The 65,814-nt window shown below is 36.8% G+C and overlaps 2 protein-coding genes across 2 annotated transcripts; one reads left to right on the plus strand and one right to left on the minus strand.

Annotated features, from left to right (window-relative positions):
* Positions 1-2,682: 2,682 nt before the first annotated feature.
* LOC118830168 (trafficking protein particle complex subunit 2-like) lies at positions 2,683-3,281 on the minus strand. Its single transcript, XM_036737068.1, has 2 exons — positions 3,218-3,281; positions 2,683-3,056 (listed from the first exon to the last, which is right to left on the minus strand). Exons 1-2 carry the CDS (start codon positions 3,279-3,281, stop codon positions 2,683-2,685), a joined length of 438 nt encoding a protein of 145 aa, XP_036592963.1.
* A 7,450-nt stretch (positions 3,282-10,731) lies between these two features.
* Positions 10,732-59,360, plus strand: HIF1A (hypoxia inducible factor 1 subunit alpha). The gene is made up of 15 exons (XM_036734935.1): positions 10,732-11,231; positions 35,111-35,301; positions 36,120-36,265; positions 36,355-36,439; positions 38,357-38,469; positions 40,599-40,801; positions 43,368-43,474; positions 44,427-44,574; positions 47,726-47,946; positions 48,788-49,059; positions 51,809-51,931; positions 52,232-52,632; positions 55,853-55,961; positions 56,417-56,543; positions 57,688-59,360. Exons 1-15 carry the CDS (start codon positions 11,197-11,199, stop codon positions 57,837-57,839), a joined length of 2,433 nt encoding a protein of 810 aa, XP_036590830.1. The 5' UTR covers positions 10,732-11,196; the 3' UTR covers positions 57,840-59,360.
* The last annotated feature ends 6,454 nt before the right edge of the window (positions 59,361-65,814 follow it).

The raw sequence follows: 65,814 nt of genomic DNA on the forward strand, positions 1-65,814 counted from the left end.
AGACCAGAAGAGTGATGATAGAGATGATGATAGTGGTAAGTCACTCTGGTTCCCCCTATTCCAATACTGACACAAAATATATCTCTAAAATGATAGTCCTTGATGATAAAAATAATTCTATGAACTTCAGCCTAGTTAAGAATATTTTGTAATTTACAACTTCATATTCAAAGTAACAGTCTTTCTTTTGACAATTTTTTTTCTCATTTAAAGTGAAGCAAAGCAATTGTTTCTAACCTGTCTTTGCAAGTTTAGATATAATGTTAATCAACCCCTTCTAAATGCCTATGATTCCCAAAGGCAAGTTCTGACAAACTTAGCTTTAGAAACCTACATAGTGTTTCCAATATAAGAGCCAAAAAAGCTAATGTTTCTGCATCACCTAGAGAAAATCAAAGGGAAAAAATTTTCCACCAAAAAATATTTAGACAACATGAATTATTCACTGTTTTAGTAGCAAAAGTTAAGCCCAACGGAAAGAAAAAAGAATAGGCTAATTATTCAATAATGCCATCATCTCTCATTTATTTGTGCATTAATAACCTTAATTTAGGTTTTACAACGAATAAAAAAAAGAATGGTTTTCAAATTTCTTTATAACATTGAAAAGCCAATTTGTAAGGTTAATGATCTTTTAAAGGAAACTTATTTTCAATTTCTTTCCTTGTCATTTTTCATGCTTGGGTAGTGGTTTTCCCTAACTGAAAAGTTTTTTGGATAGAAAGGTTATTTCTTTCCCTAACTGAAAACAAGATAATAGCAATCTAAGCACCTTAGTTCTAAGGTTTTGTCTTGTACTTCCTCTAACCTGCCTGCCAGGAACTGATTACTAGTTTTATTACATTTAAAAATATATATCCTTGAAGCAATTATCCTGTTACAGGGAAAGCTGGATAGAGATGCAACCAAATTCTTCTGGGACCTGCCTTGTAATTTGGACACAATGTGACAGAAGCTTATGCTTTGGATAGAACTTCAGTAGATGAGAATGGAGAATGTGGGTTTTAGTTGGTCTTTCACCTTCAGGGGTAAATAAATAATCCTACCTGGGCTATAGACCCAGTGGAGTTTTGATTGGGGTATTTGGGGTTGTGTCATATTTATTTCCTGCTCTTACTGTCAATCTCAGCTCAAAAGGATTGTCAGAAAAGTCAAAGAAGAATTGTCTGAATCTCTCAGGCACAGCATCCCTCTCAAATATAGAAAAGTCATAAGTAGTGTGACATAGGAGAAAGAGAGCTGGTCTTTGAGCCAAGAAGACCCCAGTTCAATACTTCTCTCTGACACACAGTGGCCAAGTGATCCTAGGCATGTGAATTAATCTACCTGTGCTCTATCTAGCTGGGAGGAGGGGTGTGTGTGTTGGAACCAGCTCCAACCAGCTTGCCAGTTATTAAATTTTCAGTGTGAGCATTTATACTTTCAAAATTGATTTCTTGGTTTGTTGATTGCCTAGACTTAATAAAGCTATGGAGAAAACATTAATAGTACAGATTAAACTTAAAAGTGTGTTGTGTGTACAGTACACACCCCAGTACTCCCCCAAGATCTGATTGTTAAACATCTACTAGCACACTGCTGGTTCTAACCAACAGACTATAAGTTATAGAGAAGGTGCCATCCTACATTGGAGTTTCCTTTACAAATAAAACCACATATCTGTTAATGTTTTTTAATCTTTCTTTTTTTACTTAAAAGTTCCCTTTTATCATATTGAATTCTAGACATTTGTAGTTTTTCAAGGAACTATTTAATTGTGATCATCTATTTGCAAACATAACACATAATTTATAGAATAAGATTCCATACTTTCTACAATGCAAAAAACCCCAGGCAACTTTCCTAGTTGTAGTCACTATGGCTCACTATCAAACTGCCAAACTTTAATTTAATGCAGGTTATTCATGAAAGCTAAAATATGCAAATAACTCAAATGCTTTTACAAAAGTACTAAGCTAATTTATCAAGAGGAAATTCAGTTATCATTCCTGTTCTTCTTCTTGAGGAAAGAAAACATCCTCAAGATTTCAAATACATAACAATGATTAAAGATTATGTAAAAGTTTACTATTTGTGTACTTAACTTTTGGTCTCCACAAGCACTTCATTTCATTTATAGGTAGAGTCTTATATATGTGCTCTAAGTTTTCTTTCTTTTTGGTATTTTTGCCAGACTTGATACTTGATGCTCTCTTTTGTACTTAGCACAAAATTTGACAAACAAAAAAATCTCTTCTTCAGCACTATGAGTATTGCCTATGTTTATGAATTTAAAAATCCACATGTGTGCTATAAATTTTATTCCCTACTGTGAGCCAACTTTTATATTTTAGTTTAAGATCTGTTAACCAAATCAAAGTGTGACATTTGCCTAACTTGCAGTTTAATTAAGATCATATTAGATTAGCCAAAGTAGAATCTTCTAAACAATTTTTAAAGCAAAAATAATTGTCAGGGTACTTCATCTAGCATCCTTCATAAATACGGTATTTTTCAAAAGTATATGTTATTTTGGTTGGATCATCTGCAATAATGACAACAAAAGGTGCTTTATTATCTTTCTAACTAGAAAGGAGGTTAATTTACAGAGGCTTCCAAAGCCAAGACTAGACACAGTAAACTTGATTGGCTCTCAGTTACAATGCATACTATGACATCACATATTTGAAAAGTTTTTTGTATTTAGCTTAAGAGGTGTTTCTTCCCAAGAAATTGAACTTTTCTATCAAATGCACTTGATTGAATGGGTGGATTTGGTTCAGAAAATGGATTCATCGCAAACTTTATATATAAATCATAGATATCACTAAAGAAATTCTTTATTCTATCTTCTTGTCTTACATACTGAAGCATAAGAAATATCTTATGGTCTGCAGTAACAAAAGCAGAGACAAACCACTCATTGAATTTGTCCACAGTTTTCAGGTACATATTGTTAGATAACCATATATTTTCATCTACTAGGCTAAGGGCTGCATGAGCTATGAACTTGTTAAGATAATGATGATGATCCTTAGATTCCACTTTTCCAGCTGGTAAAAATTTTATTTCAAAAACTGTATTATTGGGGCAGCTAGGTGGCACAGTGAGTAGAGCACCGGCCTTGGAGTCAGGAGAACCCGAGTTCAAATCCAGCCTCAGACACTTTGATACATGTACTAGCCGTGTGACCTTGGGCAAGTCACTTAACCCCAATTGCCCTGCCAAAAACCAAAACCAAAAAAAAACCAAACTGTATTATTGTGATGGCCTATAATGACAAAGTAGAAGCTTCCAGACATTGTCCCCAATGTACAGGTCTGATGTGCAAGACGGGGCGCCTGCACTGACCACAAAAGCAACCCTCCTTACTCAGACAGTCAGGCTCCAACTAGAACGTCTATAACAGTGGTTCTTCTTATCTTTCATTTTTATAAAACTAAAATGAATACAAGCTGGTTGAACTGGATTTCAAATTTGTTAGCTCACTATAATGTCGACATTTAAATTCTCCATGGCTAATGGCCTTCACAAAAAGATAAGGAGACTGACATGCCTGGATTTGCTCAAATCCAGGAGAGAAATCAGTAATTCCCAATTAGCCCTTTCTATCTTTTAACCTGCTTAGAGAACTAATTTTGTATGTCTAGCAATGGTGTGTAGGGAAGGAGCAGGAGGTGGTACAGGGTAGTATATTATGAGACTAGTTATTCCCTCTTGGCTGGCCCCTACCCTGGTGTAGGCAGCAATATTCTTTCTCAGACCCTCCCTTCAGGGGTGACTTTTTCTCTAGTCACTGGTCTTATTTCTGTCTCTCAGATATGATTTAGTCTTTTGTTTAAGCCCCACTCCCCAAAAGGGGAAAGAGACAATGGAAAGAAAGCAATGCCCAATGAGACCACTTCAAAAATGCCAGCTCTCAGCTCAGTCTCAAACCTCCTCAAACCAGAAGCTTCTAGGATCATTTTGTATATATAATAGTAATACAGGTTCACATTTGTCCCCTGATGTGGGAAGTTATAAAAATATGAATCAGTACAGTTTTCTAATTAGCTCTTAGCCCCTATTATGCAAGGAAAAGTCCAGAAATTATTTTTTCTAAATCTCTCTCTTGGCACAAAGATATACTCAAAGTTCAGCAATTCAGTGGCTCATCAATTGCTTTATCTTAGAGAATCAATAGAACAGAAAGCAAAACAAACTCTAAAGAAACAGGGATCAGAAAATAAGTTAATTTCTCTCCTGACTGGGAGTGAAGTGAACGACAGAACAGTATGAATTCATTAGTTCTGTTCTCTGCAGAATCAACAGTGGCAGTCACTCTATTTGTTCAATGTGCCTTTTGAACACTGCCACTGGCTTTGTCTTAATACCTCAGCTTTTGCTGCCCTTTTCTCCATGGCAATGGAAACAGGGATAGCTGTGGCATGAAGGCCGATTTGTGACTCAAGGTTCCCTGTTCTGCTTGCCCAACTCACATAGTCACCCCATCTGATGTTATCACCTTTGGCTCTCATCCTTGCTTCTCTCTGGAGCTCCTCTTGTACAACTTCTCCTCCTTCCTTTAGTATGAGATTAAGACTAACTTTTCAATCATTACCTTATGATTCTGAAAGCTCTCCAGGGGCTCAAGTAGGTAAAGTGGGAGAAGTTCTGTCCTCCAGAACAGAGGTGTCACTTATATAGATCCACAATATTCTTGAGTGCCACCCCCCAACCAGATTAAAATGTAGTTCCTATCTGGCTTTAATGTGTTGATATGTTAATTTTAAAAGGAAATATATAAACATATGTGGTTTCCTAAGTTAATATGTGGCCTTCAGGGATCCTTATGTATAGTTTTGTGGCCACCATTTCAATTTAAGTTTGGCACCCCTGCTTCAGAGTTCATGTCTCTGACAATATTCTATAACATATTCACTTTTTGTCTATTCTTGTTTATAAATATTGATATATTGAATTGGGCTAAGGAATGTTTGGTTAACAAAAATTCTTAAATAAGGAAAGTAATTCATTTTTGACAGTGTGGTAAAAACTATGAATTTGAACTCATTGAGGAAGGGAAAAAGCAATTGCTTTTCAGGAAAGGCCCAAATGGAGTGGGGGTGGGGAATAGTTGTCTATCTTGGTTAATGAAATTTGTCAGATATACAAAGACTCTTAAAAGTGAATAAAAGAATGAAATATAAATAAAATCTATTTTCAATTATTCAAAGATGAATTTTTCTAGTTTTATACATTGAAGACTTTTTATTTCTTTAACATTTTCAGTTGATGTGAGGGACAATTTACTATTAGTCTCCCCATGATACAGTGGGCAAAAATGAGGGATTATTTTTCTTATTACCAGTGCTTGGCACTGAGTAGGAACTTGATAAATGGTTGCCCAAAAGTAAAGAGGAGTTGGAATTTAGTTTACATTGCTCCTTGTTATCATGTATAGGAAAAGGTCTAGATTAGGTTAGATTGTAATAAAACTGCAATGTTTAATATTTACAATTTTTACCATACAATATTTAAACTAAAATTTTACTGGCACGGCAACTATAATTCTCATATCACCCCTTTTGTAATTCTCACACCACCTCACCCTGATTGCTGGGTCGAGAAGGCTGATATCAGTATCTCGTTCAGTTGTTTTCCAGTCATATCTGACTCTTCATTTGGGGTTTTCTTGGGAAAGAAAACAGAGTAGTTTGCCATTTTCTTCTCCAGGTAATTTTACAGATGAGGAAATTGAGGCAAACTGACTTACCCAGAGTCACACTGCCAGTGTCTGAGGTCAGATTTGAATTCAGGCAGATGAGTTTTCCTGACCTCAGGTCCAACAATCCATTGCACCACCTAGCTGCACTTGATATCAATACCTACATTTGGTCATTTGCTGCATAATTTGTTGGATGGGAATTGGTCTGGGCCATAAATTTGATTTAATGAAATCTAAATTAGAAATACTTTACTGGAGTTTGGATCTCTTCTCCCATTAAACTAAGTTTTAGTTTCTTTATAAAATAAAGAGATTGCTCTACAATCTAGATTCTAGATGATCCCTTTAGGACCTTACCAGCTCTCTATGCTGTGATCCTAAGCCTTTTTGTACAACTACTGACAAGAGGACAGGACACCTTGTCTTCTAGTGGAGACAGAGTTAATAATATGTCTCAAATATCTAGTTGTATCTTATATGCAGCTATCTTAACTGTTTAACAAGTCCAACACTCAAAAACCCAAAACTGATATACAGATCATGGGCAGATTTTAGGGGCAGCTGGCATAAGGGAGAGACAGGTGGACATTGAAACCCTACTGCTGCTCCTCAGAGGAACAAGAAGCTGCTGGGGTGTGGTGGAAGAGCCCTGAACTGGGAGGTGGCTTCTAGTCCTAGACTATAGTCCCTGCTTTGCCACTAGCAAGTCAGATGATCTTCCTCAAGTCACAAAGCTTCTCTGGCAGTTATGGTAAGGAAACATGAAAACTGTATCAGTAAAAATGACCTAAATTTTTGATGTGTTGTTTCTGATGATTAGATAAAAGAGCCCTAAGGACTAAGATCTACTTTCTAAGTACTTAATCTTTCCCACTTCCATGCTTTTCTTCCCAGGAATTTGCTGATAAGACCATCACAATTAGCACTAGTTGCCCAGCACTTAGAACATGGATACCCTATTAATGTTTAATAATATAATAATAATAGCAACCTTGTCCTATAAATCATGAAGAGAAAACCACTTTCTTTTCTAAATATCCTGCTCTTAAAGTTTAGAGCTGAGAGTCAGCAAGAGGAATATTTAAATTTTTTTTTTTTTGGTTTTGATATTCTGTCAAATATGTAATCTATTCCACATTATTGGCATTTCACTTAACTGGGTTATATTGCCGCAAACCCCACTGCCTACCCACAGCCCCCAATCAGTACCTCTTAGAATACTTAACTTCTTTCAAGGCTGAGCTCAGATACCACTTTGCTCTATTTGAAGCCTTTCCCAACCATGCTAGCTAACATGCTCTTTCATTTTAAATTATCTTCATTTTATTTATCTATGTGCATGTTGTATACCTCAGTAGAATGTTAACCCCCTTGAGGGCAGGAGATATTTATGGTTCTGTCTTTGTATTCCCAGAGTTATAGCACAGTGTAGCCATTTAGCATATACTTTTTGAATCAAAGTTCAATTATCTATAACATTAGAGTGTAAGCTCTCAGTGGGCAGAAATTTATAGTTGAATGGCACTTATAACAACATGCTACATTGATATGTCAGACTGCTTTCATTTTCAGTTCTAATCCTAGAGATTTGCTAATTTAAAAAATAATTTTATAAAAGAAAATACGATCATTTTAATAATATATAATAATTAATACTTAGTAATGATAAATACATCATTTATCATACTTAGATCATGAGGGGGAATAAGCATCAATGTTAAATATTGTGGAGGGTTTTTTTCTCTTATTTCCCATACTTTCCTGCCTCCTTCCTAGAAATGGAAAAATTCATGGAGTTTGGGGCTTTGAAAATCTTCCAAACAATTTAGGTTTTGACAAAGCTTCAAAATATCTTCTACCCTTTCAGTTTTTCCAACTGGAAGGTATTCGAGGGGAAATTTCATTAAAGACCATTACTTTACTACATTGTACATAGTAAGTACTCATCAAATGTTTTGTTGAATTTGGATTGAATTAATTAATTAATTACATGGAAATCTGAGCTATGCTAAGGAAGAAAAGCAAGGTACAAAATTAAAGCTTTTGTTTGGTATGAAATGGTGACAATTTGCTATTGAAGGAGTATGAGGTATTATTCTAATGAATATCATTTAGAATGCAGAAAAGTGCTGCTATATCAAGTCTGTTCACATTCCACAGCCTGACGGATGTATTTATTTCCAGTACAGATTCTTTTTTATTTTTATATTTTCCTCCATATTTCACACTTAAGTTCTATGCTTCTTTATCATATAAGTCATTTTTTTTTGTTGAGAAAAACAAAACCTGGAAGCAGTATTATGCCAGTTATCGTTTATCAGCCATGGTAGCTTCCTAAATATTGTAACCCTTTGTAATAAGATAAATTTCATGAGGTTCATTTTTTTAAAGGAGTTAGATGCTTCTTATTTTCTGGTAACAATAGAGACTTCAGGTTTTACCTTGTGTACATCTGAGTCACTGCCCAACCTTTATTACTATAAAAGCCACGGGCTAAATAGTCATTTATAAGTAATCCTAAAGTTTACTTAGGAAGTATTGCTAATGTGAGTTAGAGTGAACCTTGGATACTTACAAAAGTTAGGAAAAGTCGTTAGATGAGACCTACGCTTCTAAATTAGTGATCCAATTTAATAGAGTTATTATATGTGATTGAAGACAAATAATTCTACTTTTCATCCCAGGGAGTACATCTTCTTGGTTGCTTTTGAAATACTTTCTGGATGTCTCTTCCAATGAAAAATTGAATTTTGGGGCACTTTTAGGATTTTCAAAGTTTTACCTCCTGTTAATTGAATTGCTAGAAGGTTTGTTATTCAGTTTTAGGTAAAAATTGAAAAGCCACTGTTGATAGTCCTTAAGAATGACATGTGGATTTACTATTATAAAAATGGTTTCATTTTGAAATGGTTAAATGACAGGCTGTATATAAAGTCAGTCACTGGCTACAGAGGATGAATGGTATGTGTAGTAGTACATGTGGTAAACGTGGAAGAGAGCAGGGATCTTTCCACCCAATAACACCATCAGCTTAAGAACAATAAGTATCGAAAAGCAACCACATGATAATCACTTTAGGTTACTGAATTGGTTAGTTTTATTAGAGCCCCTAGTTACTGTTAGCTAAGGAACAAATGACTGCTTTAAATAAAGAGGAATGTGTATAGTGTGAAAAATTACCAATGTTGTCCTTTTACCATTCTGCAAGATGTACACTATCTAGTTTTTAGACACCTCCTTATGTCTATATGAGTGTTCAAAAATAAGAGGTAGTAGCTTTGTAATTGAAGCTTGTTGATCTGGGAGAAAAAAAATCCAGCCTTAGAGGTTAATCTTCAACCTCCCTTTACTCTAATTAAACTATCAAAGCACATCTATCCCATACATACATTAGTTACCTGATCTCAATTGTATCTTTTCTCATTTAGATCCTTATTTTTATGTACCCCTGAGAGTGAGACATTGTAACTTCCATATTTGTATATTCCACTCCCATTGTTGTAATAACATGCTGAAGGGTGACAAAGAAAAACATTACATAAAGGATGCACATTCAGAACATGTTTATTGATTTAATGGGGGGAAAAGTGTACCTGCGATGGATGAAAATGAATAGGACTGAAACATGATTTCAAAGCAAAAAGAGATCACGAAATGTCAGAACTGGAAGGGGTCTTGCAGGATTCTGTATTTCAACATGTTACTGATAAGGAAACTGAGGCTGAAACATAGGCAAGTGGCTGCTAATCTAGGAGCCAAACACAGTTTTTCCAGTACCATTTTCTTTCCACTACACCACTGATGAGGTATATTTTCTACCTTTTTTTTTTTTGGTGACCATTAAAGCACTATGATTAACATACTAAGTAGCATCCAAGATACATTAGCAAATGAGAATTAGTGACTAAGGCAATGTTGTGTTGATTTTTGGTTTAGTGAAACTCTGCCGGTTCTATGGGAGAAGCACATAAAAAACTGCTTAAGAAATGCCTTTTGGTTGACTGATTAGAGTAGACTTTATAGCTTTCCGACTTCTATGTGAATTGAATTGTAAGCAATTAAGTCTGAAACCAGAGGGAAGGAGAGTGGGGGAATCTTGCCCAATCTCATACTTCAACTAAGATTCTCCCTTAATAGGAGGCAAGAAATAAAAAAAATCTTTTTTAGGGTACCAACCAACCGTAGTCAATTCTTTCTTCCCGCAACATTCAAGTTCCTTATCATTTCCCCCATATTAAAACAGAAAGAAAACTTAAATAAGTTTTTACATGCATAAAAAGTAAGATTATCTTGTCCATTCTTAATGCAACTTTCTACTGTTTTCCTTTGCGATTTTGCTTAAGGTTTTTTCCCCCCTTACATTGTAACAAATTGTTGAATCCTAACATTTGGGCTTAAGGAGTCAGTTCCATTGTATCCTATGCCAAGTATACGGCTATTTCGTGGATTAGCAGAAGGGACTAAACCCACAGCTGAAAGAAACCCTAATAATGCATTAAAAAAAAACCAACTGGGTAAATAGCAGTACATTGCAACGCTATTTTAAGGAAGAGTGCTTGGAGAAAGGGACAAGAGCCATATAATACAGGATGGAAGAATGTTGCAACAGGAAATGCAATGACGGCCTAGCACCGGACGCCTGAGATCGGCAGCCCGGGCTCACGAAGTCCCGCCCCTAGCAGCTAGGAAAAAGAAAAGAAAAAGAAAAAAACAACAACCGGCGAGGCCGGGTACCGCAGCCACCCCAGCTTTTTTTCTCCCTCCTCTTCCCACCAGACCCCCAGCTGCACCCTAGAGCCAAGCACGAGAACGATCGCAGAACATCTCAGCTGTGCCTCCAGCTGACCACCAGCCGATTGGCCTACGACGGGGAGGGTTGGGGTGGGGATAGGCCGACTCGGGAGCTTCCCATTGGTGCTTGGGGCACCGGCCTCCCCCTCAGGTGAGGCGGGTATGCGCCTGCGCGTTCCTCGGGCTTCCCCCCCCCCCCCCCCCCCGCTCCTTTTTCCTTCCTTCTTTTTACTCTTCCTCCCACCCACTTCTCCTTACTGGCGCGCGCGCGCGCTCGCGGCCTTGCTGCCTGCCCACTTTCCCCCCGCCCGACATCCCCCACCCCCTCAGCCTCCGGTCCTCCCTCAGCCTCCGCCTCCCGAACCCTCAGAGCTGCCTCTGTGGAAAGAGGAGGGAAGCACAGAATCGGCGCTGGTGCGCGCCGGGCCAGGCCGCGCTGACAGAAACCGAAGACACTGAGAGCTAGACTCGAACCCCTAGGGTTTTCTGGACTCTCCCTTCCTCCGGAACGTTTTGGGTTCCTTTTTTTTGGAGGGGGGAGGTGGTGAAGGAGTCGGGGACCGCGTGTGCCCTTCCCCTTTTTAACCGCCGCGTCGGGATCGCCTCTCTCCCTCTCTGTCCCCCATCGTTCTCTCCGTTTTGCCTCGTGTGTGAGAAACCCGAGCTTAAACCGGAGCGGACCCGGCCGAGGAAGCGCCTGGTGGCGGGGGCGCTTAGCTATGGAGGGCGCCGAGGGTGCGAACGACAAGAAAAAGTAAGTAAAGGGGAATCTCGCAGCCTGGCGCCCCTAAAGCCCACCACGCGCAGCCGGGAGGAGGAGGAGAAGGAGGGATGTAGATGTGTGAGTGTAGGGGGGAAGGGGGCTCCTTCTATTCATTTCTCCCTACCCCCCCTTCCTCAGTCGGGCTCCCCCCCCTTACTGTCCACGTCGCCATCTTGGTGTGGGGGGTTGGAGAGCCATTGAAAGTGGGAGTCCGGGACGACTTAGCCCCGGGTCCCCTCCCCCGGCAGCCACCGCGCGGGCGCGCGCGCACTTCCCTCCTCCTGACCCCCTCCCCTTGCGACCCCAGCCTGGAAATCCAGCCTTGGAAAATAAAGCTGCTTTCGCTCCCTCAGGGTCACCATGCTGTGCCCCCGGACGGGGCTCCCTCCCTCCTTCCTCTGCTTACTCTCTCTCTGTTCTATTGAAAATTCCCTTCGGGGGTGTGAGGGTGGGTTGCAGTTTGACCTGGCCGAGCCCTGTAATTTTCTCCCGGGCCTTAGATTTTGCACCCCGTGGTAGTTTAGTGTCAGTGTTCTAAAGTGATTGTGGTTTGTGTCCTTTCAGGCCATGAGTGAACGAGCGAATTGCAATGGTTTTTTTTTTTTAGTCCCCCTCCCACCCCAACTTACTCTGTTTCTCAGCTTTATTTTTTCTGTCAGATTGGTGGTGCTCAGCTGGCATTTATTAAGCGCCTTGTGCCTAGTTAAGAGTGAGACTTTAGCAACGTTACAGAGAACACCTAAAATTGCTCTTTTGTATTGGTGTCAAGTGCCAAAGGAGAACCTAGATGTAGTCAATAGATTATGTTAAGGGAAATGTGATGGATAGTTGAAATGTCCGAAGTGACCAAAGAGCGAAGCAAATAAAACAAAAGCTATAAGCTCTGAGAATTCTTGGCTTTGCTCATTTTCCGGCCGGGCTGTAGTTGTATTAAAATCTTAATAAAATGTCAAAAGGAAATAGCTGTTTTCATGGAACTTCTTGAAAGGTGTAGGAAACATTATTAACTTTAATAAGAGCCAAAGAGTTTTTAAATACAAATATTTAAAGAATTGGAATGATTTTGAACTCAGGCACATTAGCTCCAAAATGTAATTTTCTAGGTGAAGAAATTTTGTCTGTGTTGTGTGTGGCTTCTAGAAGGAAACTTTGCAAACCATTGAAATTATGTTTGATTTCTGTTTTGGTAAACTGGTCTTTAATGGTGAGCCCCTTCCAATCTCTATCTGAAAACGCTATGTTTGCTTCATATTATCATGTTTTGGGAAATGTTATCTTGGCCCTTTTGAAGTAGAAACTTTTGAGGAAGGCAAATAAGGTGTAGATAAACTTATTTAACGTTTTTAAAATGTAAAAAACAGTTCATTCAAAAAGCTTGTTTCCTTCTCTGTAAAATGGGGAATTGGACTAGGTAGCTTCTAACGTTTCTTCCAGCTTTATTTTGGTCTATGAGCCTATGAGAAATTAACACAGAGGCTGTTACAGAAGTTGGCAGGAATGAATTACTATTAATTTCGTAGAAATAATTATAAAGCTTTTGCCTGAATTGGATTGTACATCGCAAGTTAGAGAATAACTTGATATTCTAATTTTAATTTGCGTTAATTTTATAAGTGAAGATGCATTAAGCAAAGTTGTACACTTCCCCTTTGCAAATAATAGCACACTCCATATCACTTTTGTACCAACAACCACTGTTAATATTATGGCATTATCATGAACGAATTGTGTATGGGTCCACTCAATTCAACCGGGATTGTTATGACTGTTAACGACCTTTTTTGCCTTTGTGTCCTCAGGGCCTAGAAAAGTGACTTTCACATCTTAGGGACTAAAAAAAATTGTTGAATATGGAAGTTCCTTTTTGAAAGCTAGTAAATTTTGCATGTATTTGTCTTGGGAGTAAAAGGAAAAATCCAGTTATATAAAATATAACCATACATGGGACATTATTACTACTCCCTCATTTCTAGGTTTTGTGCTACTCTTATAACATTCTTAAACATAGCTGGGTCTAGTAGACTTGGAGAAGATCTTAATAAGTCACCTTATTTAGTCCTCCCACTTAGGCAGATTACCACATCAGACTTTCTAAAGTATATGTTCAGAGTCATGACTATCTTTGTGGATAGAAAGTCCATAATGTTTTTCTAGAACAAGTTTTCTTAATCTGGACCCCTTGTTTCTGTGGATACATTTCAGTGGGTCTGTAAACTTTCAAAGGGGGAAAAAATCATACTCATTTTCACTAACCATCGTTTTGCTTTGTAAAGTATGTATTTTATTTTATGAATTTAAAAACATTTTGAGAAAGGGTTCATAAATTTCAACAACTGCTGAAGGGATCCATGACACACCTTTGTTGCTTCTCACAACTCAAGATACTTAATGTATCTTGAAATAAAATACTTTACTGCTGCAGTTTTAAACCTGTTTCTTCTTGTCCTTCATTAGAAATGGAAAGTTTTAATATATTTCTTTATACTTCAGTGTGCTGTTATTCCTAAGAGTTTGCTATAGCTTCAACTTCTTTAACTTCCTTAAAGGTCTCTATGAATGCTTTTATTCTCTGAATTTGATTCAACATCATCACCTGAAAAATATGAAATTCAAAATTAGACCCAGAACCCTAAAAAGAACTTACAAATATGTAATGTAACACAATCAATCCTTTTTATATTTTTCTACTTTAATGCATTCTTGAATTGCTAGTTTTTTAATAGTAGTATGGTATACACCAGTATTAGTTTGTCCTCTCACACTGGGTCTTTTTCTTAAAATAGTTGGCTTTTTGGTTTCAGCAATGCATTTATTAAGCCTCACTATGTTCTGGCTATTATGCTAAGCTCTGATGATACAAAGATAAAAGTGACAAAGTCCTGCCCTTGAAGAGCTTACATTTTAATAAAGAAGACAACATACACATTTTAAAAAGTATTTGTATAATATATGCAAAATGCATACAAAGTAGTTTGGGGAGAAAATTCACTAGTTAATAGCAAAATACCTGACATTTGCTCCAGAATAATTAAAAATATAGAACCTGGATTCAAATCCCAGCCTTGGGCAAGTCACTTAACCTTTTAAAATATTTTGATTTCACCATATTTATGGGATAGGTGAAATATAAAACAGTCTTTGCTAAATGTGGTCATTTCTTTCCACACACTGAGTGGTGTGCTTAGTAATTGAGTCAAATTAAATTGCTTGACTCATTCAGTAACAATAAACCTCACAACTTTTTACATCTTTAAAAAAATAAATTCAACATATCCTTTTTTTTCCAGACATTTACTTGTTTTACAAGACTTGGACTTGAGTTCACAAGATTTTAACACATATTCTTTAATACTTTATCATGAAAGCACACTTAACACACTAGTTATTAAGCATAACTTTGATAAACACAGATTATAGCCTATAGGATTTCATTGAAATTTAAATTAGACAAGTTTCAAGGCCATTGAAGCATATTTATTTCCATCTCTTGGGCAAATTTCTTAATTTTTTGTGACATGGTGCATGATGGTATCGTAGTGTTTGTTCATCTCCATGTAAGAATTTCTATAATCCTAGAATAACTCAATATGACAACATATTTATCAAGAGATTCATTATTATTTCCCTTTTGTAAGTAAAAAACCTCAAACATTTTTTGAGTGAATGTTTTACAATCTGATGAAGATGCCCAGATCTTACAGGTTTATCTGGATTTTTTCTGAAAGCAGTCTTGGTATAGACTTGAATGAAAACTTGAGTTTCATCAGGAAAAATGACCTTTTTCCAGTCGTTAGTACTCCTGTCCTTATATTGTCTTGTATGGGACAGCTCCTTTATAGCAATGGCTAACAGCCAATTTTTACTAGTTTTTTACTTCTTCTAACTTTGGGAAGCCTAGACAGCACTTAGGAGAAGTCAACAAACTCTGGTTTTGTAAGGATTAATGAGACTTTCACAGAAATAATATCTGACAGTCATTAAGTGTGCTCTTTAATACACATAGCTTTTGCACATTTCCCTGGAGAAATAACTATTTTTCAAGATTACAGAATTTAAAACAACAAAAGAGAGCAATGAAACATGTCTATTTGTCCTGAAATTCAGCACTGAACTTACAGAGAACTAACTAAAGATGGAAAACCAGCTCAGTCTGGTTTTATCTAGTTAAAGTCACACTTTATGAGTCAGATTACTCTCAGTAGAAAGACATAGGCACATAAATAACTATTGCTATTAAAAAATACCATCATTGATATTAAAGCAGCTTTTTCTCTTATTTAAGAGCCTTCTACAATCTGGACCCGGTTATTACTCTGTGCTCAACACTTTCTATATTCCAGCCATGTAAAATGGAATTCTCAGACTCTGGGTTATCACACACCTTGCTTTTTCACAGTCCCCATACCTTGTGCCTGGAGTGTGTTCCCTTCTCATGTTCACTTTTCAGAATCACTTCTCTTTAGTGCTCAGTTGGGACACCACCACCTCTTGTGTTGCATTTCCGTGATTATCACCTTAAAACTTGAAAGTTGAGTTCTGCCAGGGTTGGAGAAGGAGATGGTAACTAGAGAATTTTAGAATGATTGATACTCAGTGGTACCATCCGAAAGGTATGACTTTTAAATTTTCATTATTCATCTCATTTTATGGGTTAATCTGCAGAAAAATCCAGAGAAAAATCTGCCACAGTTTTTTCTCTTCTGTTTACAATATTATATTGCTTCCAAAAGATTAAGACTGACCTTCAAATGCTTATTCCCCAAGCATGTTGATTCTCATTCATTTTATTTTAAAGATATTGTCAGTCTGAATGAAGGTCATTTAGTTCCCTCAACTGTTAGGCCTAAGACTTGACTTTAAAGGCCTTGTAAGGTAACAATGCTCAAAGGACTGTACCATGGAAGTTCTTATTATTTTATGCTAAGTATGATACAATGACAAACTAACCTGGTGTTTGAATGTGACTTAGGAAAAAGTGAGTTCGGAAAAACTTAGGAAACACTTTGTTGATCACTGAATGTAAGCTTCTGGAGAGTAGGAATTTTTAAAAAAAAAATTTTTTGCTCTTAATTTCCTCAGCACATTCCCCAGGCACATTGATTGGTATGTAGTAGTCAGTCGACAAGTATTTTTTAGTGCTTACTATATGCTAGGTAGTGTGCTAAGCACTAGGGATACAAAGAAAGACAAAACTCAAGTCTCTGCTTTTGAGAAACTTAACAGTCTAGTGGGAGAGACAACATGCAAACAACTGTGCACAAATAAAATATAGACAGAATAAATTGCAGAAAATCAATGGAGGGAAAGGCATTAGTATGTGGGAAGTCAGGAAATGCTTCTGGGACTTGAGACTAAATACGAAGCCAGAGAACATGGGAGAGAGTTCCAAGCTTGGGGGACAGCAAATAAAAATGCCCAGAGTCACTAGGTGATATGTCTGTCTGGTGTGGGGAACAAGGAGGCCAGTGAATTGCAGAGTACACTGAGGGGGATGATGGGGTGAGAAGATTGGAAACATAGGAAGGGACCAGGTTTTGGAGGGTTTTAAAAGAAGTGTTAGAAAAATAGAAAAGGGACAACTTGGCAACTAATTGGATGGGGGGGAGGGGCGGAATGAGAAAGAATCAAGAGTCAGGGATAACTTCTAGGTTGCAAGCTTGAGTGACTAGGAACATATTGGTACTCTCCAGAGGATTAGCGAAGTTGGAAAAAGGGAAGGTTTAGGTAGAAGATGATTAATAAATACTTGTTGATTGATAGTGAACTAAAACCTTACTTCACTTGGTAGAGATTATTTCAGTGGTTCTTTGATCTCCCTGATAATGGTATGCCTTTTATCGGTACAGATTGTAACCTTATACATACATATTTTCTCATCCTGTGTGTAGGGCTTTTGTTTGTTATATAGATTCTGCTCAGAGGATCCACCTAGGATGCTAGAGGCTCTAGGTCTTTACCATTACATAGGAAATATAAACAATAGATTGGACGTCTTTTACTTCTCATTCTTACCACAAGTGACCCACTTCTTATGAAGTGAGTATCCTCTTTCTAGATTTCAAAATACAGGAATGTAAGGCAGGGATTCTGTAGAGGGGGTATAGATTGGATTAGATGACCTAAGACATGGCCTTTTTCTAACTCTTGAGATTCTGTCATTAACCTTAATCAGGTGATCTTGATATCATTGGAAATAAACCACAGCCTTCTTGTGCCCATTGTGTACCTTTCCATTGTCCCTGGGATTATCCTCAAGTTTGATTCTTCAAAGATTGTAGTAGTCTAAGAATTACAGTGAACGTAGGGAGAACATTTCTATTAAACATTTTTTTTCTGCTGGGGAACACTTTGGGATTGTGAAAAGCACTTTGCAATTTCTTATATGCAGTCTCTCTTTTGGGAATCTTTGCTTTTGGACCCTGTGTAATTCAAATCCTTATTTGAAATGCTTTGCCACTTAATAGCTTTGTAACCTTAGGCAAGTCCCTTAACCTTGCTGGTTCACCATTTTCTCACCTGTAAAGTAAGGTGGTTTTATTAAATGACCTCTTAGTTCTCTTTCAGCCTAAGATACCCCTCCTATCAGGATGTATCCTTCAGCAGGTATCTTGTTCTTATGACTCCCTTTTTCATTAATCAGAGAGTGGTGAACTAACAGCTTACCTGGACCTCCACCAAATTATTTGAATAGACTCAAGTCTTCTGTTTCTCCTTCTTTCATCCAACCTTCCACATCGCAGATAGAATAATGTTTCTTATGCATAGATCTGGTCACATCTTTCCAAAAATAATTCAGTTCTTCTACCTTGCCTACTGAGAAAGCTTTCCACAGTCTGGTATGGTCCTGTCTTCTAGACTTATCTCATGTTACTGATATACATAAATGCTTTGCTTCTGCCAAACCGCACTAATCCCTGACTCCAGAGCACACCCTATCCTCTTCTCTCTGTGTTGCTGTCCCTTAATTGTTTTTTTACCTTCTCTCTCACCTGGTTGAATTGCTCCCCAAATTTTAAAGCCAAATTCAGATGTTATCTCTCCCATGAAATCTTCACGGATATGCCCAGTCAATAACAACCTGTTTTATGCCTTTTAAAATTTATTTATCACATAATTTTGTTTATTACATGATAAAGCCATGTACTTGTTTTTATGTTTTTATCCTTTTACTGGAGTGTAAGATCTAGGGATGTAAGGCTTAAATCCTTATTTGAAGAGAGTCTTTTTAGGTTCCTTTTGGCTCAAATGGGTCAGTTTTTTGATAGTTTTTTTTATAACCCACAAAAAATGAAAAAGTGTCAGTTGTCTAGTTGTGAAGATGTGATCTTCCCTAGAGAATCCTATGTGAACAATTGCTTTGTTCCATTCTCACTCTTGTGAAATATACCTTAAACATATGTTAATCATTCTCATTAAGAGATTAAGTATAAAAATCAGAAAATAGGTATATGGTTTGGCAGTTCACTTCTCTTGATATTTATATTGTCCATGGGTTTTTTTTTTCCTATCCATTTGTTATCTGACCTGCCCTCAGATCTTTAAAAATAGTCCTTCGGAGATTTCAAGATCATGTCATCTCCATCACAAATTCCTCAGTGTGTACTTGGGCCCATCCAGTCAGTCAGCCAACTAACATTTAAGTGCTTACTATAGAGATCATTTCCTATACTATGCTTACATGCTATTTCTTTTGAAGATCATATCCTTCCTTTAAAGTATAGTTTAGCATTTCAGTTGATCTGTAATCTCATTGGTCTGTATACTTCATCTGTGTCAATAGCAACCTTTCTGTGTTGTTCTCATTCTTTATGATTTTGTCCATCTTCCTATAAATTTTATTCATGGAGTCTACCCAAAGTGCTTCCGCTAGATCCCTTGACGTGCAAATCACTTAAGATTGGTCATTCTTCATTGCTATATGACTGACCCATCTTCTTTACTTGGCCTTGTATTTCTTTGATGATATCTTTTATGGAACTTCTCTGCTGCATTTCCTCTTTTCATTAGTAATATGCAGTATTCTAAAAAAAAAAAATCTTGGTAGCAAGTTCTTTGATAAAGTTCTCATTTCTAAGATATATAGGAAACAGAGTCAGAGTTATAATTTGTTCAGTCATTCCCTAATTGATGCATAGCCTTTCCTTTTCTAATTCTTTGTCACCATGAAAAGACTGCTTTGCATATTTTCCTCCACGAGCCCTTTTCCTCACTCTCTTTAGGGTATAAGTAGTGGTGTTGTTGGATTATTCCCCAGTTGACAAATGGTTAAAGAATATGAATGGGCAGTTTTCAGAGGACATTCAAGCTATTATCAGCCATATGAAACATGTAAATCTTTAATAATTAGAGAAATACAAATTAAAACACCTTTCAGATAGACCCTCACACCCATCAGATTGGCAAAGTTGATAAAAAAAAAAAAAGGAAAATGACAAATGCTAGAGGAGCTGTGGGAAAACAAGGACATTAAGGCACTGTTGGTGGAGCTATGAACTTATCCAACCATTCTGGAAAGCATTTTGCAACTGCCAAAAACAATACCACTACCTGTACCCCAGAGAGAGAGGAAAAGGACTTATGGTCAGAAATATGCATAGCTACCTTTTCATATGAAAGGTGGCAAAGAATTACAAAATAGGAGGCTGTGCATCAGTTAGAGAATGACTGAACAAACTATGGGGGGAGGTGTGTGTGTGTGTGTGTGTGTGTGTGAGAGAGAGAGAGAGAGAGAGAGAGAGAGAGATGGAGGGAGAGAGAGAGAGATGGAATGCTGTTGTGCTATAAGAAATTATGAAAGGCATGGTTTCAGAGAAATACGGTTACACTTGTGTGAACTGATACAAAGTGAAATGAGCAAAACCAAGAGAAAAATTTATATAATAACAACAATATTATAAAGACAAACATTTTTGAAAGACTTAGGAACTAAATTAGCACAGTGGAAACCAACTGTAGTTCCAGAAAACTTATAATGAAACATGCTGAAGTGAGGGACTCAGTACAGATTGAAGCATTTGTCTCTTGGACATGACTAATGGAAGAATTTGTTTTGCTTGACCATACATTTTTACTAGGTTTTGTTTGTCTTTCTCAATGTGTGGGATACAGAGAGAATTTGGAACTGAAAATAAAATTGAATTTAAACATACATAGCATCCCACTGTGATGCCCACTGTAGCTTTTTAAATCTTTGCCGAATTTGATTTTCCATACTTTGTGACCATCACCAGAAGAATAAGTGTTAAAAGATATGGACATTTTCTTAAGGAGAAGCTTAAGATTGTTAAAAGCATTGCATAATTTCCCAAGTGTGTTCTTCTCTCCTATTCAATTCTGGGCACATCTCATCTGTCCATCAGTAGTGTCTTAACTCAGTATGCTGACCTTCCAACTTTGCGTGTCATCTCTTGGACAATAGGCATTCTTCATCCATTTTTTTTTTCATATGTAGGTAGTTAGGCCAAATTCCTGAATTACTTATCTTATTTTGGAGGCCTCACAGTCTTCTGGAGCTTGACGTAGTGAGCAATGTCATCTGCAGATAGCATCTGTAAGACCTCATCATGTATCAAGGTGTATTTGAGTGATCCCCATCCTATCTGCAGATAGTTTGTTTTGAGTTGTCCGTTAAAGTTATGAGATTACAAATTTTCATTGTCAATAAAATTCATTTCTGTCTCTGCTTCATAAATGGCGTAGACTAGCATATGGTTACTCTGCCTCTCGGAACACTTAGTATACAAAATTGTAGCTTTGCAAAATTGATAAAGGAGGTGTTGGGTTTTGAAATGCAAAATTATTCATCTGTTTAAAAAAGACTACATTTTTTTTGTTCAGACTCCTGAAGGGATAGTGCAATTAAGAGCTTCTCTAAACTTAAGCTGTTTGCTTTTAGAGTACCATCCGTTATTTGAAGTTTTAAGAAATTTTTATTTTGGGGGGTTACAAGAGTACTGAACTGGGGACCCTGAAGTGTTCTAGTCTTAGCTCTATTATTAAATATTTGTGCAACCTTGAATAAGCTATTTCCCCTCATTGGGTCATATAAAAGTAGCGGTTTAGACTGAGTTTTTAAGTTGTTTTCCAGCAGTAAAATTTTCTGAATCTAGTGAATGCCTTTGGGGAATGTTAGAATTTTTTAAAATTCTGAAAGAAAATAGCCTTCAGCTTAACCTTGAGTTTTTTTTTTAAATTTTAAGCAATTGTGATAATTTTGCTCTCTGAACCTAAGTTGAAATAGACTTCTGAGTCATCTATGCCAAGCCATGTTCTTGAACCAAAATTCTCTTCCACACACCTGGCAAATGGTTATCCATCTTATTTTGCTTGAGGAACACTAGTAAGGAGGAACCTTTGTATAAGAAAGTAAGCCCATTCTCCTTTTGGAGTCCTGATTTTTATGAATTTTGTCTTTAAACTGAACCCTCTGAGGCTGAGCAGAAGTCTAATATTGCTATTTTATATGACACTCCTTTAAATACTTAAAAACTATCATGTCCACACTATGGTTTCCACTCTACTGCCTAAATACTCTCAGTTCCTTTGACTAATCCGAGTGGCATAATCTCAAAGCCCTTTTACTGTCCTGGTCACTTTCTACTACATTCTCTCTAGTATGTCAGTATTCTTGTTAAAATGTGGTTGCTTAGAACAAACATACTATTCTGGATACAGGTTGACCAGGTGTAGGAGAGAGAGGTTATGGCTGCTAATGGCTGGCCTCATGATTGTTAGAACTGAACAGGCTGATTTAGCTGTACTGTGAGTTTGTTTTGGGAATGGCAAAGCTCCAGGTTGTTATATTGTGTATTGAATGTTTTGGGTTCCTTGCTGTTATGATGAAGTGGACTGACTGGAAAATGGCTTGTGGGCTATGGTTCTCTGGTGTCTGAATAAATGGATTACTTCTTCTACCTTCTATGTGGAGAGTCTTGTATACTTTGTGATACAGGACTACATAGGAATTTTGACATTTATCATTTACATTGTTATTATTGCCTTACTGGCATACCAGGGCACAGAGTAAGTTGGTAGAGTCGTTTCATTATAGTCCAGTACACTTTGCATCTAATAGCCTACAATCATATTTGCTTTCTAGGTTGCCAATCACACTGCTGATTCTAGTCCACTAAACTGCAGATCTTTTTTTTTAGTTTCTTTTTTAATCATTATTTATTTATTTAATATTTTTAGTTTTCAGCATTAATTTTCACAAGAGTTTGAATTACAAATTTTCTCCCCATTTCTACCCTCCCTCCCACTCCAAGATGGCATATATTCTGATTGCCCTGTTCTGCAGTCAGCGCCCCACCCCCCACCCCCACCCCCGCTTCTGTCACCCCACTCCACCCCCATCCTCTTTTCCCTTACTTTCTTGTAGGGCAAGATAGATTTTTCTGCCCCATCTCCTGTATATCTTATTTCTTAGTTGCATGCAAAAACCTTTTTTTTTTGAACATCTGCTTTAGAAACTTTGAGTTCCAAATTCTCTCCCCTTTTCCCTCCCCACCTACCCTCCCTAAGAAGGCAAGCAATTCAACATGGGCCACATGTGTGCAAGATCCTTCCACAATACTCATGTTGTAAAAGACTAACTATATTTTGCTCCTTCCTATCCTATCCCCATTTATCCAGTTTTCTCCCTTGACCCTGTCCCTTTTCAAAAGTGTTTGCTTTTGATTACCTCCTCCCCCTATCTGCCCTCCCTTCTATTGTCCCCCCTTTTTTATCTCCTTCCTCCTTCTTTCCTGTGGGGTACAATACCCAATTGGGTGTTGTTCCCTCCTCAGGTCAAATCCGATGAGAGCAAGATTCACTCATTCCCCCTCACCTGCCCCCTCTTCCCTCCCAACAAAACTGCTTTTTATTGCCACTTTTATGTGAGATAATTTACCCCATTCTATCTCTCCTTTTCTCCCTCTCTCAATATATTCCTCTCTCATTCCTTAATTTGTTTTTTTTTTAGATATCATCCCTTCATATTCAACTCACCCTATGCCCTCTGTCTCTCTGTATATGTATATTCCCTTCAGCTACCCTAATACTGAGGTATCATGAATTATACACATCATCTTTCCATGTAGGAATGTATAAACAAAACAGTTCCACTTTAGTAAGTCTCTTGTGATTTCTCTTTGTTGTTTACCTTTTCATGCTTCTCTTGATTCTTGTGTTTGAAAGTCAGATTTTCTATTCAGCTCTGGTCTTTTCATTGAGAAAGCTTGAAAGTCCTCTATTTTATTGAAAGTTCATATTTTGCCTTGGATTATGATACTGAATTTTGCTGGGTAGGTGATTCTTGGTTTTAATCCTAGCTCCATTGACCTCTGGAATATCATATTCCAAGCCCTTCGATCCCTTAAGGTAGAAGCTGCTAGATCTTGTGTTATTCTGATTGTGTTTCCACAGTACTCAAATTGTTTCTTTCTGGCTGCTTGCAGTATTTTCTCCTTGACCTGGGAGCTCTGGAATTTGGCGACAATATTCCTAGGAGATTTCTTTTTGGGATCTATAATTTCTTGGAAGATGATATCTAGGCTCTTTTTTGATCATGGCTTTCAGGTAGTCCAATAATTTTTAAATTATCTCTCCTGGATCTATTTTCCAGGTCAGTGGTTTTTCCAATGAGATATTTCACATTGTCTTCCATTTTTTCATTCCTTTGGTTCTGTTTTAGAATATCTTGATTTCTCATAAAGTCACCAGCTTCCACTTGCTCCAATCTAATTTTTAAGGTAGTATTTTCTTCAGTGGTCTTTTGGACCTCCTTTTCCATTTGGTTAATTCTGCCTTTCAAGGCATTCTTCTCCTCATTGGCTTTTTGGAGCTCTTTTGCCATTTGAGTTAAGTCTATTTTTTAAGGCGTTATTTTTTTCAGTATTTTTTTGGGGTTTCCTTTAGCAAGTCATTGACTTGTTTTTCACGATTTTCTTGCATCACTCTCATTTCTCTTCCCAGTTTTTCCTCTACTTCTCTAACTTGCTTTTCCAAATCCTTTTTGAGCTCTTCCATGGCCTGAGACCAGTTCATGTTTTTCTTGGAGGCTTTTGTTGTAGGCTCTTTGACTTTGTTGACTTCTTCTGGCTGTATGTTTTTATCTTCTTTGTCACCAAAGAAAGATTCTGAATCTGAGACGGTTTTCACTGCCTGGCCATGTTCATCCCAGCCAACTACTGGACCTTGAGCTTTTTGTCAGGGTACGGCTGCTTGTAGAGTAGAGAGTACTTTGTTTCAAGCTTGAGGGGTTGTGCTGTTGTTTCCAGAGCTATTTCTACACAGCAGGCTCTGCCATGCCAGTGCTCCTCCTCCCCCAAGAACCACCAACCCAGACAACGACTCAGATCTTAAGCAGGCTCTGCACTCCAGCTCATATCCGCCACTTAATTCCTCCTATCTGGTGGGCCTGGGGCCAGAAGCAACTGCAGCTGTAGTTCTGTCCTCAGAACTGCACCACAACCTCCACTGCCCCCACAGTGGTGGCTGGACCAGGAACTCCTTTCACTCTGTTCCGGCAGCTTTTTCCCCTAACCTTCTCTGTTGTCTTTGGTGTTTGTGGGTTGAGAAGTCTGGTAACTGCCACAGCTCACAGATTCAGGGCACTAGGGCCTGTTCTGCCCCGCTCTCAGTCTGGTTGGTCTGGGCGTGGCTCATGCTGGGCTCTGCTCCTTTCTGTTCCGAGCTCCGTGTGGTAGACTTTACCATCCAGGCTGTCCTGGGCTGGAGCCCTGCTTCCCTCTGCCATTCCGTGGGTTCTGCAGCTCTAGAATTTGTTCAGGGCCATTTTTTATAGGTTTTTGGAGGGTCCTGGGGGAGAGCCCTAGGCAAGGCCCTGCTTTCCAGCCGCCATCTTGGCTCCACCCCCAGATCTTTTTCAAATTGCTATTCTAATCATGTATTTTCCATCTTATACTTGTGAACATGAGTTTTTTGAACTCAGTTATAAAACCTGACATTCATCCCTCTTAATCGTATTAGAGTTAAGAGTTCTAGCCTATCATGAGCATTTGTAAGGGTTCAATGTATAGTCTTAGGTATAATGACCTCAGTATACACCATCCCTATTATCGATAGAAGTGGAAGAGTTTCAGACTTCTTCAGAGCTCTGGCATTGTTTACAGCCACATGTAGGCACTTTAGAAGTAAAGCTTAGTTTCAGAACACAAACACAGGGCTTTGGTTCAGCTTTTTAAATATAAAAAATTCATTGATGTACCCCCCAAAATGCCAAAATGTAATTTTTAAAAATAACCCATGAAAACATGTGGCTGAATTCCCTATGAGTGTGCACAAGACATACATGTACCTACCCACAGTCATCCACATACTACAGTGGAGACTTAAAACTAATCCAAACCTTTGTGGCCAAGAAGCATTGAAATGTATTATCTTCCATCTTTTGCGGACTAGGATTTACTCCAAATACTTTGTAATAAAAAATATAACATCTTCCCCCAACAGATATCCTACTCTGAATGGGCCAGCATAAATAAACCTAGGAAAAAAGTGGACTACATACTTAAATTTAGGACAGTAATTAATAAGGTTTATCATAATTCCAAAACAAGAAACAAATCTTCTTGCTCATTCCACTGTATTTTTCTTAGACCAAGATTGCCCTTGCTTGAATGTATCCATTCATTTTGCCTTTCATGAATTTTTAAGACTCGGTGAACAATTAGAATTTATCTTCCTTCTTAAAGATAACAATTTCTCCTCTTTTAGTGGAGTCTTCAAGATGAATTCTAAAACAACAACCCCCCCCCCCAAAAAAAGGAGTAAAGTCTAGTCCTTGATAATAAATCTGCCCCTTGTGCTGTGCACATTTTCCCAAGAATTTCAGCATGGCACAGACAGGATGCTGGGGAGAGAGCATTTTGAATCTTGTCTAGTAACTACTTCACTATCACTACCAGCTTTGTTTCATGTGTAGATTTTCTTGATACAAATTGTAAATTATCTTTAGGCATGTAATAAATTGAAACATTGGGGGTTTGTATTTGTTTTGCCTTTTGGCATTTTTGCCCAAAGTTTATTTCTTCTGTGTTGACAAGAATAATTCATTTTAAATGAAGCATTATTCAACATGATATATTGGGAAGAACATTGGGTTTGGAGTTAATTGACCTGTGTTTGAATTCTGAACTCTGATGGATGTTTTACTACCTTTGTGGTTTTGAGCTGCCAGTTTCTTTCTTTTGGCCCCAGTTTTTTTCATCTAAATCAGGGCTGTCCAACCTTGGGTTATCTTAGGGCCGCATTAAAACAAAATAATTATTGGAAGGCCGCACCCAGAATAAAAAATGCAGTACACTAATAGAAAGTGGGGGAACATACATCAATACTACAGGCAAAGGCGCAAAGTACAAAAGCAAGCACAACACAACAAAGCAACAACAACAGTATAAAGGTAGGTGCATACTGACTAATTTGCATCATACAGACTGAACGCATCCCACAGATCAATTGAAAATTCCATGAGATATGTCCCTTCCATAATACTGCTTAAAAACACCAAAGAAAATTAACACCAACGAGATTATTTATTAGTGATGAAATTAAAAAATCTAATACGCATTCCATGCAAATTGTTATTTTTTTTTCCACTCGTGAAAATTAAAACCCATAGGTGGGCCCCCATGGGCTCTCAGGCTGAATTTTGGACAGCCCTGATCTAAACGAGCCAGTGGGATCAGGTGATTTCCAGAGATACTTCCAACTCTAGATTCTGTGATCCTATATATGACTGATTCAGAATTATTAAGGAACTCTTGCTTTGAAGAATAATCAGAAATTAAGATGATCATTTCTAAGATTTTATTCAAGTTATATCCCATTTTTAAAATTGGGGTAAGAATTAAGTGTAAACTTGACTTAATCAACAAGCATTTATTAACCATCCACTATGTACCAGGCACTGTGCTAGGAACTGGGAGACAGACAAAAGTGAAACAGCCCGTCCCCATAGGAGCTTACCTTCTATCATGGGCGAGACATGTGCACCAATAAATATACAAAATAAGTAAAGTTAATGAGGAGGGAGCTCTTGTAGGAGGTGGCACTTGAATTGAACTTTGATATACAGTGGGGATTCTAAAAGGCCAAGGTGGGGAGAGGACCTTCCACATATAGGGGGAACAGCTTTTGTAAAGGCATGAGATGGGACTTGAAATGCTGTACGTGAGGACCAGTAAGAAGGCTAATTTAACTAGACAGTATTGTATTTGAAGGGAAATAATGTTTATTAAGTTTGAAAGAGGTAGGCTGTAAAGGGCTTTAAACGCCAAACAAAAGAATCTGTGTTCAATCTTAGAGGTAATAAAGAGACACTGTAGTTTACTGAGCTGGGAATGACCTGTGCTTTAGGAATACTTGGGCAGCTCTGTGGGGAACGGTTTTGCAAGGGAAAAGATTTAATGTAGGGAGACCAATTAGGAGACTTCTGCAACAGTCTGGGGAAGGGGGGCGGTAAAGGCCTAAATTAGATAGATAGATCCATAGATAGATAGATAGATAGAAATTACTACACACGGATTAAGATTGCCATCAAATTCCACCATCCAGCATCTTACTGTTTTCAGTTTCCAGTATTTAATGTTATTAATTCTGGGTTTATAAAAATGAGTAGTGTTTAACTTTATAATTTATATGTTAACAGTACTATGCAACATTAAAAAAAAAAGTTTAACCTGGGAGAACATGAATTGTAGCAATGAAAACTAACTAGGCAAGATTACTCCTTCAGCTCTAGCTCTTGTGACAACCTTAGGAGTGGTAATAGGATAGTAACCAGTTGCTACCAGTCTTCAGTAGTCTGGATGGGCCAGATTTATCCCTGAATTGCTCAGACAGACTTGTCATCTCATATCATATGACCAAACACCCATCTTTAGGATCGCCTCATAAAGTCTTGGGTTCAAGATTATTGTGTGTTTACAAACCCAAAGAATTTGGCAAAATTAATACTAAGTTAATGTATTACATGTAATTTTAGAGACTAGATGTTAGTGTAAATTTATTCAGATGTAAGCAATTAGATATGAATGAATATTGCCAAGAATCTGAGGTAGGAAATCCTTCTTAGAATCTAGCAAATCATTCACATCCTAGAAATTTGAGGAAATCATTTTCCTTAATTTTGAGGGTTGCTAATTAAGTATGCATGAAGAGCTGACTACAGAGCCTGGAAGATGACTTCAGTTCAAATCCAGTTTCTTACTAACACTAAGATGTGACCCTAGGGCAAGGCACTTACTTAGTGTTCTAGGTCTGAGGTGTTGAACATGGGGCCAAACAAGATTAAAATGTAATTGGGAAGTGTTTAACAAAATGATCAAAATGCAATGCAACATAAATGATACTGATTTGTGGTTTTCTAAGTCAATAGACTTAGAAATTAGTCTTCTTAATAAGAAGGTGCCAGCCTGCAGGTCTGATGCCTGTCTTTGTATCTCTTATAAGCTTAGGTCTAATAGACCAAAATTCTGTAACAATAATAAGCTCCCTTAATCCTTTCTGTTCTGGGAATAACTGGCATAAAGAATAGGTTTTAAAACCCATTGGAGCAGAGAGTAAGTTACCAAGAGAGTAGAAAGAAAAAAGAGAGGATATAGGATAGAAGCTTGAGGTGTATAACCACAGTTAAGGAGTGTTGCTATAAATAATGAATAGGCAGGGCAGTTAGGTGGCACAGTGAGCACCAGCCCTGAAGTCAGGAGGACCTGAGTTCAAATTCGGCCTCGGACACTTGACACATTCACTAGCTGTGTGACCTTGGGCAAGTCACTTAACCCCAATTGCCCTGCCTTCCTCCCTCCAAAAATTAAAAAAAAAAGAATAGGCAAAAACAATGGAGATAAAATGTTCAGAAAGGTGGGAAGCAAACCAGGAGAGAATAGTGTCAAGATAATACAGGGAGAAGAGAGTATCCTAGAGTAGAAGGGTAGTCAACAGTGTCACATGCAGAAATGGTTGGGGCACATTTGAAAGAAGAGAAAGTAGAGCTAGTAAGTGAAGCTAGTATTTTCACATCTAAGATGTGAATGAGGGAAGGACAAAATCAATATAGACATACAGAACATATATACACATATATACATATGTGTGCATGTATGTTCTTTACCCTATCATCTTGACTATTTCTGTGCCATCCTCAGTGGCATAAATCCGCCAAACCCATCCATGATCAAGGCTAACAACCTTAATGCTTCAGAGCTCTTTAACCAGACCAACTTACACACTATCTCACAGCTCTGTTTCCATTATTCCAAGGCAGTAGTTCTCAGACGTCTTCGTGTCATATATCCTTTCTCAGAATAATGTGATTAACAAGGAAAAATTATATTAAAATACTTATCAGATATTTTTTAAAACCAAGTTCACAGAACCCAGGTTAAGGCATATTGTTCCATATCACTCTACATAGCTAGCAGTCTCTGAGCCTTTTCTTGCCGGACCTTACTGTAGTATCTTTCTTTCCAATCCAGCTATAACTCAAATACAAATTCTGACTCTCAAGCACCTCATGAATTTGCTTTTAAAATTAGCATAAAGGCTGTCTTATCTTTTCTTTAAACTTGCTATAATAATATTCAAACTTAAATTATGGCATTACTCACATTACAGAAAATTCTTTGCTCTACTAAAAGAATTTGCTAAAAGAGATCCCTTAAATAGCTCCTCTATTAACATTTGAAAGAATTTGTTTGGCAAACAACTTCTCAGGTAATGGGGCAAAACTAAATATGCTAGTACTTGTTCATGTTTTCCTTTTAGTATTGTCAAAGATAATCTGGTCCCTTAGTTCCTTGGAGGCAGGAACTGTTTGGGCTACATGTAGGCAAATTGCTTAATAAGTCCATTTGGTTATAGTTTGCTTATTGCTGTATCCTTAGTTCTATTTTATGTGATCTTTTTTCCTCAGTAAACTTGCTAGCTCTTCAAGAATGAGGACTTTTAAAATCCTTTTGTACTCCTTCTCTAAGATTTCTAGAATAGCGCTCTGTTATTTGTCTGCCGCTATATTCAGTGCAATTATTTTATAACAAAGTAGTAAAATAAGAATTCTAAATCTCTTATGCCAACTTGAAATTTTAGTATGCATTTTTAGGGATTGGTTTTGGGTGAGGGTCAGTGCAAAGTGCATATAAGAAAGGTCCTCTGGTACCCTGTCATGGTATGAAGGTGGCACATTGAGTTTTCAAAGGCAAAGAGCAAAGGGTCTGAGAAATTCTTACCAAGCTAGAATGTGTTTGAGTACAGACATGGAGTTCTTGTGCTCTACATAGATAGTCAGAAAATCTCTCTGCTTTTTCTAAATGTTTATAAACTATCTGAACCCTATTTTAATAGGACATTATGGAATTTTGCCAGGAAATAAGGTCAAGCTTATTGTCCTAAACGTTGAAGGAGTTCAATTGAATTTTTTTCTCCCCAACTAACCCATGAAGTTATGGAAAGATTGCACAAGATCTAGAGGCAGATTGAATTGAGATAATATGAATATGTTAAAGTAGTAGCAGCTTGTTTCTAGGCATAGTATCTATAAAAGTCTAATTTATGTCTCCTTGAGAGAAGGGAGATTAGATTCTTCAATTTAGTTTGTTCTGTAACATGTCATTAGCGTAGATTGTTTGAGCCTTTTCCCACTTGTAGTTTTTTAATTTTGTGGGTTAACACAGATGCTGTTAAGACATAGGTTCTGGAATTGGTGAGTTTTTAGTAACCTTTTATGTTCACCAACATCTATTTTGTCAGTGTACAGAACTCTGTATACAATCCTAATTATTGTTTCAAAACACCAAGACTTGTGCAGTTCAAAACCCTTAGTAAGAGCTAATATACCACCAGTCACTCACTAAACTGTATATACCATTAACCCTATACCCCAAAGAGATCAGAAAGGGAAAGGATTGACATGTACAAAAATATTCACAGTGGCAAAGAATTGGAAACTGAAGAGCTGCTATCAATTGGGGAATAGTATATGTGAATGAAAAGCATTCGTAAAGTGCGTATATGCAGGAGGAAAAAGAATTACGTTAACACAATTTTTAAAAAACCAGGAGATATACAGAAGGAAGTTCAAAAGGAGGATACCAGTAGGACAGTGTTGGAACTCCCTTGTTGCATTTGAAATTTTAAAAAACAGTAAGTTATACTTAGTGGTGATTCTTTGCTGCTTATGTACTTTTTTGAATTTCTGTTTAAAGTACAGTTTTTCAAAGAAGGAAAAAAAAATTTAACTCTCATTTTCTGCCCTGTCTTCTCCAGGATAAACATCTAGATTTTTTCAACAGATCCTTTTATGGCATAGTTTTCAGACTCCTCCTCCCCCCCACACTCCCTTCCATACATCTCACATGCTGCTTTCTATATGAAGCTTTTCCTGATTTCTTCAACTGCTTTTTCCCAAAATTATCTTGTATCCATTATGAATATGCCTATATTTGCACGTGTTGCATCACCCATCTAGATTGTAAGCACAAGGGCAGAAGAACTATTTGGGTTCCCTTTCACCTTTTCTGTACATGGATGGCATGGTGCGTGGCACAAAGTATGCATTTGGTAAATGCTTGTATGCTGATTTGGTCACCTTTTTTCTGTACATTTTGTCATGTCAGTGTTCTTCAAATGTCACATTGAATTGGACAAAAATACTATTCCAGATGTGGTCTAAGTGGGACAGAATATACCAGCACTCTTGATGTCATTTACTCTGCACATTAATGCAGTTATTGGGAACTTAGTGAGCTTGTAGACCACTAAAATTTCCAAGTCTTCACATAAACTTCTTCCTACACTTTTTCCCTGTGCAGTTTGGTGGACCTCCAGGAACTCCTGAACTGCCACCATTGTGCAGCTAAGGCCACAGTTTTCTTTGCTGTTCTAGGACGCTAAATCTACACAGCCCTGGTCTCACAGAGACTCTGGCATAACTGGTAGCACCTCCTCACCAAGGACAAATCCTCTTGAAGTCAAGAAAGGAGACCAGGGTCTTTCTTAGAGTCCCCAAAGCCCAGAGTTTGAGTTCTATTATAATATATAAAGCAACATGGTACAATGAAAAGAGCTCTGTCTGAATTTGTATTTGGAGGATATGAGCTCAAATTCTAGCTCTGCTACTTACCAAATTGGGCAGCTTACTCCTAGGCCTCAGTTGTTCATCTGTAAAATGAGGGGGGTTTAACTAGATTCTAGCCTCTAAAGTAACTTTAAATTCATCACATAGGTAACAGAATGATATTCCTACAAGTCTGATTGCTTCATGTCTTTTTTTTGTTCTTTATAAAAAATTATTATTTATTTTTAACGTAATTTTTAAAAAATTTGAGTTCCAAATTCTCCCCCTTTCCTTACCTCCCCCACCCAATGAGAAAGGCAAGCAATATATCAGTTACACATTTGAAATCATATAAAACCTACTTCCATGTAAGCCACATTGTATCCCCCCAACCCACCTCCCCAAAAAAGGCAAGAAAGTGAAAGTGAAAAAATTATACTTCAGTTTGCTCTCAGAATTCATCAGTTTTCTCTCTGGAGGTGTGGGTAGCATTTTTCATCATGAGTTCTTTGAAATTGTCTTGGATCACTGTATTGATCAGAGCAGCTAAGTCTTTCAAGAAATTCATTGGCTCCTCTACCTCTAGAATAAAATTTAACTAGATCACCTGACCACAATAAGTGAACTGAATCTCTTCTTCACTATCAAACAGGTTTGAGTTAGGAAGAAGATCATTGTTTTTGCATTATTTTGAGGGAGAGAACACATAAAAGAACAGAAGATGGAAAAAGCTACAAGGTAGGGACAAAGTGAGGAAGAGTGTGAGTTCTTTCTGACATTGCAAGTGAGAGAGAACCTTGCTTAGGTTCTATTAGACCTCTTATTTCCAAAATATTTTTTACCTGAAATGGCCTTACTCTCTACTACTTACCTTATTGTACAAGCTCAAACTATCATCTTTCAAGGCTTACCTCAGGTATTTTTCCGTAAGACTTCTTTAACTTCTCAGACTACCCTCCAACAAAATGCTATCAACCTCTTTGAATCTTTCCTATACACCTAATCATTTTCCAACTTTCATTTTTTATATTGTAACAACAGTGTTACTAGCAGCTGCTGTGGGGGTGTAAGACCAATAACACCAGCACACAGGAGGGCTGCTAGTGCAGGTTCTTTGATCTGTTTTTCTAAAGGAAAGCAAGTTTAAAGGGGTTAACAATCTTACTTTAAATATATGCATCATTTACTTAAATTCAGGGGGGAAAGTCAGCACCCAGAACTTCAGAGAAAGTACAAACAGAAATTGCAAGCAGGGAAAATAACAGATCAACAGATAGGGCTTCTGTCTAACCAAGACAATACACACATAGTTACCAGAGAGAGAAACACCAACATCCCGATTTTCAAAGCTGGGGGCTTAACAGCTACCCAAAGTCTCATTCCCATGAGTGAGCCTTCAAAGCAAAACCTCACCTCAGAGCATATGTACTGTTTCCAATCAAAGACTCTTGCTTCAAACCAAGGCAAGACTCAATCAAAGGCACTTGATTGCCTTCGTGCTGAGAAGCACTCCAAAAGAAAAAACTGCAAGAAGCCTGATTTTGCTTGCCATTACATATATACGCTCTATCTCTAGCTCCCCATCAGGACAATATAATCAAGACACTATCACAGTGTCTGTAGGATGTCCTTAGGATAAAAAGAAAAGACATGTCAAACAGTACTAACCCACATAACTGCTGTACTGGCTAGTTCCGAAGTGTGACGACTAGGGGCTCAAAATGAGTCAGTCACTCTTCACTGGGAGTTAGTTTGATGCAATGGAAAAGATTTTGAATCAGAATTTACTACCACCTTCAGTGAGTCTCACTTCTTTAGACCTTGATTTTCTCATCTATAAAATGAAGGGTTGGACTAGCTCAAAATCTGAGTACTGTGAATGAAGAAAAGTGTTGCAGTGTTCTATTCTTGGTTGATCTCGCTCCACAGTTTTATCAACAACTCAGAGAAAACCATAAAAAGTAAGGTACCTAACAGAATTGTGGATGATGGGAAGCTGGGGATATTGGAAATTGGTAACATTGTCCCTTGACTTCATGGACTTTAGAAGCTTATGGAAAAGACAGTACAAATACACAGATAGCTAAAACAAAATAGAATCTCAGGTGCAACAGAAAGGGTAGAACATGCTGTGAATTTCAGAGAAGAGACAAAATTGACAGCACGAAAAATGGATAGAAATTGGACAAACAGAACTAAAAGAAGGGCATTCCTCAGGTAGGAAAATTTTTAACAAAAGCATACTGTCCTTGTCAAGACATGCCACTTTTATAGTTTAGATGCCAAATAGGAAGCATCGTCTTCATTCTACAGGGTTAGTATAGTTTAACCTCAGGTTTCTTATAGAAATTCCACACATTCCTAGCTGGCCTGTCCACCTGTACTTACTGGGTGCCATGGCTAGGAACTGAATGTCTCTTGCCATCCCTAGGATTGATAACACCTTCCTTCCCTTGGAATCTATGTATTTTTTTTCTGTCCAGACCTGTGATTTTATGAAACACCCGGAGAGGAAACTCCCTCTGTCAGTGCTGATTAACAACAATTTTTCAATTTATAGTCTTAATTACCTAGGCATGGGTACTGAGAGGTTGTGACTTGTCCAGAATCAAATAGCCATTGTGTGTGTCAGAGGCAGGACTTGAACCCCCATCATCAGACTGCATGTCCAGTTTTTCAGTCCACTGTGCCAAGCTGCCTCTCCTTCACATTAAGAAGAATATGAGGTCGATGTTATTTAAATGACAAAAGTATACTGTTTATTTTAAAATGCATACATTTTTAAGAATCTAAATGAGCAAATGTTTTGTAGGATTAGCTCTGAACGGCGAAAGGAAAAGTCTCGAGATGCAGCCAGATGTCGTAGAAGTAAGGAATCTGAAGTTTTCTATGAACTTGCTCACCAGTTGCCTCTTCCTCATAATGTGAGCTCACATCTTGATAAGGCTTCTGTCATGAGGCTTACCATCAGTTATTTGAGAATGAGAAAACTTCTAGATGCTGGTAAGTAGGTAATCCTACAATGGTTTAATGTGAGTGAAGGCTAGAAAAAGTACCTCCTTTTGTGAGCTGGTCAAAACTTTAAAGGTGTACAATTTTATTAAGAGTTTGTTTCTTCTAGCTGACTTTCCTACTTGAAATTCATCTTTTTTCTTTCATTGAAATTGTTTTGTTTTTATTTTAGCCTTAGCAACATTTTCAGTTTTTTAACTTATTTTGCAATATAAGTTTTTGACCCTCAGATTTGAAAGTTTTTCTCAGGTAGTGTAAAAGCTATGAAATGAGAGAGAATTGCACGGTAGAAGAAACTTTGTGTACTGCTTGGTCCCAATTAGTGCAAGTAATGTGTTCTGTGAGGTGGCCATATTATACAAATGCACACTGCATATTTTTGTTGGGCTGGAACCTATTACCATTTTTCACCAAATTATGACTTCAAATAGTGCAAAGTCAAATACATACAACCACTTCAAAGGATTCATTATTTATATTAATTTAGGGACCGTATCTGTACATATGATCGATATGGTATATATCATACTACAGAACACTGGTACAAATCGCTGTGACTTTGTACTGACTTAGAAAACACAAATTAGCATTGTCTGTGTTGTATAATATTTTTGTATCTTTTGCTAAGCATTTCCCAATGATTTAACTTTGCTTTTTTATTTTAGACTTCTAAAAATAAAACTTTTTTGAGCCTTTGATATCCAAAAATAATAGCTTTTGGGTACCAAGATAGCAAGAAGCAGTATCGAATTTAATGCGTTGTAGTTAGGTAAAACTCAAGTAATTTTATTTTAAAATCTTTTTTATAGGTGATCTGGAAGCTGAAGCTGAAATGGAAGCACAGCTAAATTGCTTTTATTTGAAAGCCCTAGATGGTTTTGTTATGGTTCTCACAGAGGATGGTGATATGATTTATATGTCTGAAAATGTGAACAAATGTATGGGATTAACTCAGGTAAAAATATTACAGCAATGAAAGATGTTCTGTCATCAATATGTCCTTATTTTAAGAAGTAGAACTTATTTTTCCATTTATGTTTACAGTTTGAACTAACTGGACACAGTGTATTTGATTTTACACATCCATGTGACCATGAGGAACTGAGAGAAATGCTTATATATAGGAATGGTAAGAAGAAAAAAAATTGTTTGATTTAATGTAATAGATGGTTTTCATGAGCCCTGAATAATCAGGGATTATCACCAGTTCTAATATATTAAACACATTTTAATTACTTATTGTGATACTTCAATTTACTTCTTACAGTTGAAATATTTGCTTTAAAAATGTTATTCAGAAAATTAAAACAAATGGATATTTTAGTAAAGTAAATGTACTCATGTGATGTGCTACAATATTTTCATTTAAGACTGTTTAAATTGAAAAGTAATAGATACAAATTATCTCATATCCAAGAAAATGCAATAAAATTGTAGCCGTCTCCTTGGGCAAAATGTTATTTGGATTGTCAAAGATTTTCAGTTAGCTAATGGCTTATTGCTTTAAGCATTCAAGTTTTAGAAAACAATTTAGAGTAAAAATCTTTATAAAATATATTGTTCTCTACATTGTTAAGCAGTACACAATGTCAATATAGAACTTAAGTGATTATATGAATATAAGTTACTTCAGTTCTTCAAAGATCAGTAATTTGTTGTTGTGGGTAGGAAACACCTTCATTAATGCAGATCACAACCCTGCTATAATTTAGCAAATGGTCTTCAAGAGTTGTCATGGCTGAAAAATTGATTATCCTGCAGCCAAACTGGTTGATGGCCCCCTCCAACTTAGGTAGGTTGCTTTTAGAACAACAGAACTTAGTAGCAACTTTCCATAGGTATCAACAATTGAAGGTGATTTTCAACTGTAAAAAGTTGTGAAAGTTCAGATGATTGTGGTTCTAGACCCCAACTTTTGGTTATTTAGGCTTATTCTAGCTGTGCTTTGATGATACTCAAATATTTGATTCAGACCAGGACCTCTGTCCTCCCTACTGTGATAAGACTTAGGAGTAAAATAGAAGGAAGCAAGTAGATGATTTGTGTAGGAGCTCATCTGGATACATTGTCTTCCATTGTAGCCAGTACATTGGACTGGAAGTGGGTGGACTTAGTTCATACTTTGCTAAAAAGTTTTGTACATAACTTTGGGGAGTCCTATTGGTGTCTGTCTAATGATTAGTAAAATGTTAATGCTTGCTACTTCCTTTTACTTAACAGAAATATGGAAAAATCATATGTGCTCTTAGTTATTAAAAAGAAAGTTACAAAAATTCCATCTCCAATTATAAACTGAAAGCTTTCCTCAAACTAATAAAATTTCCTCAAATGAATAAATTTCATGAGAGTATTTACTCTTCTTTTTTTTTTTTCATGGTATAGTAGTATTTAACATATTTAGTTTTCAGCATTGATTTTCACAAGAGTTTGAATTACAGATTTTCTCCCCATTTCTACCTCCCCCCCCCCCCACTCCAAGATGGCGTACATTCTGGTTGCCCTGTTCCCCAGTCAGCCCTCCCTTCTGTCACCCCACTCCCCTCCCATCCATTTTTCCCTTCCTTTCTTGTAGGGCAAGATAAATTTCTATGCCCCATTGCCTGTGTATCTTATTTTCTAGTTGCATGCAAAAACTTTTTTTTTTTGTTTTGGAACATCTGTTTTTAAAACTTTGAGTTCCAAGTGTTCACTCTTCTAATGTATGCACTCATATTCCATGCCTCCTATTGTGATTTTATTATATTTCCTCAATACTATTATTAGCATTACTGGATTGAGTGATAAAGTGAGTAAATTTGTACCACAGTTTGGATTCCTCACTTTATCACTCAAGCCAGTAATACTGATAGTAGTGTTGAGGAAATATAACTTATAACTTATTGAGCCCTTTGAGCAGATCAGTATTGCAAGTTAACATTAGATCAAAGTAATTATGTGGCAGTGTGAGGTAATGTTAAAATAACAGGGCAGGGCCAAAAAAAATCATAGGAAATCTATTTGTATTTTTTACTCAAAAATATCATTCTCTTTTCTTGTTTCATATTAGGTCCTGTGAAAAAAGGCAAAGAACAAAACACAGAACGCAGCTTTTTCCTGAGAATGAAGTGTACCTTAACTAGTCGAGGACGAACCATGAACATAAAGTCCGCTACATGGAAGGTAGTGAGCATGGATTTTGCATATGATTGGCATTTGACCTGACAATAAGTTTGAAAGCAGCTTGGTGATATGTTCTACTAGGTATCATTGTAGAACTGGTATATAAAATAACTCTTTTTTACTGAATATGCATTAGATTCATTCCTAATTTAGATAAAAAGCCATATTGTTTTTAAAGGTTATCTTGCAAGTAAAATTGAATATTAGCTATACACAGAAATCCTTAATCTGAACAAATGTTTATATTTTTTCCCCTTTGAATTTTGCTTCCTGTGCTTCACTTTGTACACATTAAATATTAGAGAGATTTTTAACTTCTCTCAATGTAGCCCTGGAGGGCAGTGGTGGTGATGGGGAGAGGTTAAAGTTGGTTGAACTTAGCCTTTTTTTGTTTTCTTCCCCAAAACAGCTATAGTTTGTGGAATGTTATGGCTTTATCCCAGTTTTGTTCTTTTCACCCACTTTTGAACAACAGTAATCTAAGCTACCCTGATTATGTGTTAAAAATCTTTAAGGAGGAATTGTCTACTCAATTTCCCTTGGTAATATGTGTTAGTTCACTTAAAATATAAATTTATCAATCATCTACTATGTTCAAGGCACTGAGAAGACAAATGAAATTACAGGTGAATAGCAGGGGGTGAGATAATATAAAAAGAACTATTCTTTAAAGCAGAATGTGATGAGTACAAAGCAAAGTTCCAGACCAAAATGCTGTGAGAAATTTAAGGAATCACTTCCAGCTAGGTTGTCAGGGAAGCCTTCATATAGGTATCTGAGTTGGACCTTGAAGGAAGGGAAGAATTTCATCAAGTAGAGATGGGGAACAAAGAAAAAGTCCATTCTAGGCAAAGTGGAACATATGAGCAAGGAGATGGGAAAGGTAGGTAGTTGAGCAACAGTCCAGTTTAGTTGAATTCGATTACATTAAGTATGAAATAGGACTGGAAAGATCATTTAGAGCCAGATTGGACTGGATATTTTACTTGATAGTGGATAGGAAGCTACCAGTGGTTTTCGAGTTTACCTATGAATATGTGATCAGAGCAATACATTTGAAAGATTACTAAGCAGAATTATGAAAGATGGATTAGAGAAGATAGACAATACAGGAAGGGAAGACCAGTTAAGAATAGTAATTGAAATGAGAAGTGATGGATGCTGAAACAAGATGATTGTGATGTGAAGATAGAATGTGAAGATAAACTTGACTGAAAAAAAAATACCTGTTTTTAACTGACATCATTGCTCATCTCCCTTCCTCAAGTCTTTCCCTTCTCTGATCCATCCTCCATAGTTTCCCAAGTGCTATTCCTGAAGCACAAGTCTGATCTGTGACACCCCTACTAAAGATGTTCCAGAGGCTCTCACTTGCCTCTAAGATAAACCACAAAAAACCCTAACTACACCCTAGCTTTCTCGGTTTCATACACATTATTATTGTCTTTCACAGATTGATTCCATTTATTGTTCCACATATGCAAAATTCTGTGTCCTGACTCAGTGTTTATCCAGACTGTTTGTTCTTAATGCCAGGAATACACTTTTTCATGGCTTTAAAACTTAGCTGAAGTGCTGCTTCCTATGGTAGGCTTTCATGATTGCAGTCATCTCTTAGTGTCTTCCTCATCCCCCATTTGCTAAAATAATATTACATGCATATATGTTGTTAACCCTGATAGAAAGTCTGAGCTCCTGAAGAGTGAGGAATATTTTATTTTTGTCTTTATATCTGTAGCACCATGTAGAATGCCTGGCACTTAACGACTTGATTGCTCTTGGGAAAAAAATGATTTAATTTAGGAAAAAAATGCTTAATTGAGATCTTGTTCTGCCTGTAGGCAAAATACTGGAAGTATGTGATTAGAACAAGAAATACCCTCAAACAGTGTATGTTTTTCTTTTATCCTGTTTGACTAAGAGTAGGCCACAGAGAATTAATGTAATATGTAGGGATACCACAGCAGCAAAAAGTATGAGCCATTTGTTAAGGTGAATAGATTAAAAGGTTCACACAAAATTATATCTAAGCCATACAGCTCCGAGCTCTTTTTTTCTTCATTATTCATCATTTTCTAGCTCTGACATAGAATAGATAATAACTGACATGTTTCCATATATCCACCTAGGTACTTCATTGTACAGGTCACATTCGTGTGTATGATACCTGCAATAACCAGTCTCAGTGTGGGTATAAGAAACCACCTATGACCTGTTTGGTATTGATTTGTGAACCCATTCCTCATCCATCTAATATTGAAGTTCCTTTGGATAGCAAAACTTTTCTCAGTCGCCACAGCCTGGATATGAAATTTTCCTATTGTGATGAAAGGTAAGTTTTCTTTTGGACCACTCTGCCAATTAGTAAGCAATAAATCGTAGGCTTCAGTCTACTAACTTCTATGGTGCTTTAACAGTCTTGCAGATTGTTAGATTAAATTTGTACACTGAGAGGAAAATCCTCCACTTCTGTACCCTTTTGTTGTAGTCTTGAATGGGTGGGATCAAGGAAGAGGACTTTGGCATACCATTAATCCCTACTTATTTCTGAAGTTGAGGAGTAGAGAAGTAGACGTATAGCAGCAGGGTCAAAAAAAAAAAAAAAAGAAAGGGCAGCTCTGGCTCTTGAGAAATTTCAGTTCTGTTTTTCTAGTTTAGAGGTATTCAGTTCGAATAGTTTTCTCAGTTGTAAGCTTGGCTTAGGGAGTCCCTTGTCCTTTCTAGCTCTAAATTGAAATTTTATAGTTGTGTTTTCTTTTTCCATTATGTTAGTATGGTACCTAACCTTCCACCTCCAACCCCCATTTTTAAGGCTGTTATAGTCTTAAAAAGCACAGGGTGTTATGGGAAGAAAGAAAAGGCTGTGCCACTTTAGTATTAAACCTAAACATTTCATTCTGAGCTAAGTCAGAGTAGTTGATGTTGGGGCATGGGACCATTTTACCTTATTTGCTGTAGACTAAACCCTGTCAGTTGACAGAGAAAGTACTCCTAAAAATTCTCCAGGGAAGAGTTCCCTATTCTCCTTTCTCCAATAAATTCCACTTTACCAATTCCTGTAGTTAGAGGCCAGCAGTCCTTGGGATGCTGTAAAAATTCCCTTTTTAAAAGAACCCCCCCCATGGAAATTTTAATTACAAAATAGATTTGAAAGGTGATATTTAAAAGTCACATAGTTCTTTTAAATTCCTAGCCCATTAGTTCATATAAAATATTTAATATTCAATTTACTTTTCAGAAACACATGTATTATAAAACATGGGACTTAATTATTCTAACAAATATTTTATATAGAATCACAGAATTCCAAAAGAATGCGAAAATATCTGTAAACTCTTGAAAAGAAATTCCATTTATTATTTGAATGTACTGCTTATGAGTTGGATTGCCTGCATTCAGGTGGCAAATACATAGAAATTAGTAATAGATGCACTAATTAAAATTTTGTACTTAGACCTTTATGAAAATCTTTGTGGAAAAAAATTCTTTAAATATTTAGCAAAAACCATCAAAAGAAGGAAGCTGCTAAAAATAACTGCATCTGCAGCATTTTTTGATTTGTGGTATCTGTTAGACTAATGGATAAAATATTTGGAAGTGTATTGCCTGCTTTTCCTGACATTCATTTCCTATGTAATAGTGCCATCTGGTGGTCATAAAGTAGTTATTTATAGAACATTTCCTTTTTAAAGACTAACATACTTTCCTTATACCATAACAAACTATCATAGCTTTCAATTTCTAATCTGACAGTACTAACAGTATTCACCATTATTTACTTTTGGGAGAGAAAACTTATTTCCTGTAAGCATATTCTATTTAGTTATTTGCTTGTTGGCTAACCCACGCTTTCTTTTTACTTTCTCTATATCCATCTTGGTTGGAAATTTCATTTAACCTGATGCTGACAGACAGTAGAATATTAGTTGTTTATTATTACCATGAAGCAGGTTGCAGAGTAATAGGTTGGGGAAAATTAAATCACATTGTAATTAATAAGTCTGATATACAGTATGGCAGCTTATTTTATTTCAAGTAGATTTTTAAATCATTATATAAACCTCATTCATAATTGAGCAGATCAGATGAGATATATGGAAATGCTTTATAAACTTTAAATAGCTATGTAAATGTTAGGTGTTATTCAAATGTAAGTTCAAATTATTTTTTCCAAGCTGGATTAAAACACCTTGTGCATTATCTTTGATTTCTTTGCTTTCATGAAAAATGGAGGTGATTATTGGAATTTTATATTGAAAATTCTTGCAGGACCCTTAGTGATCACTATTTCCTACTGTACACCCCCAGTGATGTTTTTTAGCCCCAATAATTCATGGGTGGGGGGTAGGGCAGGTAGAGGAGGGAGATAGTGAGAGATTTTGCAGGGTTGTGAGATCCCTTTAAGAAATTCTAAGAAGGCTCTCTTACTTTGCACAGGTACCTCTTATATGCATACAGGCTATTGAGGAAGTTTCTGGTACTGTTTTGGATAGACTTGAGGCTTAAGCTTTCTTTGTGGTATTAAGAATGTAATTATAAACAACATTCAGATTTTATACCAGTCAGATTTGGGGAGGGGGGAAGTGTGGCCTATATTCAAAGTTATACCATAAGTGACAGCTTTCAAATTGGACTTCATTATCTTGCTCACAAATTGGATAGAATATTTGCAGTTAAATACTTACTGAAACAAACAGGAAAAGCTTTATTTATCATTTGTTCCAGGGTAGCTCTAATTCTGAACATACTTTGGTGGGTTGGGGGTGGGGGAGGAGGAAGAAGGAATAATTGTTGCTGTTTTGACTATTTTGAACTTGGAATTTTATACAAATAATGTATTTGGAAATGTTATTTTATCTTTAAATTTTTATGTTTTTTCCTTATGTTTTATCTAAAAGAATTACAGAGCTAATGGGATATGAACCAGAGGAACTTTTAGGTCGCTCAATTTATGAATACTACCATGCTTTAGACTCAGATCATCTGACCAAAACTCATCATGATAGTAAGTAAGACTGAACAGCTAACAAATTCTTTAAATATTTTTCTTATTGGAAACTTATTAGGTGGTAAAACATTTATGGGTTGGATTTAGGAAACAAATACCAGTTTCGGTGTAATCCAGTAAGAAACAAAATTTATTTCATTTCAAACGTAAACTGCAATAAAATATGATTGTACTCAATGGATCCTTATGAAATCACTAATCTTTGGACCCAAGACTAGTATAGGTGATGAACATAATGTACTTTTTTTTGGTAATTTCATAAGTGAGATCCAGCATTCATATATGCATAATTCCACACTAATTAATTATCATTGCAGGGCCACATAGTTTGTAACAGCCAGACAAGTTGGTATTTTATGGTAGAGAATAAAAGAGTTAATGGGTTGTCTCTTGATAGGGGATATAGGAGTCATAGTAAATAGCCTTGCCCCTACACCAAAGATCCAAATCTGTGGTTAGGGAGATCTCCAGTGGTGTTGGAAGTACAACCCTTACTGTTCCTTACATGATGGCTTTAAGTCATCATGCAGTTATCTGAATGTTAAAATTTAAGTCTGGGAATTTAAATGTCCTGATTTTTATGGTGGCAATGCCAGCTCCCTTCAGCATCATCTTCTATAGAGTATATATACACATTGTGACCCTTTAGTCTCTCTCCCCCTCATCTTCTACATTAGCCCTTGAGGGAATGGAGTTGTTGTTGCTTCTTACAATTTTAAGTTGAAAGTTGGGGATGTGATGGTATACAGGGATTGATTTGATTGTGGGAGGGTTTAGTGATCAAGTTTTATTTTTCTCCCCACAGTTGAATTTTAAAGTGAAATTACCTCTTAAGGGAAGACATAAAAATGAAACTAAGAGGAAAATAAAATTTCTCCCCTTTTCCTCGGTAGCCACGTTTTCACTTTTGGAAAATAAACTTTGCATAAATTTACTTTTTCATTCCTAGTGTTTACTAAAGGACAAGTCACTACAGGACAATATAGAATGCTTGCCAAACGGGGTGGATACGTCTGGGTTGAAACTCAAGCAACTGTGATTTACAATACTAAAAACTCCCAACCACAATGTATAGTGTGTGTAAATTATGTTGTAAGGTAAGTTTGGTGCATAAATTCATTTGGTTTGGGGGAACTAAATGTAGTATTTTCTATAATGTCATTTCTGTTATGAAACTGTTTGCTTTTTCTTGTTGTAGAGCAACAAACTATTTCACAGGCCTTTCTCTATTGTAATTCCCTACCTTTCCCTTGATGTAACAATATCTGGATAGTGTGCCATGTCCTCCAAGTTTCTATGAAGATGATACTTAATTCTACCCCTTTCACTTCTTTAAAAATGTGTATTAAGTCCTTACCAAGTGCAAGAAACTGCTCAGGGTACAAAGAAAAATAAACAGTCCCTGTCCTTTGAATTTTCCCAGTCACTCTTATCTAGATGACATTTTTAACTGTTGCACTGTTTTGTCTAGCTCAGGTCAAATATGGGTTATTCATCCCCCTTCATAACCTGACTATTATTTTTATCCTGGGCCCTCTTCCTCTTTCGTCTGTACTATTTCATATGATGATCTCATCAGCTCCAATTATCATCTCTATGCTTCTGATTCTCAAATCTTCTTATCCAGCCTAAACTTTCTGCTGACCTCTCCAGTCTCTTATCTCTAATTCTTCTTTAGATACGTAGAATTGAATGTCCTGTAGACATCTTAAACTTGTCAAAATTGAACTCATCGTCTTTCCCCCGAAACTTTCCCCTCTTCGAAACTTCCTATTATTGTCAAGGGCACCATGATCCAGTCCCCCAGGCTTACTACCTAAGTGTCATCTTTAACTTCTCACTATTTCTTACATCCCACCCCACCCCACCCCCCTTATGCAGTCTGTTGCCATAGCCTATTGATTTTACCTTCAACATCTTTCAAATACTCCTCTTTTTCTCCCCTGACACTGCCACCACTCTAGTGCAGGCCCTCCACCTCATACCTGGACTACTATAATAGCCTACAGGTAGGCTCCCCACTTCTGTCCATTTTCCAGTCAGCATCCAAAGTAATTTTTGTTGTCAAAGGAGATTGCTTCAAGCTTTCTTGCTCATAACTCCTTAGAACCCTTAGTAGCCTCTGCCCCTCAGATTGGAATGCTGGTGGAAAAGCCTAGCAAAGAAGACTTGGAAGCCCTGCAAACTCTTCATTTCCCAAAAGCTTCATGAATTTCACTCCACCATCATCATACTCCACCTTCCTCTTTCCGCCCACAGAAAATGGTCTGTGTTCCCAATAACCCTATTCTAAATTGGGAAGATAGAACAAACATACGAGTAAATGTGTGAATGTATTACATGAACTACAAGTTGAATACATAAATATAAGGAAATGGAATCTGGGGGTTATAGTGAAGATTTTTCTGGAGGAAGTAATTTTTAAAACTATTTAAAAGAATTTATAGTGCTTATATGATTTGGCCAAGAAAGAATGAGGGTACTGGGTAAAGTAATGTGTGAAGGCATAGAGGTGAAAGTGAGCAAATAATATGCAGTACATAGGAAAGTAAATACATTCTCTTGGTTGAAACCATCTGGGGGAAGGAGGGTGATTGAAAAAGATGAACACATGAGCTAAGCAGAGTGGTTGGTGGAGTGTGCAGCTAAATGATATTTGCACTTGTCTTCATGTGGCAGTAACACAACATATCAAAGGATTCCTAAAATCCAGCTCTCCCATTAAGTTTTAACTGATTAATTGAAAAAGGGGCATTTATTTCCTTAAAATTGCAAAACTGACTTGGATCTTTGTTCCTGGTGTAAATATATAGTTAATTCTTGTATTTCTGTACATCCTTAATCTTGTCTATTAATTATCAATACATAGAGGGAAAGAACCATATCTATCTAAAGTAGATTTGACCAACCCAACAAACTGGCATTCAGTTAATTATTTTAATGATAGTGTACTTACGGAAAGATTATGTTAAACTCAGTAGTTCTTAGGGATTCAGTTTTCATCTCCAGCTGATGATTCTCAGATCTCTTTATCCAGTCTTAACCTGTCTCTTAAACTTTAGACTCTAATCTCCAGCTGCCTATTGAACATCTCAAACTGGATGTCTTGTAAATATCTTCTATTCAGCATGTCTAAAACTGAACTCATTATCTTTCTTCCCAAACCTTCCCCACTTCTGAAATTTTATATATTATTCTGAGGCCATCACTATCTCCCTGTCACCCAGGCTGGCAAACCTACATACTATCTTTAACTCCTCACTCAGTGCCCACCCCCCACCCCATGTCTAATATATTTCCAAGTCCTGTCAATTTTTCCTTTATAACATCTCTTGCATGTGCCTCCTTTTCTTCCCCTGACACTGCCACCACCCTGGTGTAGGCCCTCATCACTTCATATCTCAATTATTATCCTAGCCTGCTGGTTAGTGTGCGTACCACAAGCGTCTTTTCCACTCCAGTCCATCCTTTACTCAACTGCCAAATTGATCTTAAAGCTCAAATCTGACCTCATCTTACCCACCCCACCCCTCAATTCAGTCACCTCCTGTTGATCATCTCCAGGATCAAATAAATCCTCAAAACCCTTTATAGTCTGGTCCTCTTTCACCTTTCTAGCCCTCCTGTGTACTCTGAGATGCAGAGATACTGGCTCTCCTTGCTGTTCCTCAAACCCAGCTCCAGGCACTCTTACTATCTCCCATATCTTCTTCATTTCCACCTCCTGGCTTCCCTGGCTTTTTTCATTTCATAACTAAAATCCCATCTCCTACAAAAAGTCCTTTCCTAATTCCCCTTTAACACTAGTGCCTTCTCTTTATTGATCATCTCCAATTTATCCTGCATTTCATCTTTGTATATGATTGTTTTAATGTCTCACGTTAGACTGTGAGCTTCTTGAGAACAGGGGCTGTTTTTGTATCCTCGATACTTAGCACAGTTCTTGGCTCATAGTAGATGTAAATGCTTAATGACTGTCTCATAAAGTCTCAAGATTATTTTACTCAGTCCATTCAGTTATTTGAGAGTAGATACTAATTTAGAAAGCTAGTGTTTCATTTGAGTTTTTAAGCCTAAGTGATATTTGCTATATAGATTAAGCTGTGAAAGTAAAACTAAATAACTTTCCTTTTTCATAAAATGTGTTATTAGCAGATTTTATTTTAAGAAAGAATCATCCGAAGGTTTTACTTTATAGTATCAGATGCTCATTTAGAACTTACTAATATCTCTTTACCTTTGTCATAGTGGTATTGTTCAGCACGACTTGATTTTCTCCCTTGGACAAACAGAATGTATGCTAAAACCAGTGGAAGCAGTTGATATGAAAATAACTCAGTTGTTGACCAAGGTTGAAACAGAAGATACTAGCAGCCTTTTTGATAAACTTAAGAAGGAACCAGATGCTTTAACTTTATTAGCCCCGGCTGCTGGAGACACTATCATATCGTTGGACTTTGACAATAATGGTGGGTACATATTTAATAATGTACTTACTACCTAAGGTAATCCATATTTAGTAAACAGTGAGTGATATTACAGCTTTATTTATCATCCTTTATTGAACCAGGTGCTTAAAGACAGTTGTTTCAGGCTAATTTTATATACAGATATGTATGAAAATATATATACATGAGTGTCAAATGTGTCATTTCTCTGGTAGGACCAGTAGAACAAAGAAGTAGCTCAGCAGTATTTCATGCTGGTATAACCAGTTGTAATCTTTTTTCATTTTACTGGTTTTATTTTGTGGGCCTTAGCCACCTTCATAAATTTGCTTGTCTCTCTGCTACTCTTGTTTCCAAACATTTCCATTTCTGTTAACATTGCAGTTATATGCTGCAGTGTGCTCTCACTCATATAATGTTTGATGTGCTTTGCTTAATTTGGTATCCTTCACTCTTTTAATTTTTGAACTTGGGCAGTTTAACAGAATTGCATCACAATAAGTATTGTTTCATGAAAGGCTAAAAAAAAACCAAAACTGTTGCATATGCCCTCAGGCTCTGCAAATGAAAGCATTCCCAAACCAGAGTTTATACATATAGGGTATGGACAAGTTTTTTTCAATGATATGCGCAATTAGTACTTACTTTGAGTAGCATATTAAAATATGAAAAATATACTTAAGTACATCTGTATCCCATAACTTTTGAAAATTTTTCTCTCTAAAAATGTTTATAGTATAGTTTTTGTTGCCTGATAAAATTAACCAGGCATTCTATATATAGGGACATATATTTTTGAATTTAATGAGGTTATAAAGATATCCTACAGATTCATTTTTCCTCACCACCATTCCGTAAACAGATGAACAACAGCTTGAAGTTCCATTATACAATGATGTCATGCTCCCCTCATCTAGTGAGAAATTACAGAATATAAATTTGGCAATGTCTCCACTACCCACGTCTGAAACTACAAAACCGCTTCGTAGCAATGCTGACCCTGCACTCAATCAAGAAGTTGCACTAAAATTAGAGCCAAATCCAGAGCCACTGGAACTTTCTTTTACCATGCCTCAAATACAGGATCGTCCAGCTAGTCCTTCTGATGCAAGCACTAGACAAAGTTCGCCTGAGGTCAGTATCTTAAACTAGAATGGCATATTTTTGTTTTCTTTCAAAACTAAGTTTTTTAGGTATGAGAACTGAATCCTAGAAATTTGATTAAAATTTTATTTTCAACTCAAGCACTTAACTGTTTAGACATGGAATATTTATGTTCCAAAAAGGAGATAAATATGCAAACACAAATAATCAACGAGATAATTTCTAGAAGGGAGCACCAACTGGCGAAATCAGGAAGCTAAGTATTCTGAGAGGTAGAAGTGGGAGTGTATTTTAGATATTGGTGGGGAGGGCAAAGATGAGATTAGTGAAACACCTTATGCATTAGTTAAAATGTACAGTTCATGGTAGTATAAAGTAAGTTTGGAAAATAGGTGGGAACCAGACTCTACAAGGCTTGAAAGACCAGGTTGAGAATTCTGTACTTTATCATAGAGGCAATAAACAGGAAGGCACTGAAGATTTTTGACTAGGGAGGTACCGTGGACAGAACTCCGTCTTGGTAATATTAGTTTGGCAGCTTTGTGGAGAGGATTGTAGAAGGGTGAAACTAGAAGCAGGGAAGCAATTAGGAGGTTATTAAAATTCTGGAAGAAAGGTGATGAGGGCCTGAACTGGGGTATTGGCAGGGTAAGTGGTAGGAAGGGATAAGGTGGCAAGACACATGGAGGTTGAAAGAACAAGACTTGACAAATTGGATATGGGAAATGAGTGAAAGGGGAAAATCAAGGATGACTCAGGGGGTTGTGAATCTAGGTGAATAGAAAAATATTTCTAGTGGTGCCCTCAACAGAAATAGGGACATTTGGAGGACGGTGGAATTTAGTAGGAAAGATGATAACGTTTGATTGTGGACCTGCTGAATTTAAGATACTCATAGGTCCAGGATGAACTGTTCAGCAGAAGGATAATGATGCAAAACTGCAGTTCAGAAGGGAGAAAAGATCACAGGATAAAGCCTTGGTCAACACTCACACTTAAGAGGATAGAAGGTAGATAATGACATCAAAAATGACCCATAAGGAAGGTGGGAGAAGATAAGAGAACTAAGAGTAGTGTTATGGATGCCGACAGAATAGAGTGTTTCTTTCATTGTGTTTTTTTTTTTATTTTAATTGACACTTCTGTGCAAAATGACTAATATGGAAATGTTTTACATAATTGCAGACTGATTGCTTACTCTCTCAGGAAGGGGGGATGGATGAGAAAGATAGAATTTGGAACTCAAAACTCTAAATAAAAATGTCAGTACAAAAAGAAAGAGTATATCCAGGAAGAGGGGTGTGGTCAGTAATTTCAAGAGCTTCAAAGAGATCAGGTTGGAGCAGAGGCATGTTTTTGAGTTCTGTTTTGAATGTGTTGAGTTTGAAATGCTGATGGGGCACCCATATTGTCTGAGGAAAAACCATTGGACTTCGTAATTAAGATCAGTGATAATCTTAGCTGGTAGTGTAGTATGGCAGTTTCTTAACCTTCGGTAGGGTAGTAGAGTTAGAAGTCAGATAACAAAGGGTTGAAAAGCAGTGAAGTGGAGGTCTTTTTTTTTTTTTCTCCCCTAGGAATTTGGATATGAAAAGGAAAAGGGAGAGGACTGGTAGCTTGAGGTGGTAAACTTCAGTAGAGTGGTAGGGTCAGAAACCAGATAAGGGGCTGAGAAAGAAAGGAAGTAGAGTTAAGTGGAGGTATTTTTTCCTTAGGAATTTAGATATGAAAAGGAGAAAGGAGAGGACTAGTAGCTTGAAGGGATAGTAATGAGTATCTAGTGAAAATTTTTTAAGGATGAGAGGAAATCTGAACCATTATTAAGTACCTACCATTTACAATGCACTATTTGAGGCATTTAGATACAAAGATGAAATAATACACTTCTTACACCCAAGGAACTTGTAATTCTAAGAAATTAGGGTGAAATCAAGTTGTTTACAATTAACCAGTCAGGAATAGGCAACAGAATCTGGTGTGATGCCGGAAGTTAAAATTAAGACAACCTCTGTATAGTTTGGCAGTACTACAGGGTGATCCTAAAGTCTGGACACATAGGCAAAAATGCATATTTTCCAGAAATGAAATGAATGAAATTTTCAACCACGTTTTATTTAATTGGAATATTAACAAATAACATCTTCAATATGATTTCCATCATTTGTGATGCAAAGATTGATGCGCCTTTGCAACATTCATGTGAACTTGATGCAATAACTCCACATTGCTGTCAATTTTAGCACATTCACTCTTGGAATATGAAATCATATGATGTTATTTGAAGTTGAAGATGTTATTTGTTAATATTCCAATTAAATAAAATGTTGTTGAAGATTTTAATCATTTCATTCCTTGAAAATATGCATTTTTGCCTATGTGTCCAGACTCTAGGAACACCCTGTACATCACACAAATCTTGACTTTAGGTATACAGAAAAATCTTATGTGAATATGTCCAACTCATCACTTTTTTGGCCATCAGTATATTGGCCAGCATACAGGTTTATCATTATTTAACTGCTCAAAACACGTGATAAAAGTTTTCTGGGCTTGGCTAGGTTCAGAAAGACAATTGGGCACTATTTTACTATCTCCAGAACTGGAATGATAAACTAGCTCATTTGTCTCTTCTCTTGTCTGTTGGTGAAGGCCTCACCAAAGAAATGGATATAAAATTGTATGTTCTTCAAGAAATGTTTTGCATACATTTAAAAATATATCAAAATGTGGAGATTTGGGGGAGAATAATAAGTATAATTCATTTAATTTACTTTTACAGCCTAGCAGTTCCAGTGAATATTGTTTTGATGTGGATAATGATATGGCCAATGAATTCAAGTTGGAATTAGTGGAGAAACTTTTTGCAGAAGACACAGAAGCAAAGAATCCTTTTTCTACTCAGGTATGTAATATTTTTTTTTTAATTTTGGGGTAAATTATTTATATATTTCCCAAAACACCTTTCTGTATGTTCATTCAGTATGCACTAAAAGTCGATTCTCATTCTGTCTGCTGCCATGTACATGGTAGAGCTAGCAAGTTTGAAGACTTTTATCCCTTCCATGTGGTTTGAGTGACTAGATGTGGTATATTTGTATGGTATATTTTTGGTAATGTTTTGAAAGTATAGACAGTTATTATACTAGTGTTACCAATTGAAAACTTTGTTCTCATGACAAAATATCTTGTATGTTTTTTTAAGGACACTGATTTAGACTTGGAAATGTTAGCTCCTTATATCCCAATGGATGATGACTTTCAGTTGCGTTCCTTTGATCAACTCTCATCATTAGAGAATACTTCTACAAGTTCTCAAAGTGTGAGCACCCCTAACATTTTTCAGCAGTCTCAAACACAAGAACACACTACCAGCGATGAAGTTAAAACAGTGAAAATAGAAGGTACAGATGAAAATAAAATATTGATTGCTTCTCCATATTCTGTTTACGTAATTAATGAACCTGCCAGTGACCCAGCATCACCATATGATGGGAATCGAAGTCGGACAGTCTCTCCTGACAGATCTGGAAAAGGAGTAATAGAACAAATGGAGAAATCTCATCCAAGAAGTCCTAATCTGTTGTCTGTCACTTTGAGTCAAAGGTATTAATACTCTTTATATAAAAAAGCTTTAGTTATTGAATAAAATTGAGTTTTTTATAATAGCATTAAATTGTATTTCAAAATAATTTTGTTGAAATTTAAAGCAAGTATGCTTAAAACTGCTTTCCTAAATGTGTTTTTTTTTTCTTTAGTGGATTGTCATTGTCTTTGAAATAAATATTGGGCAGTTAGGACACCTCTACTGTCTAATCCCTTGTTTTAGTTCCTTGTTTTAGTCTCGGTATTATTTTGAGAGCTTGTGTGTATAGCTACACCAAGAATTTGTTTAATCTGCACTTGCTACAATTATTATGTAACCACCCTAGCTGTTATTAACTTCTGGATATCCTAGTCCCTAGGTTTCTTCCTTAGCTCACTAGAAAAGTGTTTTGCTCTTATTCCCAGTTTACTTCAGCCATAGCTCCCAACTTACCCTTGCTATGCTGACATCATTCTCTTGTATCAGTAAGCTTTCTTCTCTATTCTGCTTCATTATGTATTCAACTGTGTTTGAGATTCCTGATCTGCTCAATCTTAATTGAAACTCTTAATATTAATTTCCCTAATCACTCTTCCCCTCTTGTTTATTTTTCTTTGAGTTGGGCAACAAAAAGAAATAAGACCATAGTATGTATATCTCCCTTTAAAATTTTATGACATATTATTTAACTTGAAACAAGTGGACCATTAACTAAAATATGTATGTATATTTTGTAGTTTTCATCTTGTTGATGCTTCAGTTTCCTTTTTCTGTTTCACTTACTTATGACTTGCAAAGGTACTTCTTCTTTTCAATGCAAATGTTTAGTATTTCAGCCACACTGCCTTAAAGAGATTTATTGGGGATAAGCTAAGTATCTAAATCCTATTCATAGTATTTTTTCTTTGTTCTAAAGTGGCTTAAACATATGGAGCATAAGATTTATGTTAGGAACTTCCTCTTTAGAAATTTTCATTTTCATGAGATCAGAGATATAATTGAGGACTCTAGATTACATCCAAAGTGACTATATTTTCAACCAACTATGAGAGAAGACAGTAGGTGGAAACTATTGCCCTATTTAACATGGTTTTGCTTTTCCTTTTTTTCTCTCAACTCTCTTGGTTTCTTTGATAATACAGTTTACTGTATCTCTTCCTCCCTCTCTCATTCAACAAGTATTTAAGTGTGCCTATGTGTCAGGCATTATTCTGGGTGTACATGAATGAAACAGTCTCTCCTTGGAAGCAACTTACATATGTTACACACACATATACATATGAAGAAAATAAATATAAAATTGTTCGGAAAAGACAATAGTACAGGTATCAGAAAAATCATTATGTAGAATATATAAGTTTTATCTTGAAGGAAGAGAAGATTATTTGAGGCAGAGGTGAGAAGAGTGTAATTTTAAGCATGGGGAAAGGGGTAAGGGGTCCATGCCAAGGTATTGATTCAAAGATGGAGTGGAGTGTCTTGTGTAAGAAACAGAGAGCAAGTCAGTTTGGCTGAATTGCCAAGTGCAAAAGGAGGATTAATGTACAGTGAGGTTGGGAAGATAAATTGGGGCAAAGTTTTGAAGGGCTTTAAAAACTAAACAGAGAAGTTTATTTTGAATCCTAGAGGAAATAGGGAGCCACTGAAGGTGATGGAGTAGGGGAGTTGACATGGCTAGATCTGTGTTTAAGGAAAATCACTTTAGCAGAAGTGTGGAAGATGAACTGAAATAGGGAGAGAAAGATCTCTTCCCCAAATCTCAGACCCCAATTTTTAAAAGGGGAAAAAAAAAATCCTTAGTTACAAATATACATAATTAGACAAAACAAATTCCCATGTTGGTTGTGTCCAGAAATGTTATGTCTCATTCTGTACCTTGGATCCATCATCTCTGTCTGAATTTATTGACTTTCCTCAGAAACCTACTATCTTCTTAAATCCCATTCCTTTATTAAAGGCATCACTATCCTTCCATTCATCCAGGCCTTGACAATTCAATAAATGTTGCAAGACAATTCTCTTAGGCCACTCACAAGTCCTGTTGATCTTACTTTTCTGTACCCCCTTCTACTATACTAATTCAGGCTCTTAACACCTCTCAGACTACTGTAATGACTTCTTAACCATTCTCCCTGTCCCCAAAATTTCTGTTCCAGACTTCATAATATCCTTCATACTATCTTCCTAATTCATAGCTCTAATCACATCACCCTTTTGCCCCTTTATTTAAAAAAAAAATTCAAGACCTCCCCTTTGCCAGCTGAATAAAAGTATAAACTCTTCCCAGGTGTTCAAGGCCCACCATGATTTAGTTATAATTTACTTACTTAGTATTTCCTTGGATCACCCACCATTGCACTCTTATCCTTTCTTCTATTATTATGCCTTTGTTCTAGCCATAGAAGTGAACAAGAATTCAAAAATTCAGTTTCCCAATTTAAACTGAAAGTTTCCCTTCTTTCAAGGACTAATTTACATGATACTTACTCCTCAACCATCCCTGGGATATGAAAAAGAGGCATTGGGACCCAAGCTGTTGTCAAGCTGTGAAATTGTGCTTTATTTTGCCAACTATCATGTCTTCAACTTTTAATTTAGATAATGTTTCAGAAGTAATGTACAGTACTTAATTTTGTCTGTAGCTACATAATAGTCCAGGATCACCCCAAACACCTTTCTGTATATTAGGTATGCACTAAAAGTCATTCTCACATGGCATGTCTGCTGCATGTACAAAATACTGAATTGGGTGTGGTGAAAAGGACACAGGGCAAAAAACAATGTTGTTGTTCTAGGAGCATGTTCATTCATCAAGAATTTGTGTAATTTTTAATACTTGATAGGTGTTTACATTTATAAGCACAAGAATGTAATTTTGGGTCTTATTTTTAAAAAAAAAAATTTAAGCTTGACAGGTTTTAAGCTATAGCTTTATTTAAAGATGATTACATAAGACCAAGAAAAATGTAGTAATATTTTTAAAACTTGGGCTTACAACTGTGGTGAGATAGTATCACCTTGCCTATATACACGTTCTTTATCCTGAAATCTGAATTCTCTTGCTACACACCAAAATAACACTGGAGGGCACCCCTTTGAAAACTTTCCATCCAGAATAGCTAAGAAAAAAAAGTTTCAGTACTTTAATAATATAAACTTGACTTGCCAGATAAATGAGGCTTGCTGATTTAAAGTTTTTTACAGCCTGTTCAAATTAGAATGATTTTATTTTCTCTTCAGAACTACTGCTATAGATGAGGAGCTTAATCCAAAGATATTAGCTTTGCAGAATTCTCAGAGAAAAAGGAAAATGGAACATGAAGGTTCACTTTTTCAAGCAGTAGGAATTGTAAGTGCTGGTTTGTGTATATATACTTCTATACCTGACAGATTTTCTGAACTATGTAATAATTACTTCTTTTCCCAAATATTGAAGTCCTATCCAAATTTGAAAAGATACTTATTTTGGTCTTCTGTTTTCCAAGTCCTTTCACTTGTTGACATAAGGAACAGAAGTACTAGTTGAATAAATCAGTGACTACAGCTCTCATTTAAATATATCCTAGTAAATTTTGTTTGAAATCATTTCCCCAGATTGATTTTTGCCTAGTTAGCAGTTAGTACTTTCGTTATAGAAATAACTTTATCTCTTCAACACAATGGCATATTGTTAAAAAGAATGGGTAAGGATTTAGCATAGTCTAGCAGATGGTATCCTGATATATTGTTGGTTTAGAAGTGATTTCAAAGCTTTCTCTGTAAAGGTTTCATTGAATGGAATTTCAATTATCTTCCTGTTTTTAGGGATCATTACATCAGCAACCAGATGATCCTGGAGCTACTATATCTCTTTCTTGGAAACGTGTAAAAGGATGCAAATCTAGTGAACAGAATGGAGCAGAGCAAAAGACAGTCATCTTAATACCATCTGGTTAGTTTTCTTCCTTTTTCCTCTTAGCAACACATGAAACAAGTAACTAAAACAAATTTCAGAAAAAACAAGGTATGATTAAATTAATCATTTGCACTAATGGAGGTGAATGAGGCAAAACAGCTTTGGAAATTTTTATTTATCTTCAACATGTCCTAGCTCTTGGAGTTAATGTCAAACAAAATTATGGCACCAAATTGTGAAGACTCAACCCAGAGAAAAACTGGAGAGCTATTCATTTTCCCCTTATATTTGTAGAATTTGAGCTTGAAGGAATCTTAAAGATTATATAACCTATTTGTAAAATGTTATATGAAGACTGGTTAAAGGAACTGGTCATGTTTAACCAAAAAGAGAAGACTCAAAAGACATGTTAGTTTTAAATACTGGAAGGGCTATCATATGGAGAGAGAGATTAGATGCTCTGTTCTACTTGGGCCCAGTGAGCTGAATCAGGAATAAATAGGCGGGAGTTTCGAGGAGGAAGATTTAAGCTTGATGTAAGGAAAAACTTCCTAACAATTAGAGCTACCCAAAAGTGTGATAGGTGGTGGGGGGAATGTTCCCCCTCCTTGGAGTTTTCCAAGCAGAGGTTAACTGACCATGTGTTGGATATGTACAGTAGAAACTTTTTTAGTCTGTGGGTTAGATTAAGTGGTCCCCTAAGGGCCCTTCTAATTCTCAGATTCTGTCATTCTTTCAAATGAGAACACCAAGCTCACAAAATAGATGACACTCCTAAAGCTACGTACTCAGTCTGGCAGAGCCTAGAATAGAGTCCATATTGGACTAACTCTAGAACTATAGTATTCCAGTATTTTGTGTTGCCATCCTCCATCTTTGATTCCTCCCTGCCCAAGCAAGTAGAATAATTCCTAGGTGCTTAAACATTGCCATTTTTTTTCCCTTCTCAGTATATTGGCAATTAATGGCTGCCTCAGATTTATACAAATTATCTATTTTAATTGAGTATCTAGGGTTTTCTTGATGGTCTTCAGGTGGTATTCTACGCTTCTACATGTTAGAGTAAAGAGAATGTGTATATAGATGTCTACAAAACTAGTTATCAGAGAAGGTTCTGTCAACTTGTTATGCAGCTTTGTAGCATTTCTGCTTTTTCTAAGAAATGTTTCTTTTTCTTTAGATTTAGTAAGTAGACTCCTGGGCCCATCAATGGATGAAAGTGGACTACCACAGCTCACCAGTTATGATTGTGAAGTTAATGTTCCTATACAAGGAAATAGAAACCTGCTGCAAGGTGAAGAATTACAGAGAGCTTTGGATCAACTTAACTGAGCTTTTCACAGTACTCATTCCTTTTGGACACTGGTGAATCATCACCTAAAGCAGTCTATTTATATTTTCTATATCTGATTTTAGAAGCCTGGCTACAATACTGCACAAATTCAGTTAGTTCAGTTTGGTCCCCTTTCTACTTTATTTACTTTAATGGTCTTTTTAGTATGTTCTTTAATGGATCAGAAACAGTGAGGTTTTTATAATTCTTTGGTATTTAAACCATATAGTACACTATCGTAGCAATGTTAAAATATGCACCTTTTTATTTATTTATTTTTGGCTAGGGAATTTGTCCCTTGTTGAATTCTTATTAATGAAATGCCAGTATAGCTAAACTGGCAGTAGCTTTCATCATGATCATAGGCAGTTAAAAATTTTTTACAGTTTTACTCAATTTTTTCATAAACAATAATGCTTTTACCAGCAGTAAGTCGTAGCCACAATCGCACAATATATTTTCTTAAAAAAAATACCAGCAGTTCCTCATGCAATATATTCTGCATTTATAAGACTAGTTTTTAAGAAAATTTTGTTTGCCTATGAAGTTGTTAAATCTGGAGTATGTCATTGTTGGTCATATAATAATGGTTCTTAAATGCTGTACGGTTTATGATTAAAATGAGTGAAGCTATTTACATGGTATAGAAAAACAGGGGTTTTATCTGGAAGATCTAGCAGCATTTATTTGGATAAATTCTCTTAATTTAGAGAGATTTAACCTTTCTGTAGTCACTGCCAGTTCAAAAGACAACAAAACCCTACCTGTAGTTGTGCGAGTTTATGCTAATATTGTGTAACAGATATTCAATTTAAATGTTCTGCTTACCCTGTGTGGTATAGGTGATATTTTGAGCAGATTGTATAAATAAATAATAAATCATGCGTTGTTAGCAAAGTTGCTCAATATTTGACGTTTTGGTTTCATGCACTTTGTCGCTATTAACATCTTCATGTTTTTATATAGATTTCAATAACTGAATATATTTTTAGAAACCTTATTTTAGGAATATATAGTTGTCACATTAAACATCTTGTTTTTCTATGGGTATTGTACAAATTTTTCATTTCCTTATTCTTTTTGTTGTTTGTGGTTGGATCTAACACTAACTGTATTGTTTTGTTACATCAATAAACGTTTTATGTGGACCAGGCCCTCTAAGAACTGTTTCATCAACAAACAGTATTTCAATCCTAATGTATCCACAACTTTTAAAATTGTTCACTTGCCTTTAAGTATTTTGCAGAAATCAAATTTGTCTTGACTGTTTCTACTGTTAAAGCTAAACATCCCTTATTGTATTATCATCTTAAGTAATATTCTGTGAAATCCTTAAGTGTCATGTTGAGTAATATTAAGCCCTATTATCCTACCATAAAGGATGTGTTTTAGGGAATATTTGTTTAGATATTTTAAAAATTATAAGTATTAAAATGATGCAATGTCAGTACTTTGGCTGGGGTGAGTCAATAAGAAATAATGGATATTGTATATATTAATAAACTCAGAACTAAAAGGGACATTTGTGATTAATCCACGGGTTCTTAACCTCTGAACCTTTTTTTTTATATTTTAATAACTTTCAGTATAATTGGTTTCTTTTGTATTTTTTTCATGTAAAGCTTTATTTTGAGAATGAGTTTATAGGCTTCACCTGACTGCCAAGGGGAGAGATCCATTCATGACCAAAAAAAAGGTTAAGAACTCCTGTTATAGTCCAGTAAATGAGGAAACTAGATTCTACAGGGTTACTACTTACTGGCCCAAGATCACACTGTTAGTGATGGGCAAAAACCCAGTGTCTATTACTCCAAATTTAGTGCTTTCTAGACTCTACAACAGTACATGCAGCATAGCCTGGACTAGAAACCAGATCTTCTGAAATGAAATCTAAAGTCCAATGATAATGGGCCTTATGGAAAAATAAGGTATTCAGTGCCAACGGTATCAAGTCCTTTACTTCAGGTTATTAAACCTAATGAGTTGAGTCATAGAGCAAAAAGATGTCAAAATAATTGATCCATACTCCAAAAGGAAAATAAAGTGATAAATGCAAATCAAATGTTTTAGACTGAGATCTGAAATTGGAATAGTTTCTTGATGCAGCCTGTTTTAAAGAACATTTTAACTCTGATCAGATATAATTTTTATAAACTTCAGTGTGCCTTTGAATAATTAATAATTTTGATAAGCAAAATACATCAAGATATTTTGGTGTGGGTATTGACTGACATGAATTGCCAACTCTTCCACGCAGATGCTGCAATGGCTCAAAATACGAAAAAAAGATTCAGTCCTCTTGAAGCTAAGCTTTGGGTGATTTCTGAACTTGGTGGTCTTCAGACGATAAAGCCATAGTGTCTTGCCAGCCTCGTTTTAAAGCCTTTCTACCTTGGTAGGACCTGAAGAGCTTGTGCCTTAGGGGATTTAAGGTCACCTCCGTTAAAAGAAAGCGATAAAGTGAGACTTTTAAGGGAGGAATAAGCAAGATCTGGGACCTAAAAAAATAACAGGTTTACTCAATTTAGGAATAAGATTTACTGGATCTAAAAATTTGACTGTCAAAAGGATAACTGGAAGCAAAAATTCAATTCCTGTGGGAATGAAATTTGAGAAATAGGACCTGGTATGGAAAGTTACAACTAGAAACAATTAATGGAGGTATTAGACTTAGAGCCAGGAAGGCCTGGGTACAAATAAAACCTCAGACATTAGCTGTGGGGAAAAAAAAAAAGAGTTACTATACTGTTGGGGAAAAAATATTATGCTGCTTCAATCCAACTTTATGTGATTAAAGGTTGTCCACATCCCGACGGTCGCTTGACCCCAGTAACTCTCTGGGAATGCCAAAGATGCCTACGAGGTATTTCTGATTCCCCCAGGCCCCAGATCCATCCAAAGCATTCTTGTTTTCAATTACCACACCCAGGAACTCCAGAGGGTTCCACCCCAAGTTTCTATTTTGGGTGACAGTTACAGCTATCTAAATCTACTGTTTTCAGGCTACCCTCTCGGCATTCTTGCTTAACTGTATGTGGGGTTCATGGGTTCCTCTGTGGGAAACCTTTGTCAAAATCCTACATAATGCAAATCTCTCAGAATCTGGGTAGAGAGGCAACTCCCTTTGCAGCTCACTCTCTGCCAAATGACCTGATAAATTTCTCTAAAACTTATCTCAGATTTTGCAGTCTGTTCTCATGAGCAACAGACTCTGGACCAGTCATAAAATCTTTCAGCCTTAGTTTCCTCATCTGTAAGTGGAAATAGCACCTACTTCACAGGGTCTTGAGGATTAATTAAGATAATATTAATGAGATAAAAGTGCTTTCCAAACCTTAAAAGTGTTAATATATTAAGATATAGAGCGCTAAGATAAAATTATGGTAGAATGGAGCATCCAGGTTTCAAAATTTTGTTTATTCCTTAAATTTACTATTACCTTTAAAAAGCTAGCAAACACTAGTCTTTCACAAAGAAAGTATGTGTGTAGTCTAACATTAAAATGACACTTATTTTGGTTTTACTTTAAATTTATTGTAACTAGTGCTACCATTCCAAACGAAAGTGGACATGAAACCTTAAAAGTTGTGTTTTATGAAATCTTATATGAGCCACTCTTAGTGAAAGCACCCTCGGGACCTTTGTGCCTTTTCATATGACCTGTCCTGAACCCTACTAGAATGTAAGCTAGGACCCACCTCGATTTTCCATTTGTACCCCCAGTGCTTTGTACAGTACTTTGCCCATAGTAAGTGCCTAATAATTGCTTCATAATTTTCACACTGAAAGCATTTGCTTGTAAATTAGTATTCAAGTATTAAATTAATATGTTTGGAAAAGATCACAAGAAAGGGAGAGCAAAGGATTAAGGTTGGAGCAGAAAGATTAAAACACAAGATAATGGATGGTTGGGAGAGACATACAAAGTCCACTATCATTCAAATAGGAAGTTAGGTTCCTTGAGCTAATGAAAATTTGATCTGTTAAAAATAGATTGGTCCCAAGGTGCTTGCTCTACATTACTTGACATGAACTTTACATTTTACTTTAAGTAGCCTAACATTTGCATCTTAGGAGAAATATTCCTACAAAAAGCCATATGTAGGCCACTGTGATTCATTTTTCAAATGAACAAATTGAAATAAAATGAAATTTCGTTGATTTAGTGACTGATTTTTAAAAAACTCAATGGTGATTATAATTTAGTTTATCACAGATAAACACAGTATCACAGATTTTGAGTTTGTTATATGTTTTTATTATCTGATTTTCCTATAAATTCTGTGGAGATGGTGGTACACGTGTCTTTATTTTACAAATTAGACCAACACCTCAAGGAGGTTAATTTGCCTAAAATGACACAACTAATTTAACAGAACCAGATTCAAACTGAGGCCTTTTTGTTCATTGTTCAGTACATAATAGTTGTTCAATGAATGCTGTGGAGCACCAATTCCCCTCTATTCTCCAGATTTCTTTATTGATGAGACAGCATAAGAATAGATACTAGTGTTGCAGAAATTGTAATACTAGAGTCCTAGTTTGGTACTTGTTTTACTTGGGTAGTCTGACATTAAAATCACACTTATTTTGGTTTTACTTTAAATTTATAACAAAACATTTTTACAGAAAAATAAATACTTAAAAGTGGACATGAAACATTAAAAGTCGAAGGAGAAAACTTTTTACAGAAGTCTCTAAAAGTGCACTGTTGGGATACCTTTGCAAACAGTTTGCTAGTTTGGTTTGGCAAAAATGCAATTAATACAGAAAATAACCGCCTCAACTTTTCCCACATTTTTTAAGCAGTTCCATAATCCATGCCTTTTCCATCCCTGCAAAAGCTGAATATTCAGTCCAGGTGAATCTAAATAATAGCTGCCGGTTATCTAGTACTTTAAGGTTTGAAAAGCACATTACTTCTATCTTCTCATTTGAGCCTCACGACAATCTTGTATGACAGATACCGATGTTTTACCCCCTCGTTTTACAAATGAGGAAACCAGCCCAGAGCGGCTAGGCTTGCCATGGGCACACCGTTACTAAGTGTTATGGCCAAGACTGGAGCTCAGCTCCTCTGGCTCCAAACCTACCGGTCTCCTTCCCTCCCCTGCCACACATTTGCCTCTATTAACTTATTATGAAAGAGAATTTAACTTGGGAGGAAGGGACTGTTGGGTTCATCCTGACTCCCTTTCGAAGGTGCATACGTAGTTTTATTCTTACCTGTAGCTGACGAAGAGGTACGGTTCTTGTCCGACATCCTCCAACCTCTTTTCAATACTTTCAACTGCCCACTCTTCCACTCTGACGTCCTCTTCACTTTAGTGACGCGAAGACCCGGCTCGGTAAAACGATTCTGGCCCTCATCAGGACAATACCCAAGACAAAGGCGAAAGTGGGTGAGCCTCTCCCCTGAATCCATCGGTTGCAGGGAAACATCGGATAAGGATGCTCAACACCAGCCACTCTACTAGACTCCCTCCTGGCTCCGCCCCGTCCAGCTCCAGGCCACGCCCCCGTACGTGCTTCACCGCAGCACCGCAGCCCCTTCCCCGGCCGCTTGCCCCTCAGGCCCAGGGCAGTTGTGTTGCTGTTTCTCCGTGTGTCCGCTCCTAGCTCCCTTGCCGTCTACGTGTGATTGTGCATGTTGGGAGTGGGCTGTTCACTCATCCAGCCCTGTGGATGGGAAGACGGCGGCGAGGGGGTCAGGAACGCCTTTTATCTTTAGTTAACCTTAGGAACCTGAGGCAGCCTCTCCCTCCCACAAGCTCCATTCATACAACAGATGGGAACAAGCAGGGGAGCTGCTTCTATTTCCTATCAAGGATTGGCGTGCGCAGCCGAAGGTGCTCAGAAAGTAAGGATGTTGGATCCCAATGATTTGAATATTGATTATTTGCATTTAAATAGTCAAAACCAGTTCCGTACTGAGAAAGCAGAAAGGAGGGCTTACTCTGTAACTTAAGGGAATGTTTATAGAAATTGCCCAGACGCAATTGCCAAGCTAGGTTACCAGGGCAAAAGCAGGTGGGAAATGTCTTGCCATTTCACTTGACGGTAAATTCAGTGGAATTACCGAGGTAATGTTTTTGTCATATCATAGAGTACCTTCAGAATACCAAGCATTAAAGGCACTGTGCTACGTGCTGGACATAGAGATAAAAGGAAAAAGTCCCTCCCTTCAGATAGATGATTCAAGGGGAGAGAGAGTACTGATAAGTGAAAGTATCAGAAAAGGCATTTTGTAGGACCTATGGCCTGGATCTCGAAGGTTCAAAGTTTCAGTTTTTCCTCCCTCCAGTATCATATTTAAAGTATTAACAATAATAAGAGTTCGTATTTCTATAGCAAGTTGCTCTCAGTAACCATAAGAGGTAGGTAGCACAAGTATTTGTATCTCCATTTTACAGATGTGTTTAAGTTTCAATCAGTAAACATTTATTAAGAACCTACTATGTGCCCAGCATAAGCTGTGGGGATATAAAGGTAAGACTGTCGCTTGAGGAGCTCACAGTTAAGTGACTTAGTGTCCAAGGTCACAGGATTACTACGTATCACTTGAACGTCCACTGTGAGTAAGATATTCTTGATGATGAGAAAAAAATATTGCAATAGTAGGAAGGGCAATATTACACTCTGATGTGGTCCTAACTTTCATACTCCTGTAATTAGTGCTATAATTGTAAATTTATAGTATACTAAAAGTCTAGGTATTTACAAGGTACTTTGCACACAGTAGGCCCTTAATAAACATTTATTAAGCACCTAAACGTGTACCATACACTGTGCTAAGTGCTAGGGATACAAAAAGAGGCAAAAATAAGTCCCAAGAAGCTTACAGTTTAGCACAGGAGACAGAATGTAATTTATCACAACAAACATATGCAAAGTATGCTACATACAGGATAAATAGGAAATATTTAACAGAAGGAAAACGCTAGGATTAAGAAGGGTTGGGAAAGACTTCCTATCCAAGATAGGATTTTAGTTGGGACTTAAAGGAAGCTGGGGGAGGAGGAGCCAGGAAGAAAAGAAAGTTGGACTGTCTTGTTCATGGAGTAGCCAGGAGGTCAGTGTCACTGGACAGCAGAGTACGTGTGAGAGAGTAAGGTGTAAGAAGACTGGAAAAGTACGAGAGGGCTAGGTTATGAAGAACTTTGAATGCCAGCCAGAGCATTAAAAACATAAAAGGATATCTTCAAGGAATCAGACTTTTTTTTTTCACATTTTTTTCCCAGAGAGATCCTGAGAGTACAAGAGTTGTATGAATGGGGTGGGGGTGCGGGGTGGAAGGGGTGCGGGGTAGAGAGTGAGGTTTGGGTGGTTTTGGAGAAGCACATGGCAGAAGTTACTATGTATTCAACCATATGGCTTGAACATTTTAAGTTGCTAATGGTTGCTTCTGTAGTATCCCTAAGTTTGAGAGTAATCCTGGAATTAATTCTTCTAGCTTGAGAAGGAGATTTCCTAGGCAGCATAATACCAGCATATGATTTTTAGGACAGATAAAGGGAAATTTTCTGGTTAGGATGGTCTCAGGTATTTGAGTTCATGGATCCAGTCTTCTATCAAGAGAAAGAATTACCTGAACACTGTGCCTATTAGAAAGAAAAGCGGATGACATTTTTGGCTCTTAGTGCAGGGAGGTTACATAGCAAGGAACTAAGGAGCAAGGGATCTATACTTTGCAATCTGCCATTATGGTAAGTTTTTCAGATGGTTTGTATCTGAAGAAAGGGGTGTTTGCTTGAATAGCACTCATAAATGTGTGATCCTTCAGGAGGAGTTAATAGTACCGTAAAGCTGAATATCTATATGCATCTTTGTAAGATAAAGGAGGGACTCCCTGGAATGTGAGTGATCTAGAGAGGATGTTTTCTGGGTAGCTGCTCCAAAATGCATTCCCTTCTAGGGAATTCCAGTCCTCATAGTAATATATCTCTACAATAATTGGCTTTCTTTAAACCTATC

The sequence above is a fragment of the Trichosurus vulpecula genome, chromosome 8 (genome assembly GCF_011100635.1).
Source record: "Trichosurus vulpecula isolate mTriVul1 chromosome 8, mTriVul1.pri, whole genome shotgun sequence".
Lineage (NCBI taxonomy): Eukaryota > Metazoa > Chordata > Mammalia > Diprotodontia > Phalangeridae > Trichosurus > Trichosurus vulpecula.

Excerpts from the sequence above, each read along its gene's own strand:
- LOC118830168 (XM_036737068.1), bottom strand. The coding sequence starts at position 3,281 with ATGTCTGGAAGCTTCTACTTTGTCATTATAGGCCATCACAATAATACA. Across the intron at positions 3,057-3,217 it reads TACAGTTTGGTTTTTTTTTG|TTTTTGAAATAAAATTTTTA; the intron begins GTTTTGGTTTTT and ends CCAATAATACAG.
- HIF1A (XM_036734935.1), top strand. The coding sequence starts at position 11,197 with ATGGAGGGCGCCGAGGGTGCGAACGACAAGAAAAA. Across the intron at positions 43,475-44,426 it reads GACCAAAACTCATCATGATA|TGTTTACTAAAGGACAAGTC; the intron begins GTAAGTAAGACT and ends TTTCATTCCTAG. Across the intron at positions 44,575-47,725 it reads TGTGTAAATTATGTTGTAAG|TGGTATTGTTCAGCACGACT; the intron begins GTAAGTTTGGTG and ends CCTTTGTCATAG.